The sequence below is a fragment of the Nuphar pumila genome, chromosome 6 (genome assembly GCF_984573655.1).
Source record: "Nuphar pumila chromosome 6, dmNupPumi1.hap1.1, whole genome shotgun sequence".
Lineage (NCBI taxonomy): Eukaryota > Viridiplantae > Streptophyta > Magnoliopsida > Nymphaeales > Nymphaeaceae > Nuphar > Nuphar pumila.
Window position 1 is genome coordinate 94,275,397 of NC_143254.1, and position 72,089 is coordinate 94,347,485.

At 37.9% G+C, this 72,089-nt stretch overlaps 2 protein-coding genes across 5 annotated transcripts; one reads left to right on the top strand and one right to left on the bottom strand.

Moving 5' to 3' along the window:
- The first annotated feature begins 427 nt into the window (after positions 1 to 427).
- On the top strand, positions 428 to 8,202 carry LOC149835230 (uncharacterized). 3 transcript variants are annotated; one of them, XM_090010453.1, is made up of 5 exons: positions 428 to 894; positions 2,958 to 2,995; positions 3,546 to 3,947; positions 6,328 to 6,958; positions 8,103 to 8,138. In XM_090010453.1, the coding sequence occupies exons 1-3, from the start codon at positions 661 to 663 to the stop codon at positions 3,580 to 3,582; spliced, it is 309 nt and encodes a 102-aa protein (XP_089866579.1). In that variant the 5' UTR covers positions 428 to 660; the 3' UTR covers positions 3,583 to 3,947; positions 6,328 to 6,958; positions 8,103 to 8,138. The 3 variants fall into 3 exon arrangements, with proteins under 3 accessions (XP_089866579.1, XP_089866577.1, XP_089866578.1); XM_090010451.1 differs by lacking the exon at positions 2,958 to 2,995; XM_090010452.1 differs by lacking the exons at positions 2,958 to 2,995; positions 6,328 to 6,958 and having other exon boundaries at positions 8,103 to 8,202.
- Positions 8,203 to 30,352: 22,150 nt separating this feature from the next.
- LOC149835231 (uncharacterized) lies at positions 30,353 to 43,749 on the bottom strand. 2 transcript variants are annotated; one of them, XM_090010454.1, is made up of 8 exons: positions 43,504 to 43,749; positions 38,591 to 38,699; positions 38,321 to 38,468; positions 37,396 to 37,447; positions 37,148 to 37,294; positions 36,920 to 37,031; positions 31,297 to 31,423; positions 30,353 to 31,217 (listed from the first exon to the last, which is right to left on the bottom strand). In XM_090010454.1, exons 1-8 carry the CDS (start codon positions 43,717 to 43,719, stop codon positions 30,770 to 30,772), a joined length of 1,359 nt encoding a protein of 452 aa, XP_089866580.1. In that variant the 5' UTR covers positions 43,720 to 43,749; the 3' UTR covers positions 30,353 to 30,769. The 2 variants fall into 2 exon arrangements, with proteins under 2 accessions (XP_089866580.1, XP_089866581.1); XM_090010455.1 differs by lacking the exon at positions 43,504 to 43,749 and adding an exon at positions 39,833 to 39,912.
- Positions 43,750 to 72,089: the final 28,340 nt, after the last annotated feature.

Genomic DNA, 72,089 nt, shown 5'->3' on the forward strand with positions numbered 1-72,089 from the left:
CTGGTGGGCCGTTTGGATGTCGCGCAACAATGCTATTTTCAGGCAGACCTCGGTTAATTTCAACAAGTTAGTAAATTATATTTTGGCGGATGTATATGCATCGTTACACATATGCCTTTCGGATCTTCAACGCCACTTGCCGTTAAGGTCTCCCCCGGATCCGGACTGATTGCCTCGGATTTTATCTGTATTTTGTGTCTATTTTTGGCTTATGTGTTCTTTGTCTTGTTTGTCTGTTTCAACGGTTGTTGAACCTGTCTTTGATTCGGCTCTCTCTCTCTCTCTCTCCTCGTTTTTTACGTTTCCTTCGTAGCCAGGAAGGAGATCAAAGGCTAAAAATCCTCTCCGGACAAGAAGAAGCCCAAGAAAGAGAGCGCCCCCATCGTCGTCAGAAGATCCCTTCGGGCCAAAGGTATACCTCCCGATGCCGTCCTTTCAAAAGGCCTCGATGATGATCTCCCCAGCCCCGATCGACACCACCCATCTTTTCCTTCTTCTTCTTAGCCTCCTCCTCCCTACAAGAGGAAAATCCCATTTCGCGCAAGCGAAGTTTACCAGGGGAAATTCACGAAGACGGTCGTCGATGTCTCCGAGACAACTCCTTTTGCTCGATTGAGCTGTCGCGAGGAACCGAAGGGTTCTTCTTTCGAGTTGGAGCAGATGGGCCTGGAAGAAGAGAATATCGCAAGGGTCGTGCGCGGTAGGATCTTCAACGTGAGGTTCTTCCCTACGGATCAACGGACGGTGATTGTTGCCGGCGACAAGTTTGGCCACGTTGGTTTCTGGGATGTTGATTATGGCGACGAAGGGGAGGGTGGTGATGGGGTTTACATCTATTGCCCCCACTCTGCCCCTGTTTCGGGAATTACGATTCAGCCGTTCGCGTTAACGAAGGTAATTGCTCGTTTTCTTAATTACTTGTTCCTTGATCCGGGCACAATTTTATTTTCGTTTTTTCGTGTAACAATATCCAACTAAAGATTACTAAAGTGGGATTGTTGTCAGGATTTGGTATTGGTAATTTCTTAGTTATGGAAATTGTGTTATTTCTCAAGTTCTCGACTTCTCGAAGCATCTGAAATGGAGCTTGGTTTTTGGTCATCCAAAGTATCGTTACGATTTACACAAACTATGTTAATGGTTTAGATGCTGAATCACACATAGAGCTTTTAGATCCGTGCTTCATTTTGATGGTGAAGTTAGCATTTGCAATTGTGTTATCCGAACATTTCAATTGTTGGGCACTTGCTTGCTCTTGTTCTTTCCGTTCCTTAACTCGGTGCTGTCTTTGTTCTGTTTTTCTGGTTGCTTCTGCTGATCAGCACGACCTTTCACTCTAATGCTTATTAAATATTCATGTTCACTGTCTCTAGTTTGTCGTCTCAGCTCAAGTTGGTTGTATGTTTAGTTCGTTTGAGTTGTAGAGGGAACAACGTGCTTTCTTTAGTTCTGTAACAAAATCAGCCTGTGAAAACCATATTTTGTTGATATTTCGTCACAAACTACTTTCATGATGGGCTAGTGCTCTTATTTTATCAAGATGGTGTTAAGCATCAATGTCACTAACCTCATTCTCCTAAAAGCCTTTTTTTTCGAAGACATATTGGAATATATAAAACTCTTAAAATATAAAGAATATATGTTACTATAGAGGAAAATATGGAAAAAAAAACTTTTTTATCGAGTTAATAAAGCATGATACTTTTAAAATGGAAATATTTTGAAATTGTTATGTTTTTTGGAATTATGTCCGCTTTTGAAAATATCATGATAAAATTGAAATATTTTGAAAATGTAGCTGATGTTTTGCATAGTTAAGAACATCATTTCTAACAAGACTACTTTCGAGAGAAACTTGCATACATCAAGACATCTGAAATCTAATTATTGAACTTCAGGAAATCAAGGTATAAATACATGACGAGGTGCACTTCTAACCTGAGGACCCTTGGCTAAAACAGTGGCATTTTAGCAATCAGAGTATCAATTTTAACCTGAATGTCCACATTCCATCTAATTTGCTTCATACAGCTTTCCATCTCCTAGAAACCCATATGTCCTTGAAGATGAGCCGGGGAAATTTTGTTCAACAGTTGAAATCATTCATTAGGCTGAGTAACACCTTAATTATATAAGCATTTTAAAAAATGTGTAAATTTGTAAGATTTTCTTGTCATACATCTGTTGTCGGGTGAAGGGAATTTACAAGGGAAAATTAAAAGAGGCAAAAATAAATATGCAAAAATAGGAAGGTTAAAAGAAAGGTCACTGTCTAGAGTGCACTGCAGTTTGTTTTGAGAAAATAAAAGTACACATGTTGCCTTTGTTTGAGAAGCAGGGAAGAGGAACCTTGTTACTTTCACTGCTCGCTGCTGCTCCTTGGGTTACTCCTGTACATGTTCTATTCTATGTTGATTCCAATGCATCTACAAATTGCATTAAGACTGATCTCTAAGCCCAAGTTCTCAAGTTATCCCTACCTTCGTGCTCCACGACCGAGCTCTCTCTTCCATGTTGGTCTTGCTCCACGACCAAACTTCAACCATTTCCTACAAACTGGTGTTTAAATTCGTGTCTCCCTTTTCTTTCCTGTCTCCTTCTAGGGATGTCTAACAAAATCTTATTATGAGAAAAAAACACCAAAAACCAAAGGACATTGCTCCCTTCAAAAGCTTTCAGAATTCCAAAAAGTTTAGGTCAATGGCTATTCATTCATTAGTAGGATTTGAAGGCCAAAAGGGGAAAACAAAGGTAATGATAACGAAAGGAAACAGAATGAAAAACAATCACTCAGAGGTTTACGTGGTTCAGTGAATACACCTACATCCACGATGGTAAATCTCACTCTTAACTTTTTTTACCGGTGTGAAGTAAGACTATATATAAATCAGTTTACAGATTTGTGTGTCTCAAAGGATTTCTCACGATAACCTCTTCTGTTTTACATTTGGAAACAGGTTTATCATTATTGGAGATTGGTTGAGAATCCGATAAGGTAAAACTTTGATTCTGGCTGGACTTGTGCGGATTCAACTTATGTCGACCCTGTTGTGATGATAAGGCCGATCCTTTTGGAATCGAGAGAGTCAATCTGTTTGAGCGAGAGTCCTCCTTACTGTTATCGCTAACCACCTTATCCATATCTCTAACAATAATAGTACTTTCAAATTCAGCCTTTAAAAGAAACAAAGAAACCAAAGCAAAACTATTTCGAGTCATGTATTGTTGGAATTAGTTCTTTGCATTGCAAAGCATATTTCTTTGCTTTGGAGGAACTTAACAGAGTTAGAAATGACATGAATCTGATCCTAGGTAAAGTAGGGTGCAGTTTTTCTTCATTGGGACTTGGGAGCTATTCCACATGGTTATGAGTAACTGCATTACGGTGCTGTTTGGTATGTGAATATGTGAAGCTAAGCATTTTCTCAAGCTTAAGGCATCTTTTAACTGTTATCATTGCTCAAGATGCTAAATGGTTCAACAAATCTTTGCAGTTTCCTCATGTGCTTTTACTTGGTCTTAACTGTCTTATGATGCAACTGCAGGTATTTACTAGCTGTTATGATGGATTTATCCGTATGATGGACATTGAAGAAGAGACCTTTCATATGGCTTACTCTTGTTCAGAAGCAATTTTCTCTTGCTCAATGTCCTAATGATAATAAGTTATACTTTGGAGAGGGTCCAGGGGAGTTAAAGATTTGGGACAATAGTGCAGGAAAAATCTCGACCTCTTGCTTTTTGCATACTCAGAGGATCAATTCCATTGATTTTAATCCAAATAACACAAACCTAATGTTGACAAGCTCATCAGATGGAACAGCCTGCATTTGGGATTTGAGGAATATCAAGAAAAGCCGATCAAGACATATAATTACTGTAAATCATGAAAGGGCTGTTCATTCGGCCTTTTTCTCACCATCTGGAAGTCTTCTAGTGACAACAAGGTGTGCCTTAACCACTCTTCGCACAGAAAATCCCTTGCATATTTGGTCTCTGGATTCATTGTTGTACTGACAAATAGAATTAGATCTTTCATGCCTTGCAGTGATTTTCTTATAGTTAGGGGCTATGTCACATGGGTGCGGGTGCGACACGGGTGCGGTGCAAATTTAAAAATTTTGGACACGGGGACTCGGCTATATATATATATATATATATATATATATATATATATATATATATATATATATATATATATATATATATATATAGTGCAGAGTCTGTGCACACAGCACAGTCTGCACAGTGACTGTGCACAGCACAGCACAGCACAGTCTGCACTGTGATTGGACACGGGGACTCGGCTATATATATATATATATATATATATATATATATATATATATATATATAAAGAGACTGTGCTGTGCACAGTCACAGTGCACAGCACGGTCATGTTGACCGAGTCCAAAACGAAGACGGACTCGGCCTCGATTCGTTGACCGAGTCCGACTCGGCGTTGACCGAGTCCGTACCGTATCTTGAGCCGCACCCGTGTCCGCACCCGTGTCGGGGCATGTCGACTCGAGTGCGGTGCCTCCCTAACCGAGTCCGTGTGACTTAGGTTAGAGAGATCAGTAAAACTACCAAATCTTTATGAGATTCTTATTTTTTTCATTTTCCCTGAAAATAGCAAAGATTTTTTGTTTATTGCTTTGCCCTTTTTTAATGTAATTTAATTTATTTAATTTTTCTTTTTATGGATTATTTTTAATCTCTTAATCTGTACTACTTTTTCCAGAAGTATAAACAGAAAAAAACAAGGTATCTCATGCCAAAAATTTTCCCATAACATTATTACTTTGTGGTTTGCTTAATTGCTTGAGTTTCAATCTTTGAGTAGTTTAATGGTAGTATGGCTTTTCGATTTCTTATAGCTCAACATGCTAGAATTATTTGTTAAGACTATTTATTGCCACATCTGATCCAGTTGCCATCACTGCACTCAGATAGTAGTCATTTATTCAGTTAAGGTTGAATAGCAATTTATTCAACTATTCTGGAAAGGAACTGACAGGAAGGACCATATTTTATTGTATTCTCTTCTTGGGCACAACCCCTGTCCAGTCTCCTGGATCATGGGACTAGCAAATTGGCTCGATTCATTCCTCAATTTATGTATGTAACTTAGATGTAAATTGAGTATGACATGAATATGTATATTCACTTATGCATGTTTTGTTCAATGAAGTTTCAACTGGAACAATATTACTTTAGATGTTACTGTTGATTACTGGTTCTCCGCTTTAGCACAATCCATGGTCCAGTATCGTGGGTCTTGGATCCAGACTTATTTGCTACATAACAGAATTACACAACCTGCAAATGAGGTGCCAAACACATATTAGATGTATGCCTATTTGTAAATGCTTATTTCTAGATAGGATTTTTGCATCTGTTTCTGTTGTGGTGACAGATTTTACCTCTTTTCCAGTGAGAAAAATCTCGCTGCTATTGATCAAGCAATAACGGCGAGATTTTTGTCCTGGCTATTAGCTTCATCAATAATGGTGAGTCATGAATCTCGTCTCTATTACTCTACTACAGCCATGAATGTCGCCGCTATTAGCTTCATCAATAATGTTGAGTTGGAATGCCTTGCCCTTGCACACATCTCGTTGTTAAAGACGTATGTATAACTGCGAGATTTTTTGGTCGTTAGATATTGCCGTTAAAGCACTTTAATGCCGAGATCTGGCTCTTTCCATTATAGAGTGACGTCAGTGTTGTTAAAAACATGTCTTGCCTTGAGGCGAAGGCCCTATCTCGTCGTTATTGATCTTTAACGACAATATCTAATGGCGAGATCTGGCTCTCACCGTTATAGATCAATAACGACAAAATCTAGCTCTCACCGTTATAGGGTTTTACTCTATAACGGTGACATAACTGTTACCGTTATAGAGTGACATCTATAAAAAGAAGTCGCTAAAATGTAAAACAAGGGTGAGGGCATTCAGTCCAATGGACCTTCTTATGCGAGGCCCAACCAAGAAATGCACGAGACGAGACTTGGCCCATAAGTAAGCCCTGATCGTAAACTCCTTTCACCCAAGCCACTCTGCATCTCGTTCTCTCTCTCTCTCGGTTAGGGTTAGGGTTTTTCTAAGTTGGAGATTGGGGCTAAGGTTTTTACAATCGTTTGCAAATGGAGGCCATGGTTTCTTCGATCATCGTTGCCCCTATTTTTCTTTCATCTGGGCTAGGGTTTCTACAAGTTGCAGATTGGGGTTTCGCTCATGCTCACCCGACCCTCATTTTCGCTTCCTTAGGTTAGGGCTTTGCTCATCGTCACAGCCATTTTTGTGTTTTTCTTGGTTGCAGTTTCACATAGTGCTGGAAGAAATTTGACTGAGAAGGAGGGTTTGCGATCTCCAGTAGCGAGGACGTATGTCGTGAAGAGGGACGGGCGGAAGGCGGCCATGCACTTCGACAAGATCACTGCGTGCTTGAAGAAGCTCAACTATGGCCTCAGCGAGAAGCACTGCGACCTCGTTTGCATTGCCCAGAAGATCTGTGCCGGTGTCTACACCGGCATCTCCACCAGTGAACTTGATGAGTTTGTTGTCGAGATCGCCGCCTCCATGACCACTGAGCACTCCGATTATGCCTCTGCAATTCTCTCTCTCAAATTTCCTTTATTTTGCACATTCTTCAATCTTATTAGGTCTGGATCTGACAGTTTTAGGGTTTTTTTGGGTATTGGTTATATGAAGCTTGTGGCCAGGATTGTTGTTTCAAATCTGCGTAAGAACATGAAGAAGTCCTTTTCAGAGTCGCGAGTCTTGCATTTTTTTCTTCAGCTATTTTCAAAATTCTAATTGTGGTTGGTTCGGTTGTATGGGTTTGAATTTGTGGTGGGTGGCTTAGTATCAAGATGTACAATCACGTAAATCAGAGATTAGGACAAAGTGCTCCATTGATTGCTGATGATGTGTATGAGATAATTATGAAGGTTAGTTGGTTGAAAATGCGTATTTTCCCTTTCCTGGATTGTACTTGCTTTTTGCTTAAATTGATGCCTACTCATCATGATTTTTCTTTTTATTCAATTGGTAGGAGTACACTAATTTATCTACATTTATTGTTATGCAAAAAGAGAAAAAGGGGTTTCCATTAAAATTTATTATCCATTTCTCATTAGTTCGTGGGTTTGAAAATTTGGAAACATGGGGTTCTTTCTAATGATGAATTCATGGTTTATTTAAATAATGCATTTTTGGAGAACCCATAATGTTTTGTTTTGGAATCATTGAAATTGGTGGGCTATGGAGTAGTGATTTAGTTTCAATAGGGCTAAAATCTGCTAGAATTGGCTGATCCTTTTGATTTGTAAGCGTGAAATGGTAGGGTTAGTTAATTGCTCAGTTGTGAAGTGGTTTGGCTTGCTGTATTGTCTGTTGGGTGAGTCCTTGGCTTGATCAGATGTGAGACATAGCAAGTTATTTACTGAGATTGAGGATGTGAGATGTATTGTTAGCTTTTGATGGACTTCATTGATTCATTATTAACATGCTTGCTAATGTAGTTGAAGTGGTTATCCAATTTAGTTTATGTATATTTATCTTATATGCTTCAGTTGATATCTCTGTAATTTTGTTTTTGGGACATGTTTGAGAGATCTTATCAAGTTTCTTTATCTGGATATTATCTTTTGGAATGTGAGATTCAAGAATATGCATTTTAAAGCAGTCTTCTTATTTTTGTGAATATGTGAAGTAAAGCAAGGTATAGTTGCTAGTAAGTTGGCTAGATTGTTATGCATTGATAACTTTTGACATCTTGCACATGTTGTATGCCTGAACTATAATTGGACTTCTCAAACTCATTCTCCTTGATGCCAAAGATACACAGAGAGGACAGTAAAAAACTTATTTTTTTGAACATGTTCTTTGTGTGCATGTATGATTGTATTTTTGTTTTGCCTGAGTTATTGAGTGATGAAACAGACATTTAGTTTTTGTTTGAGATCTTTCTCAAACAACACTTTATTTCTTTAAAAAATTTTATCTATTCTTTTTCAATAAAACCTAAATAATTTTCTATTTAGAAGTTGGATACAAAAAATACTAACTTTTCTTTCTCTATTTACGATGCAGATTGGCTGTATGGAGTATCCATTTTCAGACTTCTAGTTTTAATTAACCTTTCGGCTTCGACAACATTGATCTACCTGCTAGATCAGTAACTATCTTTCTTTTAGGGCTTTTTTTCCAAATTTGTTAGAACTAAACCATGAGTTGTTTGTTTGAAGGTATTTCCTCTAATCTTGTTATTGTAAATCAAGATGGACACTTGCAGTCAATTATTTTTATGTTATGTTTTTGTGTTTTATTATGTATTATATTTTTTTGCATATGTTTTGTTTCTTCAGCTGTTTTGTTGTAGTGGGGCCTAGAACAAACAGGCGACATCCGTTAATTTTTTGTTTTTTTGCAGGTTCATAGTCTATAATGGCGAGATCCCTGTCTCGCCGTTATAGCCTATAACGAGTAAATTCTTCCCGTTGTAACATATAATGCTGAGATAAGAATCTCGCTGTTATAGCGGTGAGCCAGGGATCTCGCCGTATTATCTTATCTCGCCGTTAAAGATTGTTACGTCGCTATTGGTGTTCCCAGTTTCGGCGAGATTTGTTGGTGGTGTTGGTTCACCATTTAACGTCGAGCTATAAATGTCGTCGTTATTACTCAACAAAGGCCATTTTGTTTGGCGACTTGTCTGCGAGAATTCTCGCTGTTATAGGCCTATAGCGATGAGAAATAGGGCAATAGCGGCGAGATATATCACTGCCATTGACCTCCATCCTTGTAGTTGACTCATCCTGACATTGCTCTCACATAAGCTTCCAGCATCCCTGGAATCCTTCTGTTGGTTCATCGGGAACATTGCTGCACTAAACCTTCCTTGTTTGTATTTATTTGCAAGTTGAAAGTTCTACAGGAACACTTTTCACTAAGTTTTAGCTTTGATAACATACGTAAACATGCATTACCTGCAATCCTTGTGCACATACACACATCCACAAGTGAACACCTCTACATGCACACATGCACATATGCACTTGCAAGCACATGCAGATGTATATCCATTTCTAAATTGTTTGTTCATCAAGGAAACAATCCTGCACTGAAACTTTTCTTGTTTGTATATTTATTTGCAAGTAGAAAGTTTAATGGGAACAATGTTTCACTAAGTTTTAGCTTTAATAGCATAATAGCATACATATACATGAGTGTGCGCACCCCTGTACAGGTATATATTGATACATAGCACACCCCCTATACATGCACACATACACGTAAAGTCGCATGCAGGCAGGCATGTGCAACTGCTGGTCTGGGCACCTGATGATTTGTGACCAAGGTCCCTGGTGATCATGGGGAAGACTTGGTCGGGGACTTTGTGGGCCATTTTTTGTGTGTGTCAGGTGCTTCGCTTTCTTTTGGGATCTACTGCTTACCAGCTATATTCTTGCTACTTTATGATTTCAACTGTAAAAGAGAGTTGGTGGGCCACATGAGTCAGGGTGGTTGTGGGGCCCCACCTGGGGTTTTCCTTGCTTCTGCAAGGGTTCCTCATTATTAAAAAAAAAGAAGAAGCCGTGGAAGGCAGTTGTGGCAAGGGGATGCCATCTGTCACGGGCTTAGAAGCGAAGGCCCTTGCGACGTAGCTTCTCGGGAAATCGCAAACACCGAAGGCAGGCTTTTTAGTTGCACAAGCAACACACAATACACGCGTACGAGCGGAAGCAAGAGTACGCACATGCACAAACACAAAGAGCAAAGAGGCAAGGATGCAAAAAACTTCTTTATAGATACTTGAAAGCAAAGTACATCAAGAGGGAAAGAGGGGTCCGAATACACGGGGTACTTAAGCCGTAAGGCCTTGTGGAACACTCGAGAGTGTCAAAGAGGTATATGCATCAGAGCAAAAAGGTGAAAAACACGGTGGTCTAGAACATGCTTTCCTGCCTAAGTTGGTGCCGTCTTCGACGCCAATTATTCATGGTAGCCTTCTACAAGCTGTCGATGCTGAAACATGTTGCTGACTTTCTCTCGTGGCTTCACATTCTGGCATTTTCTTTCACTGCACTAAGTACTTTTTGACTTCCCCTAGATAGTTGTTGGAATGGTTAAGGATGACTTCTGGTTCTCCGCCTGGTACACTGGCCGTTGAGGGAGCCCGTTGCGGGATCAGAGCACGTTGAGGCATGCTCCGTTGAGGATCTCCTTCATCTTCGTGGAACAACTTAAGGCTACATATGTGAAATACTGGATGCACTTGAAAGTTTGCTGGCAAGTTCAGTCGGTACGCAAAGTTTCTCACACGTTTGATAATGGTGAAATGACCATCATACTTGCGGATAAAGCTTCGGTGGTGGCCCCAAAAGATAGTTGTGCGGTCGGGAAAGAGCTTGGCCAACACTTTGTCTTCAACACGAAATTTTGTTGGACGACGCTTCTCATCTGCTCATTTCTTCATGCACTTGGTTGCCTTGTTTAGGTATGCCTTCGCCAACTTTATCTAATCTTGTCAGTTCCTAACAAACTGGTATGCATAAAGTGCTTTGCCACGTCCTCGCGCAGCAGGGGAGTGCCGAGTCTATGGATGTTGTCCGGTTGCGACTTCAAATGGACTATGGCTGAAGGACTCGCTCTTTTGGAGGTTGTAGTAGAATTGAGCCGCATCAAGTAAATCAACCCAATCTCTTTGGTTGGCACTGACAAAGTGTCGCATGTATTTTTCTAGCATACCATTTATTCTCTTTGTTTATCCATCGGTTTGGAGGTAAAAACTTGTGCTGAAATGCAAGTTTGTCCCTATTAAGCGAAACACTTCTCGCCAAAACTTGCCAGTGAAGCGTTCATCACGATCGCTGACAATACTCTCAGGAATTCTCCAATGCTTGATTATATTCCGCACGAACAACTTCGCAGTATCTGCAACTGAGCAGGTAGCAGGAGCAGGTACGAAGACAACATACTTCGAGAACCTATCCACAACCACGTAGATTGAACTACAGCCTTGTGCTTTCGGCAAGCTCACAATGAAATCCATGGTTATGCACTCCTACGGATGGCTTGGCACAGGTAGGGGCTCCAATAGTCCACCAGGTCTCTGATTGATGGGCTTGTCTTGTTGACAAATCAAGCAAGTCTGCACATAAGCATCTACATCATCGCACATCTATGGCCAGTAGAACGCGCGTTCTAACAACGCCAAGGTCCTCTGTTGTCGTGGGTGACCCGCCCAGGTAGTATCGTGGCACTCGTGCATCAAGTGCCTCCTCAAGGTATCCTTCCGCATAATATATAGACGATCGCTCGTGGCTCAGAGCAAATCGTCCTCTAGCCAAAATCTTCACGTCTTTCCTTCCTTCACCAATGTGATTAATTGTTGAGCCATCGGGTCACGTGTTGAAGCTTCTCGCACCTATTTGAGAAGATCGCTCGTCGGTTGGCTCACACTGTCGTCCCAAGCGAGCAAAGCTGCAAGTTCTGCCTTCTGATTCAAGGCATCACCACAACATTGGTCCTATCTGGCTTGTATTTGAGGACCATATCGAATTCTGCCAAAGAAATCTTGCCAACGCGCTTGCCTTGGACTTAGCTTCTTCTGAGTCTGAAAGTAGCTTGTCGCAACGTTGTCAGTGCGCACAACGAATTGCGACCCCAAAAGATAGTGTCTCCATGTGCGAAGATAGTCCACGATCACCAACATTTTGCGCTCGTGCACAGTGTATCGACGTTCATCGTCGTTCAACTTCCTGCTTTCAAATGCTATAGGATGTCCTTCTTGGAGCAACACCCCTCTAATAGCAAAGTCAGACGCGTCGGTCTGCACTTTAAACGGTTGCTGACAGTCGGACAATTTCAGCACTGACTCTTCTACCAAGGCATGCTTTAACCCATCAAAAGCCTTCTGGCAGACATCAGACCATAGTCATAGTCTGTCTTTCTTCAACAGATCTGTGAGCGCAATAGCAATCTCCGAGTATCCTTTGATGAAGCGTCAATAATAATTTACAAGTCCCAAAAGGAGCGCAACTCTGGAACTTTAGAGTGACTCCCATGCTTGAATAGCCTCAATCTTTCTATGGGTTATTTTTAGAGTGTCTCTTCCCACAATATGGCCAAGAAAGTGGACTTCCTTTTGGTCGAATAGACACTTTTCTCGCTTGACATACAGCTCGTGGTTCTTCAGAGTCTGAAACACAATCTGAAGGTGTTGAACATGTTGCTCAATCGAATCGTCGTACACCACTATGTCATCCAGGTACTCGACAACAAACTTGTTAAGGTGCGGGTAGAAGATCTTATTAATTAAGGTAAAAAAGGTAGCGGGCGTGTTTGTCAAGCCGAAGGGCATGACAAGGAATTTGAACGCCCCATGTCGCGTTGCGCAGGTAGTTTTTGGTTCATTCCCTTCTGCAACTCTGACTTGCCAGTAGCTAGATCTCAAGTCCAACTTAGAGAAGACCTTCACCTTTTCAAGCTGATCAAATAAGTTCGCGATCAAAGGAAGCGAATATTTGTTCTTCACCGTTATTTTGTTCAGTGCCCTATAGTCGACGCACAACCACTTCGACCCATCGTGCTTCGCTTGAAACAACACGAACGCTTTAAAGAGAGCTTTGGATGATCTCCGCTTCAAGCATATCATTCAGTTGTTTGTGTAATTCTTGCAGCTCTGGAATTACCATGCGATAAGGAGCCATTCTAGGTGGTCGTGCACTCGGTACTAGTTCAATTTGATGGTCTACCTCACGCCTCAGAGGTAGCTTCTTCGGCATCTCGACGGGCATAACATCGCCAAACTCATTCAATACTGACGCTAAGGCTTCTGAGATATCTGCGGCTTCTTCTGCCTCGTTCGTAGCGTGGATTATGACAAGAAAAATTTCATCACCTCTTTTCATGTCTCTCTTTAACTGGATCGCAGACACCAAGCGCTCACAGGGCTTCCCTGATATCGCAGTAATCATGCAGGACTGATTCTCACTCTCAAAGCTGACAACGTTGAGGTGGGGCATCGACACTGCCTTGTTGCTTCTCAAAAATTTCATCCCGATGATGACTTTGAAATCATCCATAGGTGCGACTGATAACGTGATCCTCCCCGACCGGTTGTGGATTCACACTGGTGCATCATGGATAATATCGTAGATTGCCTTAGCCTCCGAATTAACCGCTTTCATGCAACTCTCTTTCTGTTCCCACTGTAATTCCAACCGTTCTGCTTCTTCACACGAAATGAAATTATGTGTGGCCCCTGTGTCTACCAATGCCTTAGTGAGTCTTTCGTTGAGCAGAAGCTCTAAATACATCAGTTCTTTACATATGCTCAGTTCTGCAGCAGCTGCCACCTTCACTGCATTCATCATTTGCATTGCGCCAACCGTTGGTGCCTCATCAGGTTGATAATCTTCGTCACCCTGAACAACATTCGCAACTCGGGGTGCACGGTTATCTCCATTCCCTTGACCGCGATTTTTGTTGGGACAAGTATTCTGCCAATGATCACCATGGCAGATACGACAATTGCGACGACGATAGTTGCCACCTTGAAAGTTATTCCAATTTTGATTATTGTTTTGGCCATCTTGTCGACCCTGATTTTGCTGGTTCTCGCGGTCAGCATTCTGCCCATGGTCATTCCTTCGGTTGTCCATTCGATTGTTGCGGTCATTTTTCTGTTGTCTGTCTTAAAATGTCGTGTCGTTCCTGTCAAGCTTGGCAAGTTTTTGTGCAACTACAAGTGCCTCGGCTAGCGTCGCAGGGTCGTGCCGAATAAGTTCAGTGTTTGCTCACCCTTGCAAACTGTTAGTGAAAAAGAACAATCGATCCTGATCATCCATTATCTAGACTTCCAACATTATTGAAGAGAATGTTTTGACATAGTCTTGCACATACCCTATTTGTTTTAGTGCCAGTAACCGTTTGCGGGCCATTTTCTCTTGATTTTTAGGTAGAAAGTAGTCTTGCAATTCCTTTTGAAGGTCCTCCCACGAGACTATAGCAACCAAACCCCGTCGAACATCACCCAAGCAACATCTCCACCAGAGAGTCGCTTCATCCAGAAAGTACATTGTTGCGGTTCGCAGCCTATCTGTGTCGTCCTCTATTCTCGCAGTTTTTAAAAACTGGTCCATCTCATAGATAAAATTCTCGAGATCCTTTGAGTCCTGCGTGCCTTTATATTTTGTGGGCTCAGGTGGCCTGTAACGTGGTCTATCCACGTATGTCGCAACGTCGCCAGTTGGGGCAGTCCTCAACTACCGCTTCAACTGTTCATTATTTCGTCGGACAACATCCAATTCAACAACCATGATGTTGAACCGACTCAACAAATCATCAAATATGGTGGAAAAGTCTTCCATCGAATTGTTAAGTTTAGTGACAAGACTTTCTATCGAATCTTCCACTCCCTCTACTGCTGGTTTGATCTCAGCATTGAGATCATTAAAAGCCATACAAGTCTCATTAACCAACTTCTCCATGTTGGTCATTGTCTCAGTCAGCTCCACAACATCGCGCGAGATGACTGACACTCGATCATCGGCCATGAAATCTTCTTCAGCAGGAATCATACTGCCTGAAGGAGTCATGGCATTCTTCTTTAGTGCCATCGTCACTCCCAATGCCGACAAGGTTTTGGTACCAACTTGTCACGAGCTTAGAAGCGAAGCCCCCGCGACGTAGCTTCGGGAAATCGCAAACACCGAGGGTAGGCCTTTTAAGTGCACAAGTAACACACAACATACGCGCACGAGCATAAGCAAGAGTACGCGCATGCACAAACACAAAGAAAGCAAAAAGGCAAGGAAGCAAAAAGCTTTTTTATAGATACTTGAAAGCAAAGTACATCAAGAGGGGAAGAGGGTCCGAATACACAGGGTACTTAATCCGTAAGGCTTTGTGAGGCTCCTACCATACACAGCTCCTACCATACACGGGGCTCCATGTGGTTGGTAGGAGCTGTTAGTGCACGTCTCCTTGTGGTGGGACTTTGCATGTTTAAATTCCAGTGGTACGTTGAATAATAACTGGTGGGGGTCTGCCTAACACCAGCTTGCCTTTCCAAAAAAAATGGGCTTGGGGAAAGCCTCATTGTTCAGGCTCTTTTGAATTTTGCCCAGCTTGGCTGGGGACTGCTTATTTCCCTTATATATACACACACAATTGATCCAAGTTTTGATCAAATACGACTCCATGGATGTTTTCTGCATGGTTTATTTAATGAACATTAGCATTTGCTAGGATCTTTGGCGACTCAAAAATCAATGGTATGAACATTCCAAAATGTGGATTTAAAGTCATAATTTTTTTATCAAAAAACTGTAAAAATCAATGGTTGTAAACATGCCAAATTTTACCAATGGAGGCTCCACTTGTCTGGTTGGAGCAGGTAGTGCAGGTCACCTTGTGTTGGGACGTTGCAAGTTCAAAACCTAATGGTACGGTTGTATAACTGGTGGTGGTGGTGTCTGCCTAACCACAGTTTGCCTTTCCAAAAAAAAAAACAAATTTTGTGGATTTAAAAAGAATTTTTTTTGTAAAATTTGTGGATTTAAAATATCATATTTTTGTCAAAAAATTGCATTCTAATGGTTGATTTTCATCAAATTCACATGCTGAATCCCGTTATGTCTTCAGATTTGATAAAAACATCCCAGATGAGGTATGACGATGGGGATGACATAGGGGATGAGTGTAACCAGGTTGGCATAGGAACGACCCTTTTTTGTTTTTTGATAGGCAAGCTGGGGTTACAGACCGACCCCTACCAGTAGTACAACTATACCATTGGGTTTTGAACCTGCAACGTCCCAACACAAGCGGAGCCCCCGTTGGCATAGGAACGACGCCCTGATGGTAATACCCACTATTGTTGACCGGACGGTAATTTTTCTAAAGGCAAATGAGAAAATGATGTTTAGTTAATGCCTTTCAAGTTTTGGAAACAGTACAAGTAAATTTAAAAAAAAAAATACACTTTTTTTTATCAAGGCAAACGGAAAGGACTATTATGTATGTGACAATTGAGAAGAAACAAGGACCATTGTTTGCGTGATATTTAAAGAGAGAAATGTTTAACACGTTTGTACCAGTGTTATTGACAGCATTGGTAGCCTTCAAAGTGAATTACGCGTGCATTCAGCAAGGCTACTACTGTTTTAGCAGGAATCAATCCAAGCCAAACCAGCAAATCTTTGTTTACAAAAGAAATACATCATTTAAAAGCTCCATGGACTCGAGAGGCTTCGCAAGTATAGCATGATAAGACCGGCACAACCAAGTCTCTGATCCCGTTTGTGGTTTTTCTCGTGTAATAAAAAAAAAGAAGCTGAAAGCAGTAAAATTCAAACTCTAAAAAAAGCTTGTACTTCAACCATTTGTCTACGCTATAAGAAAAAAAGTCTTAAACACAGAAAATCGTCACTGCATGTAGCGATTTTCTGTGTAGACAACCCCTTCCGCTCGATTGGACGGTCGCGAGGAACCGAGGGACTCAAAGGATTCTTGTTTCGAATTGGAGAGGATGAGCCTGAAAAAGGAGAATATCGAAAGGACCATGCGTGGTGAGATATTCAACGTGAGGTTCTTCCCGACGGATCTACGGACCGTGATTGTTGCCGGTGACAAGTTTGGTCATGTTGGTTTCTGGGATGTTGATTATGGTGGTGATGGGGAGGGTGGTGATGGGGTTTACATCAATCGCTCTCACTCTGCCCCTGTTTCGGGGATTACCATTCAGCCATTCGTGTTATCGAAGGTAATTGCTTGTATTCTTAGGTTCTTGTTCCTTGATCTGGGCATGGTTTTATTTTTGGCGTAGTAGTTATCTAGTTAAATTTTACTTAGGTGGGACTGTTGCATTTTGTGAATTTGGTATTGGTAACTTCTGGGTTATGGAAATTGTATTATTTCTCAGAGTTCTCGTAGCATCTGAAATGGATCTTATAGTTGCTTTTTGGACATCCAATATGTTTGTGGCCATTTGCACCAAATATGCTAATGGTGTAGATGCTGAATCACAATTACAGCTAGTAAATCTGTGTTTCATTTTATGGTGAAGTTAGCATTTGCAATTGTGCTTATCCAAACATTTCAATTGTTGGGCACATGCTTGCCGCCGTTCTTTCCGTTCCTTATCTTGGTGCTTTCTTTTTTATTGTTGCTTCTGCTGTTTAGTACAATATTTCACTCTAATGCTTATTGAATATTCATGTTCACTTTGTCTAGCTTGTCTTCTCAACTTGACTTAATTGGTAAGTTCGGTTGAACTATAATTTGCAGGTATTTACCGGTTGTTATGATGGTTTTATCCGTATGATGGACGTTGAATAAGAGACCTTTCATACGGTCTACTTTTGTTCGGAGGCAATTTATTCTCTTGCCTAGTGTCCTAATGATGTAAGTTGTGTTATGATGGACAGGGTGGCCTGCGTAATTTCTGCAATTCAAAGTTGATTGAAGATTATATTGCATTATTGGGCGGTTTCTCATTTCATGTTGATCCTCTTAGCTGGTGGTGGTTCTCCTTTCTTCTTTTTTTTTTTGAAATCTGTTACTGCATTTGCTCCTATTTTCTTGGGTCCGGTTGTTATGAGATCCTATATAAAAATGCAATGTAATCTCATCACAAAATTAATTAACACAAAACAGAGCCGCAGGCTCCCTTTACCGTGGATGTAAGCATAATGCTGAACCACGTTACCTTTTGTGCCATGTTTTGTTTCTTTTATGTTCATTAACATGGTATTAGAGCTAGGTTGAACCTGTGATCTTTGTGTTTGTCTCTTGTTCCCTGTTCTTGCATCTCGCATCCATGGCCAACTATTCGAGTTCCTCAGAGCCTGACACTGGGAACTTCAGCAACAACCAAGGCTCCTGAAAAAATGATCATCAAGAGAACAACATCAACAGCACATTGAAGATCACCACCCATCTGTTGAATGGCTTAAATTACCTAAGTTGGGCAAAGGCTGCCCGTCTCTTTCTCAGTGGCAGATCCAAGTTTGGCTATGTCAACGGAAAGATCAAACAACCTGCATCAACATATTTGAACTATGATGATTGGGTGTCGAATAATGACCAAGTTATGGGATGGCTTCTAAATTCTATGGAGCCACATATTGCCGAATCTTTTCTGTTCCTGGAGACTGCCAAAGAAGTATGGGACTCCCTTAAAGAACTTTACGGTGAACAAAATACCACCGCAAGAGTTTATCAGCTTTAACAAGAAATCTCCAAATGCACAAGGGACGACAAGCCTATACATCTTTACCTGAGCACGTTGAAAGGACTCTGAGACGAACTTGTGCAATATAGGCCAGCTACTGGATCATGTACGTGACAAGTGCTGGGAGATCGTTGGGAGACCAAATCGAGATAAACAAACTACCAGAAATACAGAGAATGCAAATTTCGTCACTAAGGAGAACTTGGAGAATTTCTTTCAAAAATTTTCCAAGACTAATCTCGTCACGTCTTAGACCGTCAATAAATCAGAAGGTAACAGTATTGCACTTCTTACAAATTGTGATAAGTCCAAGTGGATTGTTGATTTTGGAGTGACTGATCACATGACCAGCACTCTGACTCAATTGAGTAATCTTTGCAAAATTAGTAATAAGAATGTCTATACTGCTGATGGCTCTCCTATAGCCGTCAAAGGAATTGACAGCACAATTTAAAAAAAAAAATCATAGTTTAGAGGTTTTATGTATTCCCAATATATCTGCTAACTTGGTCTCTGTGAGCAAGCTTACCAAGACATATAATTGTCTTGCTATTTTTTCCCCCAAGAATGTGATATTTCAGGAATTGGGAACGAAGAGGGAGATTGGTAGAGGTCTGGAACGAAACGGCTTGTATATCCTTGACAAGTCTCACTCAAGTTTTTTTGCTGCTAATGATGGGAATAAGTCTTACCGACAATGGTACCCACATCTTGGACATATCTCAGATCAGGTGCTGAATAAAACCATACCAGAACTGCATTCTGACGGTCGGGCGTGCGATGCATGTGAGCTATCCAAGTCAACCAGATTGCCATTCTCAAAATTGGACACAAGATCTACATCATTGTTTGAATTGGTTCACTCGGACGTGTGGGGGCCTGCCCCTATGGACTCACATGCTGGATACCGATACTATATTACATTCGTTGAAGACAAAACGAGGGTATCTTGGCTTTATTTTCTTAGAAATAAGAGTGAAGTTTCCACTGTGTTTGAAGAATTTTTTAATCTTGTCTCCACTCAGTTCAATGTCAAAATAAAATGCCTGCGATCTGATAATGGTGACGAGTATATAAATGATGTCTTGCATAATTTTATGAGAAATCATGGGATCCGTCCCCAAAATACATGTGCAGGAACTTCACAACAAAACAGAACGGCTGAGAGGAAAAATAGACAATTGCTCAATATGGCTCGCTCACTTTTGTTTCATATGAATGTGCCTCTGAGATTCTGGGCTGAAGCCATTGCAACAGCATGCTACATAGCAAATCAGATTCCCAGTTCAAGCTTGGATGACAAGGTACCGTTGGAATTATTATATAAAAAACCACTTTCTATTCGGCACCTTAAAGTTTTCAGTTGTAAGTGCTATGTGCATGTTCAAGCTGCCTTTAGAAATAAATTAGAAGAAAGAGCAACAAAGTGTATATTCCTCGGGTATTCAGGATCAAAGAAGGGCTATAAATGTTACAATCCCATCACTAGAAAAATGATTATTTCGCGAAATGTAAAATTCTTTGAAGAAGAACCTTTTTTTTCAGAAACCAAGCCAGGGAGAGACAACTTGTCCTAGACCTACTCACACTAGTCCTGTCCTACCCATTCAAACCGTGCCATCTTATGTCTTTGGCAGCCATGAAAATGAGCCTCAAGCCGAGTCCTACCAACCTATGATTAGCCCAGCCAAACCTACTTCTGAACACGTCAACCATTCACCTATACCTGAGCCACCCTTGAGAAGGTGTACACGACCTACTAAACCACCAGCTCATTTGAGTGATTACCAAAATTACATTACACCCAAAATAGACCATCCCATTGAAAATTACATGACTTTCTCCAAACTATCCAAACCATATCACACTTATATTCTTAATACCTACTCCCATCAAGTACCCACCAAATTTGAGGAAGCCCACAAGGACCCCCGATGGAGAGCTGCCATGGCAGAGGAGCTATCAGCCCTTCAAAAGAATAACACTTGGAAAATGGTACCATTACCCAAAGGAAAAAAGGTGGTAGTGTGTCGATGGATTTATCGGATAAAATACAACAATGATGACAGTATAGAGCGGTATAAAGCTCGCTTGGTTGCGAAAGGCTTCACACAAAAAGAGGGAATTGACTACAACGGAACCTTCGCACCTGTGACCAAGATGAACTCAGTACGAACATTGCTCTCAGTTGCCTCAAACAAAAATTGGAACCTTATGCAGCTTGATGTTAAAAACGCTTTTCTTCATGGAGATCTCCTGGAAGAAATTTATATGGAAGCGCCCCCAAGTATAAAAAATGAACGTGGTTATGTTTGCAAATTACAAAAATCTTTATATGGATTAAAACAATCCCCTCGTGCTGTTAGAAAATGTCTTGGAATACATTAGGTTCAATAATGAGCCCATACACATGCACATGAAGTGCGAATATACCCACTAAAGGGAACAACACAAGCACATAATGTGCTAACACATAAACCCACAAAAAGGGAAAATGACTTAAAGTCATAAGTTGAATATTATTGAAGAAAGAAAGAGAAGGGTGAAAACCCCATTACAATGGAGCAAGAGCTCCTCTAAGTCCTAGCAAATACAAAGGGGGGAGCCCCTATTTATACACCTCAAAGGGACCACCTTGGGGGCTCCCAAAGGAGACGTTGGAGAGCCCCCAACGGTCACATTTGTGACCGTTGGGGGCTCCCAACGTCTCTATTGGGAGGCCCCCAATATGGTACGAAAAAGAGAAATAAAAAAACAAAAAAGAAAAATATTACAATGCATATTCCAATTGGAATATGCGTAAAATGACAAATTACAAGAATACCCTTGAGGGTATTTTAGGAAGAGAAAATATATATATATATAAATAGAGATACGTATACATATATATATATATATGTATATGTATCTTTATATATATATAAATATATATATGTACATTTAAGGATTATATTTTAACATACATATATGTGTATGAGTACACATATTTTAACACCCCCCCCCCTCAAACTTTGCGGGGAAACGAAAAGGTTGAAAAAGGCGCAAAACTCCATGAGGCTTCGGTAAGGATGCTATTGAAACTTGTAAATGCCTTCCTTCAATTGCCTTCTAATGGTGAACACATTTTCCGATCCATCCGGGGTACTTCCTTTTATCCTATCTCCAAGATCCTGTGGAATAACAACAAAGAACAAGTAAAGAATATATTTGCACTTTACTCAAATGGAATATTCCTAACAAGATTAATCGAAACCATATCGGATGACTCACCAGCAAAACAATGGTGCAAAGTTATAACTTATGCATAGAAATTCGAAGCACATGATAGGATAATTACTTTAGCATGAAAAGAAAATTTTAAAAACCAAACTTTCAAAATCATATATCATGTTAAAGAGTAAGCGGAAACAAAATATGCGGAAATGAAATGCAAGAATGCATAATGCATTCATAAGATCTAACATTGGACAAACACAACCCCATAATGGGGAATAACAAAATGGTCCATTAAGGGACACCACAATAAGCCTATGAAGAGGCATAAGTTACATATGCTTTATTGAATGAGGGCCAAAAAAGACCATAATGAACATATGCATATACAATCATGAAATAAATTAACACTTAAAGGAATCACTAATGAACATGCTCCAAACAAACTTTAGTCAAAATGAACACAAGAGTTCAAAAGTTTTTAAATCCATTTAAGAGGCAAAATAATGAGTGTTATTTGAGTAGAGAACTTTACATATTTAGGAAAATCTCACTCGAATGACAAAAAACTCATTTTGCATATCAAAAAGTGACAAGAAAAACCATAAGCACTTAATATATAGATTAAATGCCAAAATATCAATTTGATTTTAAAATATGCATATTAAAGATATGATTCACTTGTATCTAAAAGAAAGCAACATATGAATGAAATTTCATAAATTTCAACAATAGTTCATCTCTTACAAGCAACTACCTCATTAGTCCTCCAAAACCCATAAATCAAGTGTATAAGCTACTAGATCAAAAATATAAATATAATGCCATTAAAGGCCAAAGACACACACAAAGGTGTGCAAAAGAACCTCTTGTCTACATGTAATAATACTTGAAATGAGTGCATCAACGACAAGAACAAGAGAATACACGCCAACATAGACTAAAAGCATCTCTTGTCTACGTAAAAATACACTCAAGACCAAGTATGTTCAGCTACTAGAACAAGAGTATCAAGCCAACCATGAGCTAAAACACAATACATCTCTTGTCTGCATAAGATGACACTTGAAATGAGTGAAAGAAGCCAACCATGAGTTAATACTTAAAATGAGTGCATCAACGACAAGAACAAGAGAATACACGCCAACATGGACTAAAAGCATCTCTTGTCTACGTAAAAATACACTCAAGACCAAGTATGTTCAGCTACTAGAACAAGAGTATCAAGTCAACCATGAGCTAAAACACAATACATCTCTTGTCTACATAAGATGACACTTGAAATGAGTGAAAGAAGCCAACCATGGGCATACATCTCAACGACTAGAACAAGGACACAAATGCCAACATAGGCTAAAATCACACACCATGGTGTGAATCAACGTGCCTTGTCTACATATAATAACACTCAAAACAAGTGTGTTCAACTACTAGACCAAGAGAACAAAAGCCAACAAAGGGCTACCAACACACAAAGGTGTAATAAGATTCTTGTCTACATATGATGACACTTAGATAATGGTTATAAAAGGAAAAGACTTTTGAGGCAATAAAACTTGTAATGACGAACATATAAATAAAACCTTGAGTTAATAAAACAATATTCCTTTTAAAAAGGATACCCATAACAATAACATTTTGGAATAAATGTGTGAATATACACACACCAAGAATACTTGGAACACTTGTGCACAAAAGCACAAAACATGAAATCATAAATGTGCAAATGCACTCACAAGATTCATAAATAATAAAAGGTTGGGCAATAATCCAAAAAACTTTGATTTTAATATACCTTAAAACATTTAAGGTTTCATATATTCATCACATTTACATATAAATGAGAGCATCCACTAGATCAATGGCCAAAAGAAGAAAAACGAGTGACACACTCATAATTAGAGATCATATAACAAATCATTTTAGAGTCCCCAAGGTGCCCATAACTCACATCAACAACCATCTTTAATATGGCAAGTGAACAATCTAAAATGACATAAGGTGCCCATAACTCACCTCAACAACCATCTCTAATATAACAAAAAGGCCATAAAAGGATTGATGTATCATATAACAACTTGTGATGGATAAAGTAAGTGCCATAAAAGGCAAAAGATACCTTTTTAACAAACATAATGACATAAAGAAATCATCTTGGGATAATCAAGAGAAGATAATCAAGCTTTTAACAAAGAAATCACAAGAACCGTAATGGTTCGTAAAGAGAGCTTTAACACAATATCCAAGGAAAAGATATTCAAAAAATACTTGAAAATTTATAGAATTGGGATTAAATCCCATACAACAAGTTTTAATATTCTTTGATTGTGATGAGATATGCGGAAATGTACAAAGTGCCATAAGCACTTACAATGTTTTATAATGATTCGACAAAAGAATCAATATCTAAATTCATTACACTTTCACCAAAAGAAATGTGCAAAAAAGCTCCACAATGTAAAAATGTCTATGAAGAGACAATACGCATATAAGCATAAATACTTTATAAAAGAAGTGTACGAAAACACTCTCACAATACTTGAACAAAATACGCGAAAAGCGTAAAAGTGACAAACATGCAATAATGAATGTATTTCATAAAAAGGAACAAATGCTTGAGACTCTCAAGCTTTAATTATGCAATTATATGCTTGATAAATGCAATTTAAGACAAAGAGGACCATATTATGGCCAATGTAGGCATTCTTAGAGATACAATCAAGAGGTTTTGAAACCTTATGTGAAAAATACAAGCAAACATGTTTATAAAGTGCATCATTAGAAGGAAAATAAAAAATTAATGAAATCCTTTATACCAAAGGATGCAATAGATACACTATGCACTCTATATAGTGTGAGAAGATTTTAAAAGATCTTTCCTAATGAACACAATGGTTCATACAACATATTTATCACAAACAATTTTTCAAAAATTCTTTAAATGAACCAAAACCATTGAGAGACTTTTAGGAGTTCATAAATATTTATCATTAACAAGAACTACTTAGGGTTCATAAAAAAGTAAACAACAAAGATTTAGGTGTGAGAAATTCTCATACAAGTATTATATCAAAGTATATATATATATATTTTTCACAAAAAATGCACTAAAAACCATACACAAGAGTTTTTAAGCAAAGATCATTAATTTAGCAAGAAATCATATATAAAAAGTTAACATATAGGTTAATCACGAAATTCTTATGGAAAAATCATAAATATCACATATTTGAAAGCAATTTTGCAAAACATAAATTACTATTATATGTGGTGAGGAATCGATAAATATATAAACAAGAATTATATATAATAAACAAGTTTACCAAATTTAAAAAGAGATATTTTAAAAATATACGAACACGCGAAAAGGAAATGATTCAACTATCAAAAACACTAAATGTGCAAGAAAAGTAGTTTCGTAATGCATAATATGTTAAGAAAAGAGATACATACTGAAAACTTCTAAAAAAAGAGAGGAACAATGAATACTTCACCATTTCTTGAGCACCATGCTTTCCGTTGCACCAAGAGACAACCCCATTGTGACCTTGCTTTGATACCATGTTAGAAAATGTCTTGGAATACATTAGATTCAATAATGAACCCATACACATGCACATGAACTGCGAATATACCCACTAAAGGGAACAACACAAGCACATAATGTGCTAACACATAAACCCACAAAAAGGGAAAATGACTTAAAGTCATAAGTTGAATATTATTGAAGAAAGAAAGAGAAGGGTGAAAACCCCATTACAATGGAGCAAGAGCTCCTCTAAGTCCTAGCAAATACAAAGGGGAGAGCCCCTATTTATACACCTCAAAGGGACCACCTTGGGGGCTCCCAAAGGAGACGTTGGAGAGCCCCCAACGGTCACATTTGTGACCGTTGGGGGCTCCCAACGTCTCTATTGGGAGGCCCCCAATATGGTACGAAAAAGAGAAATAAAAAAACAAAAAAGAAAAATATTACAATGCATATTCCAATTGGAATATGCATAAAATGACAAATTACAAGAATACCCTTGAGGGTATTTTAGGAAGAGAAAATATATATATATATATATTTATATATATATATATAAATAGAGATACGTATACATATATATATGTATACGTATCTTTATATATATAAATATATATATGTACATTTAAGGATTATATTTTAACATACATATATGTGTATGAGTACACATATTTTAACACGTGCTTGGTTCTCCAAGTTAAGTAATGCTCTCGTCAAGATTGGTTTTAATAGGAGCATGGCAGACTACACCATGTTCACTGCTAAAAAAGGGTCTAAAACTACTATATTGTTGGTGTACGTTGACGATATCATCATGGCAGGTGATGACGTGGACTTCATGAAGAACGTTAAACATTACTTGAATAAGTAGTTTGAAATAAAAGACTTAGGCAAGCTGAGGTTTTTTTTTTGGGAATTGAGGTCGCACATTCAGATAAAGGGATCTTTATTTGTCAAAGAAGATATGTTCTTGATCTCTTGAAGGAAACTGAGATGCTTGGTGCCAAAGCCGTTGAAACCCCATTAGAGATGAATTGTAAGCTTCGAATTGATGACGGAGAGGAAGTAGAAAAAGAAAGATATGAGAGATTGATTGGGAAACTTATATACTTGACTATGACAAGTCCTGACATTACATATGTTGTCAGTTTGGTTAGCCAGTTTATGCACAAACCTCGAACTATCCATGTTGAGGCAGCTCATAGAATATTGAGATACTTAAAGGGGAGTTCTGGTAGAGGAGTTTTACTAAAAAGAAAAATCCTTCACTTTAATGGGATATGCAGATGCTGACTGGGCCGGGGATCCGAATGACAGACGATCAACCTCCGGGGTATTGTACATTTGTTGGAGGCAATCTAGTCACTTGGAAAAGCAAAAAACAAAGTGTTGTGGCAAGATCCAGTGCTGAAGCTGAATACAGAGCCATGGTTGCTTGTACATGTAAAATTATATGGCTGAAAGCACTGCTGAAAGATATGAGAATAGAGATTACAAAACCGTTTGAACTAAAGTGTGATAATATGGCAGCCATATACATCGGAGCCAACCCGGTATATCATGAAAGAACTAAACATATAGAGGTGGATTGTCATTTTATCAGAGTAAATATTCAAGCAAGAATTATCAAAACTTTGCATGTGCCAAGTGGTGATCAGCTGGCTGACATTCTCACTAAATCCTTGGGCAGTGAAAGACATAAGATGATCATCAACAAGTTGGGGCAGATTGATATCTGCGCACCAATTTAAGGGGGAGATTGTTATGATTGCATAATTTCTGCAATTCAAAGCTGATTGAAGATTATATTGCATTATTGGGCGGTTTCTCATTTCATGTTGATCCTCTTAGCTGGTGGTGGTTCTCCTTTTTTTTTGAAATCTGGTACTGCATTTGCTCCTATTTTCTTGGGTCTGGTTGTTATGAGATCTTATATAAAAATGCAATGTAATCTCATCAAAAAATTAATTAACACAAAATAGAGCAGCAGGCTCCCTTTACGGTGGATGTAAGCATAATGCTGAACCACGTTACCTTTTGTGCCATGTTTTGTTTCTTTTATGTTCATATAAATCATGAAAGAGATGTTTCTTCAGCCTTTTTCTCACCAACTGGAAGTCTTGTAGCAACAACAAGGTTTGCAGTTTGCACTAACCACTCTAGCACCATAAATTGCATACATGTCTCTGTATTCCTTGTTGTATTGACAAATAGGGTGAGGTCTTTTCAATCCTTGCAGCATTTTTCTTATTGTTAGGAAGATTAGCAAAACTACAAAATCTTTGCTAGTTTTTTTATTTTTTTTCATATATCCCTAAAGCTAACACGTTTTCTTATTCTTTCCCTTTTTTAGTTTATGTATGTTTGATGAAAAAGAAGTTTCAAATAGGACAATATTGTTGTGAATGTTTCCCTTGATTACCATGTTCTCTGCTTTAGTAGAACTAGTGGTCCGGTGTCTAGGTGTTGCATCTGAATCACACAACCTGCAAACGAGGTGCAGAAAAATATGAGGTTGATGTATATTTATTTGTAAATTAGTAGTCTCTGTTTTGCTTTCAATTTTCTATTTACCTTCTTGTCGTTCGATTGATCGAGTCCTGGGCTAGTGCATATAGTTGCACTATTTGAGAAGTGGTTGGTTTGGTAATTGAGAAAATCATCTTTCTCCACACAAGCCCATTATGGCGAGGGGTTATTATCAATCAGTTCCTGTTAAATTGTTAATCTATTTTAATTGCTGAATGCAGTTTGGACAATCGAGTGGGACTGTTGAGAACCGTTGATGCTGGAGAATTAACATATGTTCATCGTAACAATTGTGCCGTTGGATGCATTGCTTACTTCAGGTATGATCATGCATTAGGTTAATCTGTTTCAAACACATTTAAATTTTAAACTTGATGCCTTGTGGGTATTTTTTCTGAAAGATGATGGAATTTTCTGTTGGAAAATTTACTGTGGTAGACTGGATACCGTAACACATATTTTACTTATCCTTTCATGTGATTTTCTAGCAAGTTCACAATATGCGCTTCTCTTTGGCAGCTTGTGTCAGTTTCCCTTTTTTCTGTGTCAGATATAATATGACCTTCACTGACCTTCGAAAGCTTTTCACCCTGGGATATCAGCTTTATGACTTCAAAACCAGGTTTTGCTAACTTTGTGGCTACCCTTATTGAAGTCCTAGCTGGATTGCTCAGTGCGGCTATGCCTGCTGTTAGCTGTCACAAATTTCCTCCATATTGGATATCATCTTTTTTAGTAGTTTAAATTGAACCTCCTTGACGTTACCCTGTTGAAAGACTCTTATGTAACTAAAGTCACAGATCCCGTTCTTGGGATAATCTTTTTTTTTTTTGAAAGGCAAGCTGGGGTTAGGTACCATTGGGGTTTTGAACCTGCAACGTCCCACCACAGGGAGACGTGCACTGACAGCTCCTACCAACCATGCGGAGCCCCGTTGGTACGTTCTTGGGAAAATCTTGGCAAAGGGAAAATCTTGTGATATTTTGAAATTTTTTGTTGTGCACAGCAAAATCTCACCAAAAATATTTGTATATAGAAAAGGCAAAATCATATAAAAATATAAAGACAAATAACTTAAAAATAACAGAAAAATATTTTTATCGCACTAAAAAAACATGTTATTTTTAAAATGTAAATTATATTTGTGACACTTAATTGTAATCACAGAAGTACGAAAATGATGCTAGTGGTGTCTGTGTTTTTATTTCCTTTTTTTCAGTATGAAAACAAATAAATGAAGCCAATCACAGTGTTACATCAATCTATTTCTGTTGCAAATTCTAGAATGATGTTTATCATAGCCATATTCAATCCAGCTCTTAAATCTGTTGTTTACATAATCCTCCTTTGTGTCTTAATTTCTATATTTGAGTTGTTTCTGATTTGTGTTACTGTTATACTTGATTCAGAACGATCTGGGGATGGGATGATTCATATGTTTTCATTGGTAACACACCGTGGGCAGTGGATGTAATCTCCACAAGCTCCAAAACCACCACAAGCTTAAGGAGCTCCCTGATGACTGCCATTCCAACTGTTTGGCTGCACATCCATGTATTTTAGGGTGTCTAGCAGGTGGTACAGCTGGAGGTCAGGTGTATATGTGGACTACAGCATAAAGAAGCTGGGTATTGACTGCTCTTAGTTTGAGATTGTTTTTTTGTTCTTTTATTTTTTGTGGGGAAACACTGTTTCAGGTGGTAGGGCCTGGAAGAGATTGCTCTGTCGTATGAACCATCCCCAAGCAGTGAAAATACCTTGACTGCCCGCCCCCCCCTTGCCTACCAGGGAGCCTGCTGCTTTGGCTTTAAGGCAAGGGACACACACATTTGATATCAAACTCTTACAACCTTTAACTTGAATGACCGTTAAAGGCCGTAAAGGCCATTTTGGATGGTGGATCTAAGATGAAAATGTGTATTACTGTGTGACCTGCTGGCTATTTTTTAATGCAATTAAATCAGTGACATTGGTTGGCAACTTGTATACCATTTAGTGCATTGCTGAAGGAGTGCAGTGGTATATTGGACTATGCCACCGACTTGGGGAAGCCTCATGGTCAGTGTCTTTGAGTTACCCAGCTTAGCTTGGGATCCGGCAGATTCACACCCAGGGTTTTGGTGACTTGCCTGATTCAGTCGTGGATCAGTAAGTAAAGCTCTTTATTGCTAAATTGTGTGTGCTCGCAGCCGCACACATGCACATCCATGTACATGATATACATGCTGCCTTATCAATTCTCAAGATATGTAAATCAATCCGTTTGGCCTTTTCATGCTCTGTAGTGTTCCCCTTTTGATGTGGGTAGTTTTTGGTTGCTCTTAAGAAGTGATTTCTGCAAGAATGGCTTAGACTGGCGTTAATTGGTCCTTATTAGTTTTTCTTTATAGGCAAGCTGGGGTATAGACTCCGTATATTTCGACCAGAGATCTCTTGGTTTTGATAATTAGACCTTACCATCCAGCTACACGAAAAAAATGGAGCTGTAAATTTATGCAGAGACTAAAACGGAGCGGACCATGCTTGCCCCTTACAAAAATACTGCCAAAAGTCCAATCTGATACCGTTTATCCATGTAATGAATGAACATCCAACTATGGTTGTTAGAGCCTCCAACTCCAACCATTCACGACTTTTTTGGAAAATGCTCATGCTCTAAATGAACTGTGCTTAGATTGTATGGAATGGATTGCTGAAAACAAAGCAGCCCCAGCAATGGTGGTTGGATACCAGTCATTGCATGGATGGACGAGGTAACACCTGATCGGCTTTTGATGACAACATAGTAATTCAGCAGGGAAATGATCATTAGTTGATGGCTTTACAATATCAACAAAACAATTCAACAATTTTACAAAGGTAAAAAGGACTAATTGTGTATGTGATACTTAAGGAGAAACAAAGAACAATGCATATGTGATATTTAAAGAGAAACTCATCTCTCTCTCTCTCTCTCTCTCTCTCTCTCTCAGCTACTAGTATCTACTTGGTCTAAGGGACTGCAACACTATATCGTCGATACACACCTAGACGGTCATCTTGTACATGACTCAATTGGACATACTTCTGGGCCTTCTGGCTGCTTTGTGAAAAATGCAAAACTCGCTCGGGTGATATAAAAACTAAACACTTATTCACCTTGAAGTTGGATGTAGTTGACCATGGGCAACAGGCCTGGTGTTTTTGTTGCCAACATTATGCTTAGATGGCAACTGTGGCCAGGACCTAATAAAAACTACAATCACATCACTTTGTCCATGCAGTTAATTCAGGAGGCAACAGATCTTCATCACAGGAAAACACAGTTTTAGCCATCAACTTTCCAAGCCAAGCATGGTAAAGCAAGCCTCTTGCACCTAATCCCCCTACAAACCAGAATCTACACTTTGCACTCCCTCCGACAAGATCATCCAAACACCCCAACAGAGGCAGTGATCCATGCTCAGTCAAGGGAGGCATGGCCCTCATGCCTCCTTTTGCACTGTTGAAGACCCAGTTCCTGATGTTAGGAAATACAGCTGAAGCCTTTGGTAGAATATCCTGAAGAGCAGAAGATGCTTCCTCTTCAGAAACAGTCGATGAGTAATCTTTTGAACTCCATTCCCATGTTGAACCGATGACCAAATCACGAGGTCCTTGGATTGCAAGCCACACATCTGACAATATTGAGGGAGTGTGGTCTGTATATTCTCCTCTGAGACAAACAGCTAGCATCAGTAAAACTTTCAAACATCACACGCTAAACCATAAAAAAAAATAAGTAGAAGCTTTACTTGAACTCATGTGGTAGTTTCATATGCATGACAACACCTCTGCATGTTCTCAGAGGGAGCTTTCCTGATAGTTCAGGCAACAAGCACGATTTTGCACCAAGACATGTTATCACTGCACTGTATGAACCTGCAGACCCAAAGCTTAGAGGAGATCCCAGATTTCAATTTGCGGATGTATAAAGCTAAAAAAACTCTGAACATGCATGTGCATGTGATTGTGAAAGCATAAGCATCCATACATGGTGAACAAATGTGAATGCTCATGAAAATAATGCCACTGCCCAAAATTAACTGGTCTTTATTGGCAAGTTAGTGAATCTAAATTTTGTGATCACTGAACTAAACAAGATTTTCATGAAAGTGTCATAATATTGATCAGTTTTTCTGAAACAGATTTATAATCAATTTCAGTTCATCATAGTCCATTGTTTTATTGTTTCATTTGAGAGACTTAAAAATCACAGGTTCTTGAGAAAACTCCCAAGGAATTCCCTTGCCAAGAAGCTCCAGAGAACCAAACCTTTTGCTGCGTTGAAAGGGAAAATTTAATGTTATTAATGTGTCTTCAATGACAAGAAACCATCAATCCCACACAAATTGAATAACTTAAATATAATTGGTTAATAATGACTTGCCTACACTGTATATCAAACAGTACTATGCTTGACCGAGAAAATCGAGGCTTAATGTTTTGGCATACCATACTATCTTTTATCGGTAGTCATATACATTTTCAAACAAACAAAAATGGTAGCAAGATACGCATGTAACGACTCCAACTCATCCCCGTTGAAAAGTGATTTTTTTTTTAAACAATTGCGGAAACTAAAAACCCAAGGATCCGGGGCCTCACTGACTTAACCAAATTCCAAACCACAAGGGGTCTTTAAATTGAACCATCCAATCAAAATAACTAACTTTATTAATCAATAATCAAACTCTAAGAATAAAAGTAAATTAAAGTTTAAAATTATACAGTTACTGTCCAAGAATAATAGAAGTCAGTCATGCAGACTCGTAGGCTCTTTGTAGCAGTCATCATCATCACTGAGTTTCAGATCCCGTGAAAAACATAGGAAGTATTGGGTAAGAATCATACATTCTTTGTACGAATTCTTCTAAAAATCCAAATAAGCAAGAAAAAGCATAAATCAAATTCATACAAGTTTTAAGAGAAAATATAATAACAAACATCTCATAAACCAATTATTATTCAAGCATTTAAAAGCAATTATCATGCATTAACAATATCTCACATGAAGCAGAACAAGTAAGAATGCATGAACTAATACAGAACAGTAAATACGCATGATTCTAATGCACATGCATGAATAAATTATTAAGTTATTGTCAGAATTCTCTTTTGCATGCATGTCCCTATTAAATGCACACAAGTTTAGTTTCACTTTTCATTAAAACTCGCGGATATTCAAAACGGGTACAATAAATTCCTGAAGTTCAAGATACATTCTCAATTGTAGCTTAACACATAATTTGTATTTTATCACTGGGTTTCACACTAGTTCTTCGATCGATATCAGGAATCAATACCATTCATTAGAATATTAGAAATCAACATCTAATATCGAAACACCAGGAAAATCAACATCTACTGATGTCACTTTCTTGGTATACTAATAACACAACTGTGTCTACAACACTGCCTTCAGTCAAAGTGGCTAAAAGCTCCTTAAAATCGTAGTCGGAAGGCGAACCACCATATCGAGTTAAAGGAGCACAATCGCACATAGAGTTTTAGTATCCTCACCGTTTTTCCAAAACCGCCATCCAAGATTCTCACATTGTGGAATGGATATTCAAGAAGAAAAATATTAATTACACTGTTTATCTTTTTTATCTTTTTAACAAAAGTCAAGTTCTTTACAAAAGAATCATTTTGCAAATCAACATGCAAAACACAACACAAGACCTTGGCCCGTTATAAATTTTAACAGTGCAATTAATTTAGAAAGCCAATAATTTTAAAAGTGAATTTTGCAATACATAACACTAATCTTAGAGCTACGCATGATCCTAGCCCACACGGCCTACAGTAGTTCACATTTGACCATCGATGCATCTTAAGCAAAAATTCTCAGTGAACATACACACACAACTACCGAGACATGTCCACAATGCACGTTCAGTCACACACAATCAAGAATGTACATATAAAACAAATTGCATATGCATACGAACAGATGCAACATGCATTTTCTTTCATGATTCGTCTCATGCATAGTATCCAAATATGCACGTGATCATGTCAAGGCAACATCAAAATAACTATCAAAATAACTTCAAAATTTATGTGTTCATAATATGCACGTCTCAAAGTTCCTTTGTAAGGATTTTTGGACAGTCACAGGCAGGCAAGTGAAACATCACATCAAACTGTTTTTTTTTTTAAACCCGATTTTGGAGAACTGATACTCCAAAACAATCGGCTGGTACAAGAAGCACAGCTCGGACAAATCTGAACCAGATCTGTCCAAGCAAAAAAAGAGTGGCAGATCTGTCCAGATCTGCCTGTGTGAACGCAGCAGATTTGATCCAGATTTATCCACTTACGACGACCTGCAAGTCTTTCCAGATTTAACCGTATGAACACGGTAAGTCGGAACAGGATTGCATGCATACGGTGTGAAAAAAAAAGAACAAAAAAATATTCAGCTCATAAATAGTTTGGCAAATCCTAACTAGAACAGATTTTTTTTTACAAGTCATGTGTCGGTATTGAACCAGCTTTGACAGCCTAACAGAATCCAATAAAAGTTCAGTATAACACAGTCATGACAGCAGTTCATAACTAGATATTAAAAATTGTTTAGACATGCCTAACTGCATCACTACAAACTTTGACGTCAAACACTCATAATAACCTCAAAACAGCTCTAATATGAACCATGACGATGCTAAAAAATAAATCTGCTATTACATATCAGAAAATTTGGGTCTCCATGCTTTTAACAGCCAACGATTTTCAGCAGCAGCAACAACAACAACAACTACGCCTTCATCCCAAAACAATTGGGGTCGGCGATATGAACCAAAAAAGAAAACCATTCTGGGCCTTCCACATGAATCCTTCTCCTCCAATCATTTCTATCCAATGCCATGTCCTCGGTGAGGTTCAAAGCATTCATATCCTTTCCTATTACCTCCATCCATGTCTTCCTAGGCCTACCCCGACCTCTTTTAACTAATATATTTTCCCATTTCTCCATCCTTCTAACTGGAGCATCATTAGGCCTTCGCCAAATATGTCCAAACCACCGTAAACGATTCTCTCTCATCCTATTTTCAATGGGTGCAACGCCTACCTTCTTACGTATCTCCTCGTTCCGAATCTTATCTTTTATTGTATTTCCACACATCCATCTCAGCATACGCATCTCAGCTACACTCAGTCTCTTGGCAGCCCAACGATTTTCAGCATGTGCATAATATTTTAATGGCAGGTTTGCAAACATAATTATTCTTAGAAATCGTGTATAACGGTCATAGGTTTTCTGCACATATATGAACACAGTTTTGTGGCAGTTGTATAACATAATTACTGCTGGAAAGATAAAATTATGCTGCTGCACATTATGACAGAAAATCAGCTCTGCTTCATCGTACAGCCGGCTGATTTTCATTGTTAGTAAGCATGTCTAAAAGTTGGTTTTACAAACCCAGCCACATCAGCAGCAATGTATAAAAAAAATCAACATACTAGGATCTTGTGACAGGCCTGGTTTGGGGTCAAATCTGATCCCAAACCAGACCGTAATGGATGCAGCCATCAAACCATAAATACATATATTCAGGTGATCTGCAAGAACAAAAAAAATTCATGAAAGATAGACTTGCACATGTGTGTATTCATTAGGCCGAAACAAGAAAAAATGAATATGTACCTAATATATATTCATAGGCATGAACAAGGAAAATCGTTAACATGTAGTGCATGCATATTCAGCTCCAATTTCAAGAAAATCGACTACCATGTAATCAAAAGCATACAAAATTTCAGAACTGAATGCTATAGGAAAATCGACCAAAACAAGAAAATAAAACTCATCACTCTATACGTAAATACATGTATATACCTGGTTTTTCCCCCCATATATATATCTATGACCCTGCGGCCAGTCTACTTCTCCTTGTGTACACACAAAAAAATGACAGATCTGGACCAGATTTGCGCACCAACGAAAATCTGCAGATCTATCCAGATCTATGATCTGTCCACATGGACAGTAGAGCGGAATCAGCTATATGCACAAAATCAGAAAATTGAATACATGCCATGACGAAAATAAATGATTGATTTAGCATTATATATATATATATATATATATATATATATATATATATATATATATATATATATATATATATCGACTGAAAAAAAAGGAAAAATCGACCCAAATCAACGTTTTATATATATATATATATATATAATCTCATATTCAAATTCAGATTTTCCCCTTTTTCTTTTTTTTCATCAAAAAGATCACATAAACTTAATTTAGGCTATTTCTTCCCATTTGAATCGATAGAAAAACCCGTACCTTTGATCGGAGATGGAAAAAGACTAGAAATATACGTCGGACGATCAGAACGTAAGGAGATCCCTCTCCTTCTTCATCCTACTTTTCTCTTTCTCTCTCCTCCCACGATTTTTCTCTCTCCCCCTTTCTCGGGTGACGCCCCTCTAGAGTCCAAATCTTAGAGTTATACAGGTGTATAACTCTATCTCTCTCTAACTACCTTTATTTATATTTTATTATTATTTTTTTTATCTTAACTACATTTGGGTCTTTCTAGATGGTGATGCCCCCTCTAGAATCCTCTATTAATAGGTAGTTGTCATATCCAAAATAAATTTCATAATTCATAAAATTTTAATAATTAATTAATTAATTAATATTTATTAAATAATAAATTTTTAGAAAGTTCCAGAAGTGTCCCACTCCTCTAGGAGTCTTTTTAACTTGAAAATTCAATCAATTGAACCTTTATATTGAATTTAAGACTTTAAATTCGTTGGACTTAGATTTTGGATCTAGACCCGAATCCAAGATCCAAATCCATATCCATATGGATCTCATACTGGACCAAATATTAATTAATATGGGTCTTGGATTAGATCCAGATCTATATCAACTTAGATCATACGGATCCGATCCGATTCAGAACCGGTCACATAAAGACGGGTCATTTTTCAAAAAATGAGATTTTCAGGCCAACCGTAGACCGAATTCAGAAAAACAAAATATCAATGTTATCAGAATTTCGAGACGCATCTAATGATATATTACCTGAATTTTGCCTCTAAATTTTGCTTGAATTTAACCTAAATTTCACTCGATTTTAAAGGTTAAAAATAAAAAAAATTACCAAATCTTAATTGGCTCGTTTAGGTCTTGTCAATGGGTCTTAGGTCAAGCTCAGACTCAGCTAATTCCACCTAAAATCAAGGATTTCTACCGACTTTACGAAGCACTTAGCCAAATTTTATGAAGTTTCAAAATTTAATATTATAGAAAAACACACGATATTACAATGCAAGCATTAACAAAATATTTACACGCACACATAGAGAAGGTTGGTAATCAGCTGGCAAAGGAATAACCTGAAAGTTCTTGTAGATTGTTAATGGCTTTCTTATGGAAAATTATCCCTTTTGAAGGATTTCCTGAAATCATGAAATTTCCTGATAGGTTTTGGCATGCCAAAAAGAGTGCCTACAAGTAAGAACTATGAAGTCATTCATCCAATATGTTCAATCTAAGCAGAAAAGAGAGGATCCCAATGGATGAAAATTTTTGCATGGCAAACATGGTTCAAAGAAATGCTTTACCTGGAGATAGCGCAGAGGATGGATATTTACAGCTTCGGACATATAGAAAGCAGCATTTAAAGGCATAATCACATCAGGCATGAGTTTCTTTACAGTATCTTTAGTTATAACTTCAAGTTTGCAACTCCCAAGGTAGTTCTGGGCATTCTGACAACTTAAAACAAATTCTTTCAACATTAGAATTGCTTGATTCAGTAAAACAAAGTGTCTTGTTTTAGTTATGCAGAATCCACTGTAAAAAAGATTACCTCAGTCATTATATCAAGACTTTTTATTTTGGTCGCGGGTCTTATGATTCCCCTGCAGAACATCAGCACTATAATTATCATCAGCAGTAGTCATGTTAGCAGCACACACACACACACACATGAGAACAATAACTATAACAAACTCTTGACAAATGTCTTAGAATGCAAATCACTTTACCCTATATTTCGGCACTCTGAACTCCTAAATCAATGATGATAATCACACACACACACACCGAAACAAAAACAACGAGAATAAGCGTAGCCCTTGATAAATGTTTTGGTATCCAAACCTGACTGTGTATTGTGATATTGTCAGCCTAAATCAATGATGACAATCACATCTGATGGGTTAGAGCTACTTGTGACATTTTGGCATTCATGTAGACTAAAAGCAGAAGAAAAGCATGATAACCTTTTGACATTGATATAGACTGAAAATGGGAGTAAAAACATGATTTCCTAGCTTAGATACATGCACACACACACACACACACACACACACACACACACACACACACACACACACACACACACACACACACACACACACTGAAAACAAAACAACAACAAAAGTAACCCTTGTTAAATGTCTTTGTATCCAGATCACTTTACTCTGCATATCATCAGTTCTAAATCAATGATGGCAATCCATCTGATGGGTTAGAAACTTAGAGCTACTTATGATCATTTGGCATTTACATAGACCAAAGATCTTGGGTGGAGAGAAACATGATAACCTTTTGACATTCATGTAGACCAAAAATGGAGGAAAAACTCAATTGTGTAACTTAGATTGAGGAGGAACATGCCACAATGACTTGTCTAATTGAACTGAAGAAACAAACCCAGATCCTATTAAATAGCCAAGATGATTCAAAACAAAAAACAAATGGACATTCAGTCAAGAGGATCAGTAGAAAACCTTCTCCATACAATAGGTCCATCGAAGTCAACTGTTAAATCATCATTTTTATTCCAATTTGAAGGCCTAGATTGCACTGCAGTTTCTGCAACCCTTAGCAGCTTCAGGGCCTCTTCCCAGCATTCAGCTCCCTTCCACAAAAGTTTCACTACAATATAGAACCACAAAGAAAGAGAAGAATAAAAAACAATACAGATTTCCAAACAGTATAAAATGAAAGTGTGGGGCCATTCTATTGTAGCACCTCAACATTAGACTTGTAAATCAAACCTTTAGGGGAGTAGGGATGCAGAAGTCCTCCAGCAACCCCAGAAGCACCACCTCCAATACCAATCTCATCATAGATATCAATGTGCATGGTTGAATCCTTTGAGCTGAGCTGCATAACAGAGATTTTAATGTTTGAGTGGCTTGAAGCACAACTAAATGCCCAAGACATAAGGGCGTCATAAAACATTAGGTTAGCATCTTATAAACCCATGATCGTCTGAGACAGCAGAATTGTACTGTAAAGCAGGAGAAGAGGTGAAGGAACCAACAGAAAATAATGATGCATTCATGCAAAAAAATGTGCAAGTTTTCTTATGTAGAAAAACATGAGCTAGATAGAATTGATAAATATAGTGATTGCAAGCACCACTCAGAATGGATTAGTTAGGTAGGCTTTTACCTAACAACTGCTAATTTAATCTGATTCAGAGACATTCAGCAATTTGATGCTCCAGCTGGATATTCTAACGTGCTCCAACATTTTGAAACTAATAAATATTTCCACCTAATAGGAAAGGTCCTAGCAGCACAGAATTTCCTTGGAGTGAAGACGTTCATTTTCCCTTGAATTCAACCAAATCTTTTCATAGAGAGATAAAAGCTAAAGAAATTGTACTCCAATTCGCAAAAGGGACCGCTCTTCTAATGGAAATTTTATTGAAAAGAAAAGGGGGAACCTTAATGAAGACTAAGACTCACATTTCCCCTTCTAGTCCCCTTACAAAATGTGGAATTTGAATCTTAAGGTATCCAAAACTAACATCAAGCAGCAGTAAATTATAAGAATAAAATAAATCAAGCCTACAGAGACCACTGCACTTAATTTTAAAGATTAGGAATTGCAAGAAGAGGTATGCTAATCACTTTTTCAATGGTAAAACTGTTCATCTTGATCATTTCAATAAGGTAATGTCGGCTAGTAGGCGGTTCAAATCCATAAATAATATACTGATTCAGAGGGCACACATCTCCATGGATAATAAGCAGAACACATTTCATAGGCAGTAACAAAGAGGGCACTTCTTTTTTTGGGGGGTGCGAGTTGGGCGGGTGAGGGGCAGTGGCAGCACGTTAAGCCAACAAAAATTCCAGTTTTCATCAGCAAGAACCAGGATGGGTGTGAACCCAGCAGTCCTTGGCATAGTGTGCCGATCTTTATGTCACCAGCCAAAAGTGACGCACGTGCGTGTGCGGTGCGGTGGGGTCTATGATGACGTGTGTGTTGCTAAGTGGAAAGCTTACCTTGGCTATGGCATGCGGAGGTGGCACAAGACAGTGCTATATTTCTCGTAAGCAGCTCAACAAGCAAGTCTAAAGTGTGCGCGCTACTTCTCAAGTGCATCTGCTCAGCTCCATGTTCCATGCCATGGGGGCCTCTCCGGCCACCCGCAGCCATGTACCATGCTTTGTGGGTGCTACGCCACCCGCGACCCGTCTCAACTTCAAGCACGCAAATAAAATACTTCCATGTAGAATTCATGTTATTCTCTTGCATAATCATATCTGGAGAACGCGTCCGTGAAGTCAAATCACAGAAAGAAGCAACTTCATCCAGAGGTGCCACGCCAGTGCCTACTCAGGCCCACTAAAACTTTGGGACCGCGCATCTCCTTGCACGTTGAGAATTACCGAGCCAATATTGAAATCTCGCCAACACATTCATATGTGACGAATACCCCGGTACGATCGTTTTGGCGAAATACGAAGTCTATGTTCAGGAACTTCATTGGGAACAAAAACAGTGCATTTTCAAGGGATATTAGGGTTCCTCCTATTGGTGGGGGATCAACGCCCATGACACCTATACAGGGGACCTTCCTCTTGACTTGCATTGGTGCACCATTGTGTAGTCTGGAGCAGACAACCACTATATCTTGTGAGCTATGTAACAGGGATTCGGCTAGCAGGGTGCCGCACCCGTGTCGACGCGACTCGACGTGGGTGCGGTCAACCCGACCCTGGGTTCGTTGACTGCACCCAAGGTCATTTTGGTCCATTTTTTTTTGGAATTTAAAAAAAAAAAAATTGCCCTATGAAATGTGCTGCGGAATTTAAAAAAAATCTTGGGGGGGGAGGGCGCTGCCCCCCTATAACCCCCCGCTAGGGGCGGACCCCCCTGACCTCCGCCCGTTGACCGCGCAGCGGGACCCGCGCCGGGGGGAGCCCCCAGACCCCCCTTCCTGCAAGGGCAAAAACAATGAATCAGGCTCCACAACTCATCACTTTCATCTTTGGGGACAACCATATAAGATAAAAAAATGGTAAAAAGCAAGTTGGGCACACACATTCAGATATACATCTAAAAAAAATCAATGCCTCTGCAAACATAAAACAAAAGGCTTCTCATGAAGAGGGATCAGTCTAGGAAGTTAATAAGTGTGTTGACTTCCATAGTCATCTGCAGGTGTTAACACATGACCATAAAATACACCCTTGAAGTTTAAAAATTACTTGGCGGTTCCATGCATTAATGGACACCAATAGCTATTTTTGCAATTTTGTGTAAAAATAAGTTACACACTTATTAGCTATGCATTCAAAATGCACAATTATTAATATGTTTTCCTAATAAAAATTACTAAAATGTCCATAATTGTGACAATTAATACACCTAATCACCATATCAATTTTTAAATTTGTTAGGGGCATAAAATTGTGGTGAACGTGCTAACATGCATAAATGTCATGGACCTTAACAGCTACCATACATTCATACATATACACTATACATGATATATATATATATATTTACATTTTTGCCCCTGCCGCACCCCCGCACCCGGGTTTTTTGGAAGTGCCGAATCCCCGCACCCGTACCCGCACCCATGTGACATAGCTCGTGAGTAGCACATAGGAGTGCACAGGGGGTGCTCACGAGTATGCAAATTCCCCATGGGCATCAGCAGGCATGCGCGGGGCCCGCTCTAGCTGTCCGCCTTGCTGCCCAACCTCGCACCATTGCTAGGGGCTCGACGAGTACATGTCAAGCGACGATGATTCCTCTTGACTAAGGAGCTTCACTACGCCAAACTAACAATTGGCTTGGGTTGGGGGCCAAAAGGTCATCTTCATCGTAGCAGGCGGTTCCCTACAGGGCGCACATTGCGCTCTGCAGGAGCCACAGGTGCCAAAATGCAATATACCCCTCATTCAGTGTGTCTTTGGAACTCAATGCTTACTCTAAGGTTCGGGATGCTTATTCAGATGCGTAGCTGGCTATATCGACCCTTGATTGCTTGTGCGCTCATCACAGAAAGGCGACAGTGACGCACCCATGCCTCGTAGGCTTGAAAGCTCTTCACACTGAAAATTGGCATTGCCTCACTCTATTGGCCCGTTCGACTCTATCACTTCTGATATTCCACTATGCTACGTGTGCATGAGATATGCACGTCTCTAATCTCGCTTTCGCCAGACTTATGTAGCTCCTCCCTTACGGCAAGTTGTGTGCCGCACGACCTAGACAACCCGTCAATCTCCCTTTCCGCGTGAGTCAGGAAGATGCAGAGAAAAAAGGCCGTGATAGTAGGCCTCAACTGATAAAATCCCTTGAGGTCCACTTAGCGTTGCAAGCAAAGGGTGCATACCCCAGGTATTGAACTTGCGACGTCCTTCAACTTGGACACATTTTATTAACTAAAGGGAAACCACTCATTTAATGGACAGTGTCCAAAGAGGAGTCAGCAGTGTTAGCTTCTATATGTGTCATTAGAAGGAGGTTCCCAAGTTGGTTATCTTTGACCTACTAACACTGTACAGGATAAGGGTAAGGAAAAAAATTTGAGGTCAACAGTAAGTTTCACATTCATGCAACATCATCTGGTGATCCTTGGAATATAGTGACAAGCTCAGCTGATTACGTATGTACAAGTCCTTTCCAATTAGGTTCTTCCACGATTTTCAGAAATGAAATTCTATTATTTATGAAGTCTTCCTTTAGAAATTTGTATTTCTTTTTCAAGGCATGCCCATCATTCACTTGAGACACAACTGTTCTCTGTCCAGAAGAAAAAGAATGAAAAAAAGAAGACATCCTACAATCCTTGGCATACCCAAATTGTTTCTCAAACAAATTTGACTTGCTCATGAATAGTAGATTCATTATATAACAGGAATAGTGCTACAGATGCTGAGGCAAAAAACTAGTGTCAGAATCGTAAGGACGGGCAATGGTTTTCTCAGATAGAGTTGAGCTAATGCTAATGTTCTGCCCTAAGTCCATGCTGGTCTCTGTAGCCCATAAGTAATGATAGTGGACATGAACGAGCGCACAAAGCAACCACAGTTTTGTTATCCAATATAAATGAATACTAGAAAAAAGATTCATTACAGATGAACAAGACATGATGTATAGCCCACTGAAAAAAGCTAAACAAACTATGTTAACATCTGCCAACGCTTTTTAGGATATGGATTACCTATACCGCTTAGCAACTTGGTGATGCAAAATATCAAACAATATCTAATGTACATTGATTTTTTCTATACATAAAACCATATATGCACCACAACCCCCCTTACATACCATCACCAATGTACTGGATTTGCACACTTGATAACAAAAACCCCATTGAGCACATCTCAACCCAACATCCAATTACAGCAACCAGCAACAAATTGGACCACTCTTAAAAGATTAAAAACGAGAAAAGCTTAAGCAGAAACAATCTCCCAAGTTGTGAATACACAAGCTCAATATGGTTTCACAGAATTGCAAGTAGACTACAGTTTGTCCTAGAGACAGAGAGTAAAAGCAATACAGTAACCAACTTCTAAGATACAAATACAAGTCTTTTACATCAAATGGAAGTTGCTCATTGGTTCATGAGACTACATCCCCAGACAATCTAACATATAACAAGAACCAAAGAATGCTGTCATGGCTAGCAGGTAAATGGGTAGTTGGCAACTACCTTTAGGAGATGCCATGCCACAGACAGACCAGCAAAGCCGGCACCCAAAACAGCATATCTCTTAACCTGTTTGGATTGAGAAGAAGAAGAAGAAGAACAGTAGGAGTGAGGAAGAGATGCAGTATGGTGCCGGCTAAAACAGCAGAATGGCTTGCGGTGGGGTCTTCTGAGGCTCCAGGGGAGCAGCCAGAAGGGCTGTTCCAGTACCGCATGCATTTTCTGGTTCTGGGGAGTCCTCTTTCTCTGCCCCCATTTACCTTGACACGGTTCTAGTCTCTTTAGAGATAGGGATGGCAATGGACCGGGGCGGAGGCGGGGGGACAAGGACTCCACCCCCGCCCCGTCTCCGCCCCGGTCCATTGCCATCCCTATCTCTAAATTTAGAGATAGGGATGGCAATGGACCGGGGCGGAGGCGAGTGTGGAGGTTAAAATCCGAACCTCCATCCCCGTACGGATGGATTTTAACCTCCACACTCGCCTTCATCCCCATTTCATGTCCTTCATCCCTGATCCAAACAGGGGCGGGGCAGGGGAAATCATAAGTCCATCCTCTCACGGGGATAGATTTTAACCTTCATCCCCGTTTCACCTTCATCCTTGGTCCAAACGGGGCGAGGCAGGGCGGGGCCTCGTTTTCCCCGATCCCTGCCATCCCTATTTAGAGATAAAGGTGTTTGGATGTGTTAGCTAGATGGACTGTCATGACCCACTTGGCCCGAAAATGTGGATGGCTCCGCTCGGTGAGCCGTGAGAATATTCGGGCCAGGGGTTGTTTTGGTGTAAGCCCACTTTCAAGTCTGACGAGCTAAACGGTCTGGTCATCGGTTTTAGCCCTTTTGGGCCATGTCATGTATGGATGTCTTGGCAAAGATGGACCATCACGAGTCACGACCCACTTGGGCTGGAACTCTGATGGCTGCTCAGATTGACTACTCGGCAAGGTTTCTCCTGCCAAGAGGGGGTTTTGGTGTGAGCCCACTTCCAAGTCTGATTAGCGAAACGGTCAAGAGTGTCTTGGGCCCATCATGATAAACTCATGCTTGAGCACCCATACAGATAGGTGGTCTCAAATGAGAAAGTCTAGCACTCATAACGAGTGCACTTCGTTTTTTCTTTTGGACGCTGGGGTTAACAGTTACACAACCGTACCATTTGGAGTTCGAACTTGCAACGTCCCAACACAAGGTGACGTGCACTAACTGCGCCTACCAGACAAGTTGAGCCTCCTTGGCAAAACACAATGAGAAATCATCATTTTGGTTTGGACTTCAATTTCAGTATCTGTGATTCAAAACTTCATGAATACTCTTCCTTGTCTATTGAGAATAGTTTTGCACTGACATCAACCTTGTGGCAAAGGACGCATACCCATAATGAACACTTGTTTATAAGCTAGATTAAAGCACAGGTTTATCCTGTCTTAAAGAGGGTTGGTGCAGTGGGATGGGGCTTAAACTGTCAGTCTGCATTCAAATCCTGTGGGTGTCACCAATGTTAGGTATCAGTGTGTATCGACAGAAAACCGATACGCTTCACCTTTGAATCGGTTATTTTCTAATATATAAAAAATACTAAAAAACAAAATTTTATATTAAATCATTATTATTTTAATAATTTAACATGTATCATACGTTATGTTTGACACGTAATAATTTTTTATTTTTTTGGGTCGATACAGCTGAATCAGTGGCCAAAAGGTTCAGGGACGATACCGATACTGACAACATTGGGCATCACTCTTTTCATTGTGCAAGCTGACAACCAGCATAGGCCTGGGGGACAAGGGTCCTAACCTCGAAGTTTTATGCCTCTGGGACGATGATCGTAGGTATGACAGGCTGGGTCAACACGATCGGGTTTTTAGATCACAGACATGGTTTCTCTGGAAATTGAAAAGAAACACAGGTTGATCATGCTTCACAAAGGGAAAATATTGGCTACTGTCATTATTGCCATACTCCCTAGTAAAAACCACTTGCTTTTTAACATTTGCATGAATCTTTTAGTGGGTTAAACCCTACATATGTGATTTATATTGTTTATTAGTAAAAACAAAAATGTTTTGGATAGTTGGATTTTGTTGTTCCATCACGTCCTTTTGATGATGAAATTCCCTGCTTGAATCGGGTAAACTCCGGGTGAGGTCACCGACACCCAAGCTCTTACAAAGCCTACCAATGAAAGGAACCCGCACACCTGGTGAATGTCGAACCTGGGACGAAGGGGTCAGCACCTTCTGCAAGCATGTCTTTTAAGTGTCCATGCAATACAATGATACGATTAGAAAACTACATTGTTTTTATGTCAAAAGTCGCTGGGTACAATGTGTGGCTCCTGATAAACAAACCATGCTGTATGTAAAGCCTACAGGTGCAGAGTACGGTACAATCCATTGTATCAAATGGAATTTCCTTTACATACGCTCATTGTTTTTTTTACATGGAGAAACCGCCCTAGGCGCATAGTGTTGGAGTCACCCACGTAACGTGGGTGTTACCCACATTAAGAACTCCCATAAAAGTGTCCCTATCGGATAAGCCACACAATTTTGGAAGGAAATAGTTACATAAATGTTACCTAATAAGGATTTGCATTATAAAAAGGGTGTTGATGAGGAACCCCATACAGATGAAATATCAAAACAAAAACAAAAACTGCTTATCGATTTGGGATTTGGATTCTGATCACCGTCGTTGGAGGGCCTGCGCTCATAAAGGGTTGTGATCGGCTGAGGAGTCGAATATCCCAGAGTCGTCGATTGGGCTTCGCTTAATGGTCATCTGCAAACCGACATGGCCGCTTCAAGTATGTCATCGCCCTTTCTCTTGCGTAGGCCCCAACATTGGGTTATGGGTCCACACTTCTGCTGCGCCTATGCGTTTATGCCTGTATTTTTTTTCTCAATTGCATTTTTTAGGCAGAACCATCGTCTGAACGGCGACACCCCTCTTCTCGACCTCAATCAGGTCGGTTTCTTAAAGAAGGGAGGCGCAGATGTCGTATTCAGGATTCAGACGGGCAATCCCTTGCTGGTTTTGGGAAAGTCAGGCATTGTGCTAGCTGTTTTCCGAAACGCCCAAATCAAAAAAAAGTATACCTTTCGTCTGGGCGTTGATCAGGGTCGTCATCCGCCGGCCAGATCCTCCTGATCTTTCTCCCTTGCGGACATTGCATATCCGCCTGCCATTTTGGTGTCACCGACTATGGCCGTCGTCGGTGCCTCTATAGCGTATCGGGCTCTCGGAGATGGCGTCTCCACACCTTGCCTGGCCGTCGGCCATAGGCAAGGTGGTGGAGGTTGCCGCCCTCGTCTGCTGACGGTGTCGCCAGCCTTGTCTGTCGGCGACCTTCCGGTTGCAAGACCGTCGGAGATGGCGGCAGCCCTTTCTGAGAAAGGGGAGAGAGAAATCTAAAAGAAGATTTTAGGGTTCTGAAACCCTAATTCGTAAAACGGGGGATTTATGCTCTCGGGTAGGGTCCACATATGGATCTGGACATGCCCTACCTGTATCGACCCATAAGGAATGACATATCGGTCTAAGCCTTGGGTGAAGGATCAGGTAATTCCAGAACCTGATCCAATCAGTTTTGGATTGGGTCCATATCTGGATCTGAACTCGACTTACCCAATACCGATCCATAAAGCTTTTTCGGATCGGATTCGGGTTTCGGTAAGAGTCCCCAAGCTCTTGCAACCCATTCCCATTTTGGTTTGGATTCAGGTCAGGTTTGTGGAACCCGGTCTAGTTTCTGAATCCATATCTGATCCATTCTGTTCCATTGGATCGGGTTATTGTTTGGATTTGGATCTGTCAACCCGTACCAACCCATAAGGCTTACTAGGTTGGATCCGGGTACAGGGTTGCAGATCTCAGAACCCGAATCCAAATACCCTGTGTTTCTGGATCAGATCCGGGTAGCTAGATCAAGTTCTGTCTGTGTTAGATCCAAAATCCGGTTAAACCGAGTTATATGGTTCTGGATCTGACAATATGACAAAACCAGATCCACTGCACTGTAACAGTGCCAGAGAACCGTTTCAGCCGGTTTGGTATGATTTTGAACCGATTCGGGTCTCTTTGGAACCGGTTCTCAGTCATCTGAGACTGCTTCAGTGTTTTAGAGACAGGTTTGAACTGTTACAGGCCCGATATAGTGACTTTAAGAACCGGTTTGAGGGTTTTTATGACCGGTTCATAAGGATTAAGAGCTGATACAGTTAATTAATGACCGGTTCAGGCCATTATTTCACTGGTTCATTATATTTTGATTTAGATACTAGTTTTTCCTTCAGTTTATGGGTGTAAACATTAAGTTGCAGCATGTTAAAAGCTTTTATTTTGTCATGTTCATGTATTTTATTTATAATCATGCATAAATGAATGACTGATATTGGAATCAAGGATAGTTAGATAACTTGGTCAATTCATGTTACCAAAGTAACTAAATACACGTATGTTGTCAATTTTGTTCTATCATATAGTTTTATCAAATATTGATGTTGTACTTAAATTCATGAAACGATGAGTGACCCAAAGAGAGTTTCATCGTGTTCGTAATCTAAGTAGGGTAGAATAAGGCAAGTGTGTTGAGATACATCATGCATGTGTATCCAAAGGTATCATGTGTTGATGGGCTAACTTCACATGAGTTTTAGTTTTGCCAATAATGGTCGGTAGGCGTAGTGGTTACGTGTGTTGGATAGGGATGGCAGTGGACCGGAGAAAAGCGGGGGCCTGCCCCATTTGGACCGGGGATAAAGGGTATGAAACGGGGATAGACTTACACTTTTCCCTGCCCTGCCCCATCCCCGCCACGATCTCCGCCTAGCCCTGCCCCATCCCCGCCACGATCTCCACCTAGCCCTGCCCCATCCCCGGTCCTTCTAAAGGATGGCAATAGACTACGAGGAAATAGGGCCCCGCCCTGCCTCATCCCCGTTTGAACCGGGGATGGAGGACATGAAACGGGGATGAAGGTGGGGGGGAGGTTAAAATCCATCCCCGTGTTGGGATGGAGGCGGGGATGGAGGTTCTAATATTGAGACGGGGTGGGGGTGGAGACCCTGTCCCCCGCCCTCGTCCCGGTCCATTGTCATTCCTAGTGTTGGAGTTCTTACCAAAGTAAGACTTCAATGACCCCTGCACTCACCCAGAAATAAGCATATCAAGGGTTTTTCATTTATTATTTTTTCCATCAAGTTTGTCTCGTATATGCTTTCATTGATACATATCTTTTGCCATGCAGTTTCTAGTCTTGTGATTCTAGATGGCTCAAGTTTTATTCTTTTTCTTGATGAATCTAATTTTAGTGATTGAAAAGAAGTTATCCTTTTCACATTAGAGTATATGGATTTAGATTTGGCCTTAAGAAAGGATGAGCCTATTGCTCCGACAGATCAAAGCACTGTTGAACAAAAAAGTGTTTTTGAGAAGTGAGAGCGCTCGAATAGACTTAGCTTATTATTTTTGCAATCTAAGGTAGCTAAGAATATTCAAAGTGATATCCCACAATGCAGGACAGTGAAGGAATTCCTGAGTGCTACTGAAGCATAATTTGTCAGTTCAAATAAGGCCAGGGCCAGTACCCTAATGTCGAAACTCATAACTATGGAATATTCTAGAGGAAATAATATTCGCCAACATATTTTGGAAATGAGAAACATAGCATCCCAACTGAATGACATGAAGCTGACCATTTTTTACTCATTCATAGTGCATTTGATTTTGGCGTCCTTATCTTTGGGGTATGAACCTTTTAAGATCTCTTATAACATACATAATGATGAATGGACATTCAATGAACTTATGTCTAAGTGTGTTGAGAAAGAAGTGAGATTGAAAGGAGAGAATGTGCAAAGTGCACATGACTTCTCATGGATTCAAGGTAGGACCAAAGAAAAATGCATTCAAGAAAAATACTATGAAGAAGTCAGCAGAAGATAAGACATCTCAAAGCAAGCAACCCGATTATGCTCTCATAAAGTGTTTCTTTTGCAAGAAGAAGGGACACAGGAAGGCAGATTATATAAAGTACAAGAAATGGTTAGAAAAGAAAGGTAATTTGTCATTTGTTTCTCATGAATGTAATTTATTACATATTCTTGAAAATAGCTAGTGAATTAATTTTGGTGTTACTGTTCATATTGCCAACTATTTGCAGTCGTTCCTGAACAGAAGGGAACCAACAATGCATGAGAAAAACATGTATTCGGGGAACAAGATGTGTTCTCATATGAAGGGTGTTGAGACCTGCAAGATCACTTTAGGTACAGGCGTAGTTTTGGATCTTTATGATGTCTTTTATGTTCCATGATACAGTAGAAATTTAATTTCAATTTCAATGTTGGATAAATTTGGATATTACTTTAAATTTGAAAATTTCAAGTTATTTATTTATAGAAATTCAATTGAAATTGGTTCTGCATTAGTTTATAATGGTTTGTACAAATTAAACTTAAAGATCCAAACTCAGGTATCTTTGACTTTTGAATACGCATTGGTTGGGAATAAACATAGCATGATTAATGATTAATGATAAATCCTACATGTTTTGGCATCGAAGGTTGGGTCATATCTCTGAAAAGAGAATAAAGAGACTCATAAATGAAGGGATCTTGAAATCTCTAGATTTTACCGACAATGACTCGTGTATTGATTGCATAAAGGCTAAGCAAACAAACACATATAAAGCGGGTGTTAAGCGTAGTAGTGAGATATTAGAGATAGTCCATACGGATGTATGTGAACCATTTACCCCATGTTACACAGGCGAAAAATATTTTGTCACCTTTGTTGATGACTATTCTCGGTATATGTATCTCTACTTGATTTATGAAAAATATGATGTTTTTCAAATGTCTAAAGAATTTAAGAAAGAAGTAAAGAAATAAACCAATAAAGTTATTAAAATAGTCAGGTCTGATAGAGGTGACGAATATTATGATAGGTTTATTGAAATGGAGAAAGGGAATGACCATTAACGTGATTTCTCAAAGAGGAAGGCATTGCGTCTCAGTATACCATGCCTGGTAGTGCCTACCAAAATGGTGTAGCTGAAAGTAGAAATCGTACGGTTAAAGAAATGGTCAGAGCCATGTTGAATTATTCAACACTTCCCATCAAGTTGTGAGGTGAAGCCTTAAGGACAATTGTGCATATTTTAAATAAGGTGCCTACAAAATATGTGCCTAAAACTCCCTATGAGTTGTGGACAGGTAGGAAACCATCACTGTCTTATATGCACATATGGGGATGTCCTGCAGAGGCTAAATTGTATAACCCCCACATTAAAGCTTTTGATTCTAGAACAAGCAGTGGATATTTCATTGGTTATCCAAAGAGATCAAAAGGATACAGGTTTTACTGCCCATCTCATTCACCATAGATTGTTGAAATGGATAAGGCAAATTTCCTTGAAGATGGTTTAGTAGGATTAAGTGCACTTCAAAACCTTGGTTTTAAGAAAATACAGGATCCAATCTCACCACCTGTTAAGAAAAACACCGAGAGATATCATATTGTTATCACTAATGATGATATGGTTGCTCACCCGATTATTGATGCACAAATCCAAAATGAATCTATTGTGGATAATATAGAAGAGCACGAACAGGATGAACATGTTTAATCTGAACCTGTAGAACAACCTGTTTGGAGATCCACAAGAATTAGGAAATATGTCATACATCCTGACTATGTGTTGTACCTTCAGGAGCTTGATGATTTTATAGATATAGATGATGACTATGATCGTTGAAATTTTTTTACGTTTTGCAGGTCCACTTGACCTTTTGAAAGAGATTTTGAAATAACTCGCCTTCATTTTTAAAAATTGCAGAAAAATCGAGAAATGGGATCCGTCTGTCGGTACGAGGTTCAACCATTCCTGGCGCCTTTACGAGGGGTAATTGAACCATGGATTAAACTTTATGTCTTGCTTTGCTTAAAAATGTCTAAGAAATTATTCTAAGTCCTAGAATGCAGAAATGAAAATTATACAAGTGCTATGATTTTTTAGAAACTTTCAAGGAAAATTGTGATGCATGCTTGGATTTATTTTGAAAGTTAGAAATGATTTTTGACAACTTTTCCTTGAAATGATTTTAAAATTGTTTTGGATTTGATTTGAAATTATCTCAAAATTGATTCGAAACTATTTTGAAAATCATTTGGAAAACATCTTGAAATCATTTTGAAATGATTTTGAATTTAACTTTGACAGTATTTCAAAAATCACTTGGAATTTGTTTTGAAATTGAAACTTGAAATTAAAATTGAATGTGAAATTGAGATTGAAGTTGAAAATGAAATTTGAAGTTTTGAAATTGAAATCGAATTTTTGAAATTGCAATTGAATTTGAATTGAAATTTAAATCAAAATTGAAGCTAAAATTGGAGTTGCTTTGAAATTCAAAATTGAAATTGAAATTGAAATCTAAATTGAAGTTTCTTTGAGATTGAAAATTGGAATTTGAAACTGAAAATTGAATCTAAAGTTGAAATTGAATTGAATTTAAAGGGGAAATTGAAAGTAAAATCAATTTTGAATTTTGATATTGAAATTAAAATTAAAATGGAAATTTGAAAATGAAATCGATTTTTTTTTAATTCGAAATTGAAATTTGATATTTAAATTGGAATTGAAAAGAATTTGAGATTAAGAGAATTGATTTTTGAGAAAGATATCTTCTTATTGGGAAAGTTTGAGAAAAGAAATATCTTTATAATTTTTTTTTCAAAATTTGCTTTTGTGTCTTCATAAATTTTAATAAGGATGAATTTGTCACGTATCTATGACTATGACCATAAATACGTTTTAAACTCATTTTATTGAAAATATCTTGATTTTTTTTAAATACATGATGATTTTTTAAAATAGTCTAAGAGTGTAGGCCTTTTGTAACTTAAAAGAAATTAGTAAATCTGAATTTCATTCGTATTATGACTATGGCAAAAAATACGAATTTCATTAAGTTTATTAAAATCTTAAAAGAATGTACATGTGACATTCGTGTTAACCATTGTGAGATTAGAAGGTACATATATCAAATCATAGTAGTTTAATATTAAAAAATTAAACTATTTGCAAATGTAATTTATCTAATGCAGAAAGGGAAATTCTCACTATTTTTTATATTTATTATAATTTTTATCGAATAATTGAATAATAAAATAAGAAAATAAAGAAGAATATCATCTTGAGTTTTTTATGCAAAATTAGCAAGCACATTAGTAGAAAATGTAGGCTTTTCTAGATTTATCCAACAATATCCAGAAATTGAAAGATATTTTTCAGAAATAAGCCTTTTCCATGCTTTTTATAAAACTAAAATCATAAATGAAATAAAGGGTGAATGTATGACTTGATAAACTATCAAAATAAACATATTTTAGAAAAATAAATTTTGAAATTAGGGGAAAATGACCAAAATACCCCGAATTTTAAGAGTATGGCCTTAAAATTAGGGTTTTCTGAAATGGATTTTGAAATATTTATCGCATGGAAGATCAAAAATTTATGAAATTGATTAGAGAGCTTGTTAATGTGATTAAAAGCATTATCAAAGTCTTTAATCATGTAAATAATATTCACAACTTGAGAAATTAAGCATAAAATACCTAATTTGCCCCTATTTTGGCAAAATTATGACTTTTAGAAAAATGATTTTGAAAAATGCGATGAATAAAATGCCAAATGACCATAGAAATTTATGAAAATTGATATGGAGACCTCTAACAACCCTAAAAACAATCTAGAATTAAACAATTCGAGAAAACTTTTAAGAAAAATCCAAATTAAGTTTTTTTATCAAATTAAAACAGGAATTTGCATAATCAAGATTTACAATAAAATTTGTCAAAGCATTTTGGGTGAATGAAGGTCTAAAACAACTCAAACGAATCTCAAAATAAATCCATGGATTCAGAACACATCAGAGAAATATCTCCTTTTTACAGAACATCAAAATCATTTCTGAAGCTTGAGATATTATTGAAGCATTAGAGAATTAATTTTAAAAGCAGGAGATTGAATTTTAACAGATAGGCTTCTGTAATTTGGGTGTTTCAGAGGCTTAACCTACTCAATTTCTATCAAATTTATGAAAACAGTTGCTTAACACAATAAAAAAACTACTTCAATTTACAGAAATAGAAAATCAATTCTAATTTGAAAATGGTGACTTCGGGAAGTCATTGTTCTATCTGAGGGAATGAACCTGTTACAGAACATGAAGTTTTGTAATTAGTCTTATTTTTTAACAGAATTGAAATAGAAAATGAGTATAAAAATTTATAAAAATTGACAGCGTAATACTAGACACATCAAGAAGGAAAACCTTTTTTACAGATCTTGAAAACCAACTCTGGTTAGAAAGATCTGATCTAGACAAAATGGGGCAAGATCTAAGTAATGCTTAATGATGCAAAATAACAAAGTTCTAATTTTCGATCGAAATCAAATATGAAATATTTATAGAAATTGCTTAACATTTTTAGAGGTAAACTAGAGATGCAAAGTAAAAGAACTATTTTTACAGATCTTAAAATTGATCTTCCATTAGGGAGATCTGATTCATGCAAGTTGGCTCAAGATCTGAGTAAGGCCTGACAATGTAAAACGATAGGGTTTTGATTTTTAGTCAAAATGAAATATAAAATGACAATGAAAGTTTATGAAAATTAGCATGCATAAACTAGACATTTCAAGGAAAAAATTCCTTTTTACATATCTAGAAAATGATCTCCCATTAAGGAGATGTGACTGCAATAAGTTGATCCTGGACCTGATCAATGCCTGAGGTTGTAGACAGACAGAGTTTCGGTTTTAAATAAGAATAAAATAGAAATCGACCATAGAAATGACTAAACATTTGCACGAATGAATTAAACATGCAAATAAATAAAACACTTTTTACAACTATAGAAAATGATCTTCCATTAGAGAGATATGACTCTGATAAAATGAACTAAAACCTGAGCATTTAAAATGACACAGAGTGATTGGGTTGTGATTTCTGATCAAAATCAGGTATGAAATAACCATAAAAATTGTTAAACATTGGCATGAGTAAACTAGATTAAATTATGGAGACACCACTTTTTACGGATTGGAGAGATCATCTCCGGTTAGGGAGAAATCGCTCTGGCAAGTCGGTTCTGATTCTGCTAAAATCCAGATGGTGCAGAATGATAGGGTCCGAATCCCGATTTTTAAAGTGGGTTCACAGATCCCCAAAATTCATGAAAATTTCACAAGTTCATGGAGATACAATCATTAATCACCCATAAAAATTCAGATTGAAAATGCAAGGAAAAACATTTAAAATTAAGATGCTAACGTGAAGCCAGAATCAAAATGCATGTAAAATAGAAAAGAGAATGAAAGCATATAATCTATCAAAGCATAAAATGAAAATTAAAGCATAGATGATATATTTTAAAATTTTAGAAGAAAAAAAATAGCAAAATAATACCTAATACAGAATTAACAAAGCAAAAATTAAAAGAAACAAGGTATAGATCGATTTGATATGGCCAATTGAAGAGGAATTTGATCTATAGAAGATCAAATTTCATCCTCATGGTGGCTTTTGATTGAAATGAAAATTGTAACAAATATAAATCAATTAAATCAAAGAAGAAATGAAATGAGAGAGGAGGCTTACCTTGGCTGAAGAGGATTAGAGAAAGAAGAGAGTCCAAAGTTGGTGCCAACTTCAAGGGATTTCCACTTTTTTCAAGATGAAAAACTCACCCCCTTAAGAGACCTATTTATAGTTGGGGTTAGGGGTATTTTGGGTATAGGAAAAAGGGAATTCGTTAGGCTAGGGCTGATATGGTGGGGTCTCTAGAAGACTCCTCCACATGGCATTCAAAGGGATCACAAGCCCCCCCCCCCCTCAATTGGGTATTTTATAAATTTTCAAATGGGTAGTGTGGGTATTTTAAGAAAAATTTGACACATGGCACCACTTTGCAAGTGTGTGCCCATGTGGATTTTTAAAATTAAACGGAAAAGTTAAAAACAATTGAAAAACAAGGTGTTTAAAGTAAAGAAGAGGTTTAAAAAGAAAGTCATTTTTTAAATTTGAGTGAAAATGCCAAGTGGCGCCCCCTTTAGAAAAAATAATTTTTTCCTTTTGATTTAAAAAGCTAACAAAGGAGAGGATTTAAAAGAGATAGTGAAAATGAAGAAAAAAAAAGAAAATTTTGATTTATTTGAATTTGATGGATCTTGACTGGATCTAAGATCCATTTTGATTTTTTTGATTTTTCTTCAAAATCCAAATCGAGTTATGAATTGGATCCAGACTAATTTTCAAAAGATTTTGTAAAAATGATGAATTTGGATTTGAAATTCAAGGATTGATTTTGAAAATTGGATAAAATTAGATTTTGAATTTGGATTTGGATCCAAAATTTTGAATAAAGTGGATCTGGATCTTGATTGAAGATAAAAATGGAAGAAATTGATTAAAAAATGATAATCGAACTTTGAATATGGATTTATAAAATGAATCAAAATCAAAGATCCAAGCTCATGATAAAATTTGATTTGGATATTGGATCAAGCCCAAAAATGGAATTAGATCTGTGATCTGGATCAGAATCCAAGAAGTGAGACTATGCCTCAGATATCAGACAAAGAAATGGATCTGAGTTTGAGTTCAAAAATTTGATCCACTTTATCCTTCTGAATAGATCAGAAGGTGGATCCAGATAGAAATGGATCTGAAATGATTAATTGGATCCTGGATATCCAATGAGACATTACGGGTTCAAAAGGTACATTGGACTCTATACATGGCTAATAGAATGAATTGGATGAAGAATTTAGGTCCAGGATGGAAATGGACATCAGATCCAATATCCGAATTAAAATATGGATTAAATCTCGGATATTGATAAAATATCAGATAAAGGAATTGATCCGAGTCCGAATTGGGACTTGTCCCAGTTTAAAAATTGACGGAAATGATGTTTTGAAGAAATTATTAATTTTTATTTTTGCCCTGCAGGGGTAACATAACACGGTACTGGACTGGTTTGAACTGATTTGAACTGGATAGAACTGAAATAGACTGAATCAAAAGTCAGTTATACTGAGGTGAACTAAATTCAAAGATAAAACACTAGCTCAACTAACTGGAGTTAGCTCAATTTTGACTGAATTGAGCTAAAACGAGCTAAAATGAGCTGAAATGCAGGTTCGAGAGTGTGGGAAGTGAATTAGAACTGAAACTGGATCATTAAAACTCCTGTTGAACTCAAATTAGACTCATGAGGATAGGGTCTACTTGCTTTGACTGATTCAGAAACACTTTGGCTAAAATTCAAACTAGAAATGAGCTTATTTCGCTTGAAATGAACTAGATTTAGCTGATAAACTGACATCGCTCATCATGAGTTCATAAGAATTAGAAATGACTATCATTCTAACTTCTCTGAACTTAAAATGAGCTTAGCTAAGTCTAACTGATGGAGGGCTAAGGGTGACTTAGGTATAAAATGGTAATTTTATAAACAAAATGGGATAAATTGACATATGGACTGGGATAAACCTAGGGGTGAGACCCTTATATTGTTCTGCAGAGGGTTGGCATCTGTGAAAGAGAGTGTCTGGAATGGACCTAGAAAATTTAAGGTGTTTACAGATGCCCCTCTTTGCTGCTAAGCCGGTTGAAAATCGTGCTTAGTAGCAAAGAAAACACACAGAATTTTGAAATATAAAAAATGACCCAGTGTTATCATCGCAAAATTTTACTTTTGCAAGTCAAACTGACATTTGAAATAGATTTTGAAAATAACTCGCCTACATTTTAAAATACAGGAAAATTCTGAGGAATGAGACTCACATGTCGGTATGAGGTTCAATCATTCCTGGCGCCATAACCAGGGGTAATCGAACCAAGGATCAATCATGTGCTTTGCTTTACTCAACTGTCTAAATCGATGTTCTATTTCCTAAATGCACGAAGAATCAGGCATGTGCTATGAACTTTAGAAAATCTTGACTGAAATCACGATGTATGCTTCGAAGATTGGAAAATACCTGGAAAAAAGACACTTTGAAAATCATGAATCACATTGGGAAATATTTTTGAAGAAAGAAAAATCGATTTATGAAGAAAGGAGTTGTTTTGAGAAAATCGATTTTTGAAGAAAACTTTGGAGATTTTAAGAAAATCGATTTCTAAGATGGAATTGAAAAATATATCAAAAGGGATGGGCGTGTGACCCTGTGAAAGTCCTTCTATGATGCAATCTAACCTAGATGAATGAATGAATGCAATTTGCGAAAATATTTTTCAAAGAATTTGAGAAAAATCTTTAATAAAAGAATTTTTGCGCCTTATAGAACTTAGATGAACACATATTCCTGACTATGGCCACGAATATGTATTGAATGTAGTTTATTTGATTCTAAAAAGAGAAAATACTTAGAAAAGTTTGAAAAATATGCCATAATTTTTTAAAATAGACTAAGAGTGTAGGTTGTTTGTGGCTTAAAAGAAGATGGTAAATCTAAATATTGTTCATATTCTGACTATGACCACAGATACGAACTCAATCAAGTTTACCAACTTCTTAGAAGTGAGTGCATGTGTCATTCGTGTAGACCATTGTGAATTTGAAATATGCATGAATCATCATTCATCGCACGAATCATATTATTCAAATAAACTATATGCAATGCAACCCTAATCTAAGCAGAAAATTAAATTTTTATTCCAATATTTATAATTTGATTTACATCAATAATTGAAATGAAATGAAAAGAGAACTAAAGGAAAATATAATCTTAAATATTTATGCAAAATTAACAGACTTGTTAGTGGATAAATGTCAGCTTTTCAGAATTTATCCAACAATATCTAAAAATTAAAGGATTTATCCAGATATAAGCATTTTTTCATGTTTTCCTGAAATAAAATTCAATAAATAACCTAATGAATGATGTATAACTAAGTAAATAACGAAAATAAACAACTTTGAAATTTAAAATTTGAATAAAAATGGCTAAAATACCCTTGACAATTGACCTTTATTGCAAAATAAGGTTAAAAACAAAGTTTTTTAGAAAAGATTTTGGTAATTTGTTTAACCTGAGGATCAAACAAATTCAAATCAATACCAAATCGGGTATAGGGCACCCTTATATGATTATGAACATGATCAAATCCTAAAAATATAAAACTTTGTATGAAAAATTCAAAATATTAGAAAAATATCAATTTTTGCCCGTGTTTCAGTTGAATGAGGACTCTGCGGGCATCCTGTTTTTATGATTTAACTAAATAATGCATCAAATGAATTCCAAAATTCACAAAAATCTACATGGACACTTATAATAAACCTAGACTTAAAATTCAATCAAGAAAATATTTTTGATATTATTTTGATATAAAAATTAAATAAAAATATAAAAATATGCAATTTCATCTGCGGGCACGTACATGTCATAGTGTCAGACCCGAATCAGATATCAAACAACCATGAAAACTTATGAAATTTTACAAAGAAAAACTAGACAAATGAACATAAATAACCTTTTTTACATATTGGAAAAATCATCTACGGTTAGGGAGATACGCTTTCGGCAACACGTACCTGATTCTGGCTTATGCATAATGAGATAACACAGACAGATCCAGTTTTGGGTGCAAGAAAATATAGAAAACCCGAATTAAAATTTATGAAACTTTTACATAAGATAGTAGACATCATTATAAAGACACTCCTTTTTACGGATTGTCGATACAATCTTCGGTTAGGGAGAAATTGTTTCGACAAATTGGCTTTGATTCTAAATAACGATTGACAGTTGCAAAAAAATATCAATCCACCATTGAAATTTATAAAATTTTTACAAGATAAACTAGATGCTCTGACAAGCACACTGCTTTTTACCTATTGGAAAAGCGATCTTCGATGAGGGAGATATATCTCCGATAAGATGACTTTAGATTTCCATAGCATTTTCTCCACTCAGAAAACAAGTTTCGGTTTGGATTTTTGAAAACAGGGATACCGACCTCAAAAAAGACTGATTTTTTTTTATGAAAAACCGTGGACATATGCATGATTCTACCATAAAAATTTCAGATTTAAATAACAAGTATAAGCATGCGAAACAACATCATTATTAGATGGTCAAAAATTATAAATAACGAATCTAAAACCCTAGAACAAAATAACGTATATTATTCATTTTTAAAATATAAAAAAATATGTAAATAATGTAATGAATCATTATTTAATGCTTAAGCAACTAAAATAAACATGAATATGATGAAATAAATAAAAAAAATCAGGGAATCACAGTTAAAATTTTGATTTATCCATTAAAAGAGGGATTCAACCTATAAAAAGGTCAGATCTTGATATTTTTTGGGCTTTTAACATAATAAACGCATCTCCAACGATTCTAATGGATCAAAACGGGAAAATAATCATGGATGATCAGTGGATCATCATCTTTAATCATGGAGCATAGGGCCTGAACAAAAAAATTAAAAAAAGAACCAACATATAGGAGGCGACAATGATAACAAATAAAATAAAACAATAAAAAAGAAAAGAAGGGCTTACCTTGGTTGCACCAATGGAGGAAGATGAAAGCTGAGAGAGAGAGGAGAGAGAGACACATGATTTTTGAGAGAGAGCGGGATGCCTTGGTTGACCCCCTATAGGCCCTATTTATAGTTTTTTCCAATTCTTAATTAAAGAGTTTGATTTTTTTAAAAGTCTTCCTAATTAATCCAATTAAGGGGGGCGGTTTTGCTTGGGACTTCTAACCTAACTGAAATTCTAATTAGTCAACCCTAATTAAAGCTAATTAAGACTCCTAACTAACTTAAAACAATATCAAATGTGGCACAACCTATGCGGGCCCACATTTAGTTTTTAAAGCCCTAATTACAAGTTTTCAAAAACAAGGTTTTAGAAGGTCAAAATAAAAGTTGAATTTTAAAATCAATTTTGGCTTTTCAAACTCTTAATCTAACTTGAACACTAACTAAATCCTAAACTAACCTTACTATCCTCAAATGTGGTGCTACCTACGGTGGGCCTCATTTGATTTTTTAAAAACATTTTTAAAACTTGAAAATAAATGAGTTAAAAATAAGGTTTTCAAAAGGAGTTTAAAATAAAAGATAAGTTTGAAAATAAAATCAAAGTTCTAAATTAACTAGAGTTCTAAATGAATTGAAAATCTCTCAAAAGTAGCATCAGTTGTGTGGTCCCCATATTTGGGATTTGAAAATGTTAAAATAAAGATTAAAAAAAGGTTTTTAAATCAAGGTTAAAATCATCAAATAAAAATTGAAAGTTTAAACAGAGTCCTAAACCAACTCAAACTCCAGACTAGAGTCATAAATCAACTAAAACTCTGGGATAAAGTCCTAAAACTTTGAAATTTGGTTTTTTAAAAGATAAATGAAGAGGTTTTTTAAAATATTTTCTAAAAAATTAATAAAAAATAAAGTCAGGGTTAGAGTCCTGAATCAACTGAAATTCTGGAACAGAGTCCTAATCTAACTAAAACTCTAAAATTTTAGTTCCTTTTTAAAAAAATTTGAAAGGTTTTCTTAAAACAGGTAAAATGGGACTAAAACATAAAGTTAAAATAGAGTCCTAAACCGACTGAAACTCTGGGATAGAGTCATGAACCAACTAAAACTCTAAAAAAAAGGCCAAATGAAAGAAATGGGCAAGGGGTAAGGCCACCTTTGATTTAAAACCAATAAAATAAAAGATTGAAAAGGTTTAAAAGGTAAAAAGACAGAGTCCTAAATCAACTAAAACTCTAAAATAACTAAAATTTGAGAAGTCTAAATGAAAGAATTGATCTAGAAGCGACGTCACCTAGATGGGTCCCATTCGAAAATTGAGGTCAGTTAAAAGTTGAGTTTAAAACGAGTCAAGATCGCTTTCTAAGGAAAATATTTTGGAATAAAGAAATATAAGATCATGGGGGTTGGCCAAATGACAAATGTCGATTTAAAACCCTAGTGTTTGAAATTAATTTCGAAATAAGGTTTTAAATCTCAAATCTGGATTAGAAATTTTGAAAAACTAGAGTGTTGAATCTCGAAAATGGCATGCAATGTGGTGCAATGTTGTGAAATGCAATGAAATGATATGAAATGTTGCAAAATGAAATGATGTACAAAATGTAAATCGTGAGCAAGAGATTTGAAGTCTCGGACCCCTGGCAGAGATAAGGAATTGAAAATTCCTGTCCGAAGATGAAAATTGAGGATTGAACATCAGACTCATTATTGGATCCGATCCAAATGTGAATTGTGTCTCATATATAACTAAAATTTTCAAGAAGGGAACTGATCTGAGCTCTGATTAGTGGTTGTACCAACTGGGGGAATGATAAAATGAACTTTTGGGCAAGGATGATCCGAGAAATGATTTTGCCCTTGCAGGGCATGGAATGACACTGAAAACGAGGTTTGAACTGGTTTCGACTGAATCCTAGGGTTTCTAAACTCAGGTGAACTAAAATGACACTGACTCAAACAAACTCCTTAACCGAATGATTGAGAAATGATACAATTCTCGAAGAAATGGCGAGAAATGACCACTGGAGTGAAGTGGATAACAAGACTATACTATGTTTGATATAGAATAAAGGTCAGAAATACTGAGGTGAACTAAATCTGAAGCTCAAACACTAGCTTAACTGATTGGATTTAGCTCAATTTCGACTGAAATGAGATGAAATGGAATAAATGGGTTTTTAAACTATGGGAAATAGAATTGAACTGGATCCGAGCCAATTGAACTCCTAGTGAGCTCAAGTTAGACTTAGGGGAATAAGGTCGACTGGAATTGATAGACTCAGAAACAATTGGCTAGGATTCAAGCTAGAAATGAGCTCATTTCTCAGAAAATGGATCAATTTTAGTCAAAATGGTCAGAAATGAATAAGATTTGTTCATCGTGAGCTTAGGTGAGCTAGAACTTAGAAGCGAGCTTGGTTGGGGCAGACTGACAGGTGACCTAGGGGTAAAATGAGAATTTTTAGATAAAAAGGGGCTAAATAACACCTAAGCTAGGACAAACTTAGGGTTTAGACTCCTAAGGGACTTGGCATTTGTTAGGGGGGTGTCCGAAAATGAACGAGAAAAAATTGGAATGTTTACACCCAGCTCGAAAATCTGGACTGGATCTGAAAAAATGTTTTGAAAAATAGTCCTCATGAAGTGAGGTTGCAAAAGGTGAGAGAAATGAGATCCCCAAAGCTTTGGAAAAGGATATCGATAGATGAGGAGTCTCATGATTAAGGCAAAGTAAGCTTTTGAAATGACTCTTTTGCAGAAATTCAGGTTTAATCCTTAACCTGGATGAAATGAAAAATACCTCATAGAATGAGGCTCAGGTTTGACCCTTACTTGAACGGGAATGAAAATACCTCATAAAATGAGGCTCAGGTTTGACCATTACCTGAACGAGGAAAAGATATGGAATCCTTGAATAAAGAAATCATGATGGGACTTCTGAATTTCGCACAAAGAATTTGACAGGGGATGCAAAAGGTAAGAGAAATGGGGTCCCTATAGCTTTAGAAAAAGGATTGAAATGGGGCGTCTCATGACTGAGACTAAAACAACTTTTGAAAATGACATTTTGCGAGAAAAATAGGCTCAACCTTGGACTTGAAAATGACTATCTATGGCAGGATAGTGGGGATAATAGGGAAATGTGCGGATTTGAGAGCCCAGACACTCAAATAAAAAAAAGGAAAAGATCTTGAAAATTTAGGTTATCAATTCCTAATGAGGGATAAAATAACGCCAGGATATATTAATAGTGGACATCAAGTTCTCGCTTCATGTCGGGATAGCCAGAAAATATTGCCAATAAGATAAAGATTGTAGTTGACTCAAAATGATTGAAATGTGCACATTTGTGCGAAAAATATTCTTTTTTTCTACCTAGAGTATTACCTCTAATTGGGCTAACTCTGTAGAATCAAGAATCAAATTCAAATTTGTTGATATTGAATTTCTTTAAGGAGGCTATCTATTTCCTCGATATGAAAAGAGAGGAAATGTTATCAGTTTCATAAAAGCAATTGGATGAAAAGATATTGATTAAAGAACTTCACATAGATAAAGATTATTCCTGATAGTTTTGGCTATTTGATGTTTGGGGTTTACTCATGATGATCCTTTTTGCACTCTTTGAGACATAAAATTGAGCTCTCTTGGGGTTTGGTGAGAAGTTCATCACATCATCCTTCAATTTGGAGATGTTCTAATTTTTCCTAAAAGAACATGTCACATCCTCCTTCAACTTGGAGATGATCGAGTCTTCCTTGTCCCCAGGAATTAGATTGATGACATTGCCTCTTTGACTGAAAATCTTTTGATGATAACATAGATCAAATATCATTTAGGGTTTGTTGGGAGGTTCATCGCATCAGCCTTCAATTTAGAAATGATCTGAACTTTCCCTAGAAGGATACGTCACATGCTTCTTCAACTTGGAGATGATCTGAATCTTCTTTGTCCCTAGGGGTGTAACTTGCCTATCAACCTTCATTTTGGTGATGATTGAGAGATCCCTTTTAAAGATAATTAATTATGTTTGCATGATTTGAGAGAACTGAGTGGGTTCTTTTATCGCACGAAATATTTTCACTGCCTTATTGCTAGAAGAATTGCCTTAAAAAATGTGACATAGATATGATCAATATCAATTCATTTCTAGTTTTTCCACATCATTGAATTTTCCTTTGTTGGCCATATCTAGGATTTTTCTTCATTCTTTTGGTTGACTAACAGAAAAAGCTTTGAATTTTGTTCTTTCTTTGTAAAAGCTTCACCCTTTTAGAAAGAATATTAAAGGTAGTTTGAGGTAATTCTTTTGTGTAATGAAATTTTGAAATCAACAAATATTTTTAGTAACAAATTAGCAAAATATCCTGGAACCCTTTGTGAAATAATTGCTTGATATCAGATTGATAAATATGTGCCTAAAGATTGTTCCTTGAAGAGATTGTTATTTACTCGAAAGTTGAGTTTTGAAAGTTCGACCAATGCAAAGACTGGATTTCAGATTGATCGACCAGTGCGATGACTAAATTTTAGATTGATCGACCAGTGCGAAGACTGGATTTTGAATGATCGACCAGTGCGAAGACTGGATTTTGAATGATCGACTTGTACAAAGACTGGATTTTGATTGATCGACCAATGCGAAGACTGGATTTTGATTGATCAACCAGTGCAAAGACAAGATTTTGATTGATCAACCAGTGCAAAGACTAGATTTTGATTGATCGACCAATGCAAAAACTAGATTTTGATTTATCGATCAGTGCAATGACTAGATTTTTGATAGATCGACCAGTGCGATGACTAGATTTTAATTAATCGACCAGTGCGAAGATTGGATTTTGATTGATCGACCAGTACAAAGACTGGATTTTGATTGATCGACCAATGCGAAGACTAGATTTTGATTGATCGACCAGTGCAATGAGTGGATTTTGGATTGATCGACCAGTGCGATGACTAGATTTTGAATTGATCGACCAGTGTGATGACTGGATTTTGAATTGATTGACCAGTGCAAGGACTGAATTTTTGAAAAAGGACTAACTTGAAAGTTGATTTTTGAAAAGGGACCAACTCTAGAGTTGGATTTTGGAAGACTATATCAGGAGGGATTCAACTTACAGATCGAAGTCCGGGTCAAGAAGGATTCAACCTACAGACCGAATCTTTTCAAAAAAAAGATTGGTTTAAAAGAGATTCAACCTAAGAACCGCAAAGAAAACTGAATCAAGAGGGATTCAACCTATAGGTCAAAGTCCGGGTCAGAAGGGATTCAACCAACAGACTGAATCTTTTCGAAAAAGCGATTGGTTCAAAAGGGATTCAACCAAAGAACCACAAAGAGAACTGGATCATGAGGGATTTAACCTACAAATCAAAGTCTGGGTCAGGAGGGATTAAACCTACAGACCAAATCTTTTCAAAAAAGACTAGTCCAAAAGGGATTCAACCTAAGGACTACATTCTCAGTGCAAAGGCTGGTTTTGATAAAAAGAGATCAACCCGAGGATTGATTTTGAAAAAGACCGGTGAAATTGATTTTTGAAAAAGAAGATCAACCCACAGGCTGATTTTTGAAAAAGACTGGTGAAAAGAAGTTAAACCCAGAAGTCGGATTTTAAGAATGACTGGTGAGAACCAGTTCTGAAAAAGAGTCAACCCGAAGGTTGATTTTAAAAGGACCAATATTTTGAAAGCTCTCGGTGATCATGATGGGAATTTTGCAAAAAAATTCAAAAAGGTTGACGATTTTGGACAAACCCTATAGATAGCCCTATTGTTCCTATGGATGGTCTCAGGATTGTCCCTTATCCTGAATGGGAACGAAAAGGAGATTGATTGAAAGTTGATAATGAAAGATTTTGTGTAGTCTTGCCTGCATATAAGATGTTTGGAGTGAAAACAGATGTTCATAATAAAAGATGCCCCAGTGTAGCAATGGAAAGGAATTTTAGACAAAAGAAAAAAGGATAAAATAATCATTGTTTTTGAAGAAATCTTTTTGAAGAATTCAAAAGATAGAATAGACATTTAGGTATAAAATTTCTTCAAATGCAGAGCATTGATAGGATCTGACAACTCCACCCCCTCTGCATTGATTAGACGGTATGAATTGCAGGGCAGCACTTCCTTTACCATATATGGACCTTCCCAATTGGGTGACCATTTGCCACACGGGCGATGCTTGAGATGAGCCAATGACCTGAGGACTAGATCGTCAACTTGGAATCTTCTTTCGATAATAGACTTGACACAATGTTGGGCTATCCTTTGACGATAAGCTTGAGTGTGCTCAGTCGCCTTGAGCCTTCTTTTATCTAATAGATCAAGTTGTACCAACCTCTGTTGTTGATACTGATCAAGTGGTAGCTTTATAAGTGATGCAAATTTGAAAGTAGGCTTTTGAACATGAAGAGGTAATACCACCTTGGTTCCATAAACAAGCTCTACAGGAGTAGCGTTGGTTGGAGTCTGAATGGCAGTTCGATAGGCCCAGAGCGCATCATGGATTTTCTCATGCCAATCGCGGCCTGTCTCAATGGTTCTTTCCAAGATGTGAATCAGGATTTTGTTGGTGGCTTCTGCCTAACCATTTCCTTGAGGATAATAGGAAGATGAAAAATGATGATGAATCCTAAATTTTGAGCAAAAGGTCTTCGTCTTCTCATTCTTGAAATGACTGTCGTTGTTGAAAACAATATCATGTGATATGCCGAAATGATAAAGGATATTATTGTGAATAAAAGAAACTGCATGTCGGCCTTCCATTGTACGCAGAGTAACAACTTCAACCCATTTGGTGAAATATTCTGTGACTGCAAGAAAATATTTGTGGCCATTGGAAGCGGAAGGACTAATTGGGCCTACGACATCAAAAGCCCACATAGAAAACGGCCATGGAGTGACAATAGATTGCAAATATGTGGTCGATGCATGAATGGAAGGTGCATGCATCTGGCATTTGATGCATTTCTTCATGAAGCAATAGCAGTCTTGTTTCATGGTTTTCCAATAATACCTTGCTCGAACGATCTGCTTTACAAGGGTTTGGTAGCCAACATGGCCACCACAAATTCCTTCGTGCGCTTTTTGAATAATTTTTGTGGCTTCATCTTTGTCTAAGCATTTGGCATACTCAGCACTAAAACCACATTGATAAAGGACATCAGTGAGAATGAAATATCTGGCAGACATGCGCTAGATCACTTATTGTTTCTTTTTTGAAAGTTTCGGCAAAAAATCACCAATTTCAATAAATTTTTTGATGTCTTGGTACCAAGGCTTCTTCTTATGCTCTGTCTGGTTTATCTACAGGGTTGAAACGAAAGCCGGTTGGTCGAGTCTGTCAACTTCGAAAGAGCGACAAGATTCACCGTCTATGAAGGACATGATGAAGCCCAGGCTAGCCAAGTCGTTGACTATTTGGTTGTACTCCCTTTTGATATGATAGAGTTGAAATTCTTTGAAACTATCAATGAGAGCTATGACAATTTTCTGATAAGGGGTTAGCTTTTGATCTTTTACTTGCCATTCAGCTTTGACCTAACTGACGACGAGCAATAAATCGTCAAAGGCATGGACTCTTTTGACATTGAAATTTTGCAAAAATTTTATGTCAAAAGAGTCTGTCAATTGATCTGCAATGGTCTGACCTTTGATTGACTTTTGAGAAACATACTCTAAGTCATATTGCATTAGAAGAACTTGTCATTTAGCAATCCGTTCGTTGAGGAAAGGTTGCTCATGGATATACTTGAGAGGATTGAGCTTTGATAAAAACTTGACTTCAAATGCCAACAAATAATGTCTTAATTTCTGGTATATCCATACCAGAGCTGGACATGTTTTCTCCATTTAAGAATATTTTTTTTATAGTCAATAAAAGTTTTGCTCACATAGTAGGTGACATGCTCTATTTGACTGTCATATTCATATTGTGCCAGAAATCCACCATAGGCATTGTGATTGACAGAGATATACAATAGAAGTGGCTTTCCCAATTCTAGCGGCTTTAGAATAGATAGATTAAGAAGGTATTGCTTGATACTCTCGAATGACTGTTGACACTCTGGTCCTTATTCAAACTTCACCCTTTTTCTTAGTAAATGATTGAAAGGTTTACACCTCATTGCTAAATTGGAGATGAACCGATGAATGAACTGAATGCATCCTTGGAGACTGCATAACTGTTTAAGATTGGTTGGAGGTAACATATCAATAATGGCTTTTTCTTTGGCAGGATCCACCTCTATTCTCTTTTTATTGATTATAAAACTCAGCAGTTTGCCCGACTCTACTCCGAAAACACATTTTTGAGGATTGAGTATTAACTTGTAGAGGATGAGTCGCTCGAAAACTTGACCAAGAGCATCAATATGGTCTTCCTTTTCTTTGAACTTAATTAGGATGTCATCAACGTAAGCATCTATGATCTTATGCATCTGGTCATGAAAGATGGTTGTCATTGCCCTTTGATAGGTTGCCCAAGCATTCTTGAGCCCAAATGACATCACTGTATAACAAAAGGTTCCCCATGACGCAGTGAAGGAAGTCTTTGCTTGATCATGAGCGGCTAACTTGATTTGATTGTAACCCGAATATCCATCCATAAAAGAAAACATGGCATGATCTGCCATGCTATCGATCAAAAGATCAATGTTGGAGAGTAGATAATCGTCTTTTAGAGTAGTCTTATTGAGATCTCTGAAATCGATGTAGATCTGAACTTTGCCGTTCTTCTTGGGGACTGCAATAATATTGGTCAGCAAGTCAGAATAATCAATGGCTCAGATGAATCATGTCTTTAGTAGATCCTCAAGTCCTTCTTTAACTTATGGTGCCACCCTAGGATCCATCTTCCTTAATTTTTGCTTGACTGGCTTGAAATCTGACTTCAAAACAAGATGATGCTCGACCAATTCGGGGTCTAAGCTCGACATATCTTCATAAGTCCAGGCAAACACCTCTTGATGTTGCTTGAGAAAATGGATGAGCCTCTCCTTCTCATCTGTATTTAGGTTGGTGTGGATCTTGAGGATCTTTGGATCGTCTTCTGAACCAAGATTGATATCCTCTGTTGAATACTGAACCAAGGATGATGGCTCATCCTACTTTTGAAAATGAGCAAATTCTGACAATTCTTGAGTGGTTGGGTCAAACTTTGTGGGCTCTACTGATTGCTCTGCCGCTCTGTTGACCTTTGCTTTTGCTTTTATCCGGTGGATCCTTGCCGACCTTGAAACATCTGAGGGAAGATTTAGATTGGAAATAAGCTTCCTTATTATTTTGAGAGGCATTCTAAAAGACCTTGAAAGGAAAAAGATTTTAGGAAAAAATGTTCATTATGAAAGACATTGCAGGAGAAACAAAAATAACAGTAAATCACAAAGAAGATGGCACCGAGATATAGAGAAAATTGATGATCTATTGATGATTGAGTATTTACAAGAGGATGACTAATTAAGAAGAAGAAACTAGGGTTGTGTCATCCTTACAAAGCAACAAGACAAAAGAAGAAAATGAGAAAACAATGACATTGTCACTCTTAGTTTGCTTTTTTGACGAAAATTGTTCTTTTGTGTGACTCCTTGCCTGTGAACCCCAGTCATGTCTTCTTTGAATGGTGGACAGGGATGACGGGTTCTAGCCCGCCATCTTCATTCTTTCCTATGTCTCTAAAGGGCTGATAACCATGCTTCAGTAGGAAATTGAACCCTTTCTTGGCCTTGAAGAATTGAGAAAATAAGAGACGATCTTTGAAAGAGTTGTAATCTAAATGCCCTCCAAGCTTGAAAAAGTGTGGTCCTTGCCATTAGACCATTGCTATAACATTTTATGCTGGATATACTTCTTTCAGCTGTAAAGGTTGGGCGATGAATCATCGACTGAGATAACCTTTCTTCGGGATCTTCACCCAAGACTGTAGTAATCATGTCTCCCTTCGACCATTTGATACACTGATGAAGTGTTGAGGGAACAACATTGGCATTGTGGATCTATGTCCATCCCAGCAGGAGATTGTACGTGGGTAGCACATTGACGACATGGAACAGAACTGTATGCACAGAGTAGTTAATGAAGACTTCCAAGAAGATTTTCCCTTTTGCGGTCTATCCGTGATTATCGAAGCCGTAATGGTGATGGGATCTGGTAAGTTTTCTTCTTCTTTCAGCCCCAAAGCCTTCGCAGTCATTTCTGGGCAAATGTTGAGGTTGCTGCCTCCATCCACAAGCACATGAGGAACTGCCATTCCCCTGGTTCTCACCATGATTTATAAGGCATTGTTATGAAAGGCGTGAGGCCTTGGTAGGTCATCATCAGAAAAGGTAATGGGCACGTTGGTCATTGCTTGATTTATGATTTACGCCATATCCTCAGAAGTGGTGTTTGGTTTTACCTTGATTTTTCTCAATAAATTGTTCAAGATCTCTTGATGCTTTGAAGAAGCACTAGCAAGTTCAAGGATGGATACATTTGATAATGTAGTAATCGGTTTCTGGATTGAATTAGCCTACTCTTCTGTCGCCCTAGCAATTTCTGCCTCTTTCGTTGGGACTAGCCAGTTCAAGGATGGATACATTTGATAATGCACCAATCAGTTTCTGGATTGAATTAGCCTACTCTTCTGTCGCCCTAGCAATTCCTGCTTCTTTCGTCGGGACCTGCTTCTTGATAAACTTGTGAGGTAAGGCTGGGATTCTCTTAGCCACTATGGCCAAGGCTTTAGCTGGCTTCTCCAATGAATTCATCTTGCCCAAGGTTGAGATAATATTCAGTTTTTTTGTAGTAGAATGGGTTTGATGTAGGACCATGACTTGGTGCTGGATGGAGATATCCTTATTGGGACATGGTCGGATATGCTCTTGCAGTCAGAAGGGGCATTCTGTGATGACTGTTGTTGAATGGTCTGGGAAGGGATTGGATAAGACATTTGATTTGTCCTCCTCTTCATTTTCCATAAGAAGATTTTTGTCAATGCAGTCTTAAATGATGTTCTTGAAGACAAAGCAGTGCTCAGTGTCGTGTCCCATCGTTCGATGGAACTTGCATTGATCCTTAAATTTTCTCATGACCCTAGGAGGATCAGCCATCTTTGAAAGTTTAATCATCTCTTTAGTCAACATATATTCAAGAACTTGCTCAAGCGACCGATCCAGGAAAGTAAATTTGCGATCATAACCCCAACCGTCATGCTTTGACTTTTCTTGAATGTTTGTTTTTGGCTGGACATTGGACTAAAAAGGTTTGTCACTGTTCTCAAAAAAATTTCCTTTCTGACCTTTGCGGTCATTTTTTGTCAGGGTTTGAGCCTCCCGAGCCCTTGTTGTAATTGCTCTTGTTGCCTTTGTTGTTACTGTTATTATTTTTGCCGACCGTATTGGCAGAGAAGGTGAAGTGTGCCTTCTTCTTTGAATCAAGATTGCTTTTAACAAGGGCGATACCCTTGTAAACCCCATTCTCCATCTCCATCTCAAGCTATTCGGCCCGCTCTGTCAGTTCAATGAAGGTCCTGGATGGAGAGGTGGAGATAAGACTCCTCAAAGGCTGAGAGAAATTATTGAGGATAGTTTGGAGTGCATGCTCCTCTAAAATGGGGTTCCTCATCTTGTTACAGGTGCCCCTCCACCTGCGAATGAAGTCCCTGGTCAGCAATGCTTCAGTATTGAACAGAAATCGTTCAATAAAAAGGTTAATCACCTTATCGAATTCTTTCAGCTAGATGGGGTTAATGTGCTCTGAGTACCATTTGGTTGTCATACCCTCCAAACTGCACGGAAAACACCTAAAGAGAGCCCAATTGTCTGTTCTAAACTCGGTACACTCAGCAAAAAACATGGCGAGATGTGCTTTAGGGTCGCCAGAACCATCGAATTTGATAAATTTCTTGGAGAGATCCTCCAAACTATCATCCCCTTTCAGGCCATCATAAAAGTCCTCACCGGTGTAGACTTTCTTGCCTTTATCTTGAGCCTACAAATCTCTGACCATGCGGGTCATTT

Coding starts and splice junctions, on each gene's coding strand:
- LOC149835230 (XM_090010452.1), top strand. CDS start 661: ATGGGCCTGGAAGAAGAGAATATCGCAAGGGTCGTGCGCGGTAGGATC. Junction 895..3,545: donor AGCCGTTCGCGTTAACGAAG/GTAATTGCTCGT, acceptor ATGCAACTGCAG/GTATTTACTAGCTGTTATGA.
- LOC149835231 (XM_090010454.1), bottom strand. CDS start 43,719: ATGCATGCGGTACTGGAACAGCCCTTCTGGCTGCTCCCCTGGAGCCTC. Junction 38,469..38,590: donor GCATCCCTACTCCCCTAAAG/GTTTGATTTACA, acceptor TCTATATTGTAG/TGAAACTTTTGTGGAAGGGA. Junction 37,032..37,147: donor ATCCTCTGCGCTATCTCCAG/GTAAAGCATTTC, acceptor TCTTACTTGTAG/GCACTCTTTTTGGCATGCCA.